At 31.2% G+C, this 72,089-nt stretch overlaps 1 protein-coding gene across 1 annotated transcript; it reads right to left on the reverse strand.

Moving 5' to 3' along the window:
* Positions 1–5,254: 5,254 nt before the first annotated feature.
* Positions 5,255–52,892, reverse strand: LOC148272678 (rho-related GTP-binding protein RhoE-like; the record flags this gene model as incomplete). The annotated part of the gene is made up of 5 exons (XM_088239734.1): positions 5,255–6,453; positions 10,788–10,931; positions 26,376–26,510; positions 31,836–31,945; positions 52,805–52,892. Coding segments are annotated over 5 exons (558 nt in total), but the record flags the coding sequence as incomplete, so codon positions are not given.
* Positions 52,893–72,089: the final 19,197 nt, after the last annotated feature.

The raw sequence follows: 72,089 nt of genomic DNA on the forward strand, positions 1-72,089 counted from the left end.
AAATGGTTATTAAAAGATTTCTATTAAAAAAACAGCAATGTACTGAAAGCATTCTTTCCATTTAGTTGCGTAAAAATTATGATAAATATACAATCTGAGTGTAGGATTTAAGGAAAGTTAGATTTTTAAAATGAATTGTTTCTTTTCTAATGGAATAATAAATATTTATTTATTGTTTATTTAATAATCGTATTTTTTTCATATATAATTAATTTTTTTTTAGTTAATCGTTTTACAATAAACATGTGTCTACGTAGGTAAATTATTTTAATATTTTATATACACACATTTACTACATTTTCACTATAAAATTCCATTAATTCGAGTATTGATAAGACACAAAGAACATTAAATGTATAGGGATATAAATTTTAGTATTTTTAATGATATTTATTTGTTTTTATATTTACAACGTAGCATTTTATAACACAGCTAAATAAATGTAATAGCATTTGAATTTAACAAATGAAATATTACAATTACGGTTTGAAAGTTTAATTACAACAACTTATTATAATGTTATGTTTTTTATATTATAATATGTAACATTTAAAGCTTGTGTTTACAGATAATATCAAATGATTCTGTACGTTTATTTACAGTAAATAAATTTTATATTTTACTAATTTTGTTAGTGGAACATCTAATATTCTGTTATATTAATAATAATAATGTTGGATAATTATTGAAGCGCCATTTTCGTTTATCGTGAGCATACAACAATACTTGGCCAGGTCAGAATTCTTGTTTGTTGGCAAATAAGAATTGAAGTTGTATATAAACTCGAACTTGTATCATATTGTCATTATTTCCTGTACTAGATGTTCATAGACTGACTAGATTGTGATATACAGATACAATTATCAACATTATAAAAAACCTTAGGAATAAAAATTTACTTGGTTTTATTTTCAGTAAAAGATACCATCCACCACTAAAACCAAGTGAAAAAATAAAAAAATAGCTAAATTTGACTTGGCCACTTTTTGTTGTATACGATATGATTTTTCATGAAAATGATGATTTTAAAAATTACTTTATTGCAACTTTAATTACAACTTTTACGTACATTATTTTTTATTTAAAACAGTAATTCTCAAAGTGTGCGCCGCGGCGTCGTTAAAGGGGCGCGGGCGCCACAAATTTTCCCTAGTCTTCGTAATGAATTCAACTTAACTATCATTAAGCTTTTGCAGTATTTTGCAGAGCCCCTGTTAAAATAAGGACGATTGTTCAAATCAATATTGAACAAAAGTGTTAAAAACTTTCGAGCAATAAACAACTTTAAAGAGGAAATGAGATTGGAAATGTCCAGCTTAATTCCACAATTTGATAAAATATGCAGTGATTTTCATCGCAGTTGCTTATTTAATTTTTATTAAATAAATTAACATTAAATTAGTTATTAATGAAAAGGATGAGAATCAAATACACTAATTTGTTGAATGCGTAATGCGGTTACAAGAATTTTGTTTATCATTATTTGTAATGATTATTTGTATTTTCATTTAGAGAACTGCACAAAAAAAACCCAGCAACTCGAAAAATCTTGAGAATTACCAATGCAGAACAAATTTGAGATTATAGAATTCACTTAAGGCCAGTATCACTAAAACAAGTTGAAAAAAAGTTAAATAATTTTACGTTTTCCTCAAAAAGGGGTTTCTTTATCTTACTTTTTTCATGCAAACCGTTTTCTATTTTGACAAAAACGTAAAAATTATTTAACTTTAAGTTTCTAAACATATTTCATTGTAGAATTAGATACTAAAATGCTAAAAAATATACATAAAATGAATCGTAAATATTGTTATGTCTAACAAGGTTTTTAATTTCATGAGTTATTTTCAAAATGTATTCACAAAATAAATAGCTTAACGTAAATTTAATTAATATTGCGTAGAAATAATTTAAAAAAGCGTAAAATATATTTTCATTAAACAATTCATACTAATAAGTATGAATTCCTAATAAGGAACAGAAAAAGTATTTCATCACAAATCGGTGATAAATCACTAATACAATCAAAAGTTTTCTAATGTGTCGCACATCGCGTCGTATTTTAATACTTATAAAAGTTACCCATAAAAGAATATCGATTTTTTAATTTTGTCTCACACACTCTTTACATCTCACTACTCTTGATTCTACAGATATTCGGGAGTGAGAGAGACAACTTCACGCGTCACACGCGTGAACATCAAAAATGCCAGTACTTCTGACAGACGCCAGTCGGTCGGTTAGTACAAGTTAGTAGCTCTCCGGATTTCGGTAGAGGTGGTTCTTTTTCCCGCGCTGTGACTGCAAGCAAGAGTTAATAGTTTTTGTTCATGTTTTTAGCGATTAAATAAAAAATAATATCAATTTTGACTTCAACTTTAAATAATTGAAGCAATTGCCTATAAACATTCAATTTTTCCGATTTAAAATATCTTTAATTTTTTGCGTGTATATTCATTGCGCAACACAACGCGAGAAAGTTTTTGGCACAGTAAAGGAAGGGTTAATAATGTTCTTAAATCTTGTGTGGCTGTGATGTCACACTAGTCTACATACGATATAAGACTTGATATATTTTAAATTATGATGTTGTATTTTTTGTAATCTTGAAATGGAAATTTTTACACCGGATTTGGAAAGTAAAATTTGTATAACCATACTGGATTTTAATACAAAAAATATTTATCCTTGCTACGCGAATAATGAATGTGACGACAATACATTTATAAATAAATTTATTTATATATTTATAGCTCTTATAAGAGAGCTCGAAAATCGAAATCATAACAAGGAAGACAGAGACGCTGTACTGTGGCCGGTGTTTGTGTAAAATATATTTAGTCAGTTATTGTCAGTCATGGGGGAAGCACGCATGTAACATAACTGGTGTTATTTTTCTATAACAGGGCTAAATTATACGTTTATTTTTGTAAATTATAAAAGAAAAATACTAAACAGTGCGTCTCCATGTTTTTTTTTTATATGTCTGAACTCAAGAATATTCCATCTTTTGCTTGTGGTAACACGATGTTACATCACCGCTTGCAAATGAATTATTTACCACAGTCTTTTAAGAGTTTGCTTAATGTGTATTGACATTATAATGCCCAGTATTTCTTGTGCTTGTGGTATTTGATCATTTGACTGTTAAAAATGAGAACATTTTACTCAATTAATTTAAAAGAATACTAAGGTTTGTGGTATATCTCTTTAAAACAAATCGTAGAGAAAGTGAATTTCCTTCTAAAACAAGAAAAAATATGTGGTTCAACTGCATGCATAAAATCAAAACAGTCAAATTCAAACAGACAGTAAACATTTAGAGAAGCGTTTGTCAGAAATCTTTTTTTTTTTAAATTGTGTTCTTTTATTATTTCGAACACAATAAAAAAATAACTTTATCCGACAAGTTTCCGCTTGAATTATTTGTATTTCAAGGTTTGTCACGCTTTTAAAAACACACGTTCTAATTAACCGATAAAATTATATTTATTTGTAGTTTTAGTTATAAAAATATTATTAGGTTAGTCAAATGAACGAATTTTGATGTTATAATAAAAATATTGTGAAAAAAAAAACATCAGAATTCAAATGTTCATTGTCATACTTATCAATAAATTGTCATATTATCACTTAATTATTTAACAACAATAATTATTTTTCACAAGCTTTAATTACTATTTGATAACAAATGCAAACTTTTAATACATTACAATAAAATTTATTATTTATACGACATACATTTGAAACAGTTTTATTTAAAAATATACAATCAATATTATCATACCACTAAAAAAATATTTAAAAAATAATCAGGTATTCAATCAATCAATCAAAATAATAACTAGTATAGTTCTAGCAAAGCAAGTAAAATAACAACTTTGTGGTTTTATTAATTTCACGTAAATGTACATATTTCGGTCATGTTAAAGTCAAATTAGTAAATTGTTAACAATTATAATTCAACATTTCGCATAGCAAAAAAACTTTGGTTTATATTATTATTTTAATATTTTTTACATACGTGATTGTGATGATGATACAAAATAAATATTATTATTTATTATAAATTAATATAAAACGATCACAAAATGATCTTGTCAGTGAATTAAAAAAAGTTACTTTTGAATAAAATTTAGTCACTGAATAAAACTTTTAACAAGAGGTTAAAAAATGTAATTTAGAAACCCATACATCGGCAATAATTATCTATATCTTTCTTCTATAAATATTTTGTTTTTATTTGGTTCTAGTTTTTCCTTATAACATTACTATTTCGTTATCTGTTTATTTGTTCACGTCAGTAGATCGCTTGCGAAACACAAAAGTCGGACCCTTCTTTGGCAGGTCCAATCTGAACTGCACATCTATACAACACTGCAAGTTATTTTGTTTATATGTCTTCATTTTGATTTGTGATTATTTACTGAATTTTTTTATTTTTTTTATAAATATGTTGACTCTGATTAAATAAATGCGGAGAAACACCATAACATATTTACAAATAAATATTTTTTAAAAATATTTTTACAATTTTTTATTAAGAAGCAACATGTGAAATAAACAAATTATTAATCTAGATAATATACAGTGAATAGTTTTAGAACTCTTTTCTGCGCTCTCTTTTCCGGCTGATAATATTAATTAAATTTGCTATAAATGACATACTTACCGGAAGTGCACATTGATATTTTAATTTTAATATCAGTTCTTCCTAGTTTTTTTATTCTTGGAACCATTTTAAATGTATTTACAAGCCGTATCATTAGCTCGGCTATTTTTAAAGTCATATTATATACAAGACATAAGAATGTAGATATTACCTTACATATTTATATTTTTATTAAGGTAGTTACAACGACTCTCAAGATACAAAGCCAATTGTCACAATGATCGTAAAATGGGGGTGAATGAACAGCTTTTGAAATACGTATAAAAATTGTTATTTTCATACCACTTAGATTTACACCTTGATTAAAAATAATGTGTTCTTAATAAGTATATTATTTTTTTTATTTTAATTTAATTTAACATATTTAAACGCCCTCAGAGAGCCTTGCCATTTTTTCAAGTTATTACAAATGTAGATACGCAATTCGTGAATTGTGAATTGATGTTGTATTAAAAATAAACAAACATAAAATTAAAAATAAAAAGCGATAATTGTACTCAGAACACATTAATACCCATATTCAGATACTAAACGCAAGGAGAGGAAAGTACATTCAATTTGTCTCATATCCAAGTTATTTACTCCATATTAGATTAGAATGTACCCTTTTCAACATGAATTTTGTCTCTGAATACGTGCATAAGCATTTTTCGGTTAAAAATATACCTTCATATTAAATTGCAAAATATGTAATTGCTAAGTTTATGTAGTTTCTGAGCAGGCGTGTGAATAAATAATAAATACTAGATTTGTTGTTCAATTTATTAAATAACATTGCCGTGCTAGCCTTGTACGTGTATTTTTGTCTTGTCAAGTTAAATTAAAAATGTTCTTAGCTGAAAAACATAATCGTTGCTTTTTTGTATTCTAAAAATAATTTATCGGTTTTATCGATTTTTTTCAGGCAACATATTCCGTCAATTTATTAAACTGAACTTTTTTTTAGTAAACAGACAAGAGTCTGAAGACAGAATATGAAATAATAAATCTTTATTATTCCAAAAACAAAAACATATTGGGCTGTTTTAAAGTCATAGCGTTTAAATGTACACATTTATGACGACACATACCTGGGGAAAATTTTTTCATATAGAAGGAAAATCATCAGTGTAAAATTTCACATCAGTCAAAGTTAAGTTGCGTGTTATAGAATGATTTAAATGGAGGCTTAAAGATTAAAGTTTGTTTTATTGTGTTGTAAAATGAAAAATAAAGAAATACATTTAATTAATTAACCTAGCTTTAGTATCGTTGAGCTGAAACCTAGTAATATAAAAACGTTCATATTCAACTCATTTTAAAATGTTTGTCAAAACAAAGTCTCAAAAGACAAACGAGTAATTATTAGTTGACAGTTTTCTCATTCAAATCGAGAAAAATATTACTTCGAAACTTTAAATATTTTCTTCAACTTTCGTTCCAGCTTCAAATTCGATATATTTTTGTGAATTTTGCCATTAACTAGATAAATATTTAGAATTTCGACTTCAGAGCAGAGGTTTTCTCTACCAATTCGTATAAATATATATAGATTAAACGTGAAGAATGTCTAGAGAATCCAAGGAATTTTGACTTCAAAGTGAAGAAATTTCTCTTCAGAGTATTCTCTTTCTAGCGGAGCAGGGAGTTCCTCAGTAGAAGAAGGCGGTTCACAGTTCGTGCCCCGGTGGAGCCGATGAGCTGCTACCGCCAGCTAGGGATCACATAACGCAGCAACTCTTGGCTCTTCCCTTCAGCTCGGCCTTCAGGTCACGTTTGCTCTTGCTGCGCCCTACCTGCTTCTGAAAACAACAGAAAAGATTGAAAAATAAGAAAACAAAGAAAAAATCGCAAGACACGGTGAAATGATTTATTTATTTAAAACTTCAAGTACAAAGAATAAGTCCTTTGGCGAACTTATTGCTAAAAGCAATATCTTCCGGCCAACCAAAAAACAGACTGGCCAAAAGAAGAGATTGTGAAAATTTTGTCCTAAAAACCATAAATATATATCAAAAGATACATACACATGATAAAATAAAATATTGTTAAAAAGCTAACTAATTAAAAATAATAGCTGTATTTTAATTGGAAGGTAAGGCTTAAACATATTAACATTGATATATATTTTATAGATCTGGTACATAATGTTATACGTATTTAAATTATGAGGAATGTGGGATCAGATAATGAGTTTGGAAGAAGAGAGAAAGAGGAACCAAGGAAAGAAAAAGGGATAAAAAATATATTTGAGAAGAAAGAAAATTAGTAAAAACTCTAGAAGTTCGGGATTCTGGGGATATATAATAATGTTTCAGGCGTTTCTTGAAGGTGGCTAGAAAAGGTGCATTTTTTATATGAAGTGGTAGCTCATTCCAAGCAGCTTGGGCGAAAAATAAATAGTTGAAAAATGACGTGTTATGTTGAGGAATGGAAAGTATTCTCCCCTGAAAAGAAAGAAGCAAAAGACCATGATCAGAAAGGTAAATGAAATTCTCAGAAAGATATTTTGGAGCGCAAGGATTGTGAAGAACATTTTAAAGAAGTGAGAGATTGAAAGTTTATGCGCTGATAACTAGCAATATTTTTTTTACTTGACAGTCTATCATACACTTGTAACTTTAAAAAGGTTTTTAAAAAAACGTGATACATATTTCCCTATTGTGATTTATTACTGTAAAATATGTTGCTCGGTCGTGTTTCCGTAGAAAAGTCTTCCTTTCGGCGTAACACAATTGTTTCTGATGTCATTGTGGTTAAATTTTTCGACTATTTGGATTTTACATGTATGATACTTTAGTACTTTCTTCGTTATTTAATTCAGTGTTGATTAAGCGACTCCTAAAATCAACGACAGCCTTGTTAGTGATGTCTGCGGATTTTCCCACTGAATCACACGCTGGATGTTTTCATCAGTTAAAACAGATGGAGCTGGACCTTGGCGACGTCTGTTGACAGCTGTCTTTAAAACCCTAAATCTGGTTACCCGAGTAACTTCGTTAAAAACACTTCACTTATTCGGCAAAAAATGTAACGATCACAGAACTTACACTTAGCTGCAGCAAGCGAACAAACGCCTCGATAGTAATCGCATGCGTCTCTTTCGACCACCAATCTATTGCAAATAAAAATTTCGCAGTATCTGCAACTTAAACGTCCCACGCCTCTCTCGCTAAAGCAATTGAAAATTAAAATGTGACATTTGCTACTAAACATCCTGTATAACAAAAGGAAACTTGATTCCCATACAATCTTGACTAAATATTTGTAGAAAATTTGTGTTTTATCAACAGGCAAATTTCAACGAAGGGAGATTGGAGTATAGACAATACCCAATTGGGGGAAAATGGGAATCAAAATATGTGTTTTAGCACATAACCCTAATAAACATGCTCCTATTCCATATTGTAGAGTAAAATATGGGTATGCTGACATTTTGGATATCTTTAATGGATCGTTTACATCCTTAATCGAATTAAATATGAAATGTGGATAATTGGATAAGGGACGCGTTCGCTCGTCAGAGTATCATATTTTGGGGCAAATAATATACACAAATAAACATGCGCTTTGTTGGCTGTATATAATATTTTTTTTATAGTTTTTAACAAGATTTATTAGTATTTCGCATTACAAATCACCATTATATCCCTGTCAAATATAATCTAAAAGTAACAACTCGCTAAGATTTTAGTTTAGAGGCTTGTCAACAGATGAGAACAAGAAGATATGGAACACTGAGGTATAATTAAATAGAGCTGATGCTTCATAGAACGACAGTTTTGAAATTATGTTCCGAAAAATGAGCGTTGGCGTGCAGAACGCGTAGAAAAAAGACTAACTGTCTATGCCAGTTTACTGTACATTCAAACTGGGTGTCACGCTATTTTAGATTGCTTCACGTTTACTGACTACAAGTTAAGTTACGATATTTTAAGTTTGTCTAAATGTTTTTAGACAAAAGACTGGATTTCACTCCCTTAGAGAGTCATTATACTATTAAACTCTAGAGGGTGAAATCTAGTATTGTGATAAAACCAACTGGTCCAAGAAGTTTAAAAATTGAAAAATTGTTTTCAGGCGTTGCCTAGTATGTGGAAGAATTAAATTAGATGAATCTCTTCACAACAAGGTTTTAGCTCCTTAATTTCAGTAAAATCAACAGACGGAAGTATTGAAGAAATACAGATGTTCAAACATAGGCAGAATTGTGACTTTTATACAGTGGCTACTTAAACCTGCCGATGACAGGTCATAAGCCCTATAAACGCCTAGACTTTCATATTCTTTTTTTTATAATGTTCTCCATCCCTGTTGTAATTTGTTAATACAAAATGGGTCCCGGAACTAAGGTCGAATGAAACGCAAGACGGGTGCTTAATGCTGCATCTAGTAAATTCATTTATATTTAACAATGTTTAAGTATGTCCAAATGCTTGCAGACTGGCTGGATTTTCTCCCTAGGGAGTTGTTCATGTTTAAATTTATTTCAGACATACTCAAACATTGTCGAATTACTACCTGGTAAAAGGAGAAGTATAAAAATTGGAAAATTGTTTTCAGGCGTTGCCTAGTAGGTGATTTGGTTCAGCCGGATGAATTTCACCCACGTGATAAAAGGTTTCAGTTCTTTTACTTCACAAAAGTCAACGAATGTAAGAGTTGAGGAAATGTGGATGTTCAAACATGGGCAGAATGGTGAATGTTACACAGTGTGTAAAGTGGCCACTTAAATCAGCCAATGACAGGTCATAAGCCCTGTAAATGCCTAGACTTCCATATTCCCTTCTCAAAAAACGTTTTCCCTCTGTGTTGAAATAAATTTAAAGACTTATATTTATTTATTAACGGACATTGTCCATTTATGTAATTTAAAGGGTCTAATATTACAATAAAAGAATAGTTAAAAACATTTAAAATATAAAAAAAAAGCATTGACAAACATAAGGGACATCAAGACAAGTTCTGGACTATTTATTTAGTGCTTGTTTAAATCGCTGTAAACATAAACAAAAAAGTACAGATCTTGTCTTGAGTTAACGATACGACAAAGACGGGTCATTGGAGAGTGACAATGATATGGAGGAAGTTATGAAAAATACATTTTAATTTAGTATTCCACATTCACCCTCCCAGATATCGAATCTAAGGATCTCAAGCATGGTAGGCGAAAATATCAACCACTATAATTTTTTTACCTAAGAGTAGCCATCGAGTCAAAAAGACACGTCCAGATTTCTGATTCTATTTCACACTCATAACTATTCTTCACCCGTCTAGACTCAAATAAACACGTGCGAGTGGCATGTATATTCATTTATTTATTTATTAAGGAAATCATACAGTCTTCATGTAAATACAAGGTACAAAAGAACAATTAAAAAAAGTTAGACCAATTACAGATTTCACATAAATTTATTATGAATGCAGGAGGAGAGGGAAAAAATAATTAAATTCTAAAAAATATAATACAAAAATAATAATATTAAATACAAAGAACATAAAAGGGAGAAGACATTGTATAGCTCCAACTACCCTTTCCTCCCCCCTCTCTCTGCTTCCATGAACATTTATATTTCTGGTAAAAATTCACAACCAAAAACAATTAATTAGATGCAGGTAGTAGATGTACATATGAATAAGTAAAAATTAAGCGTTGAAATTAAAAGTTAAAATAAAAATTAAAATTAAAAATTAAAATTAAAAGTTAAAATAAAAAACAATTTTATAAATAAAAGACGAGTGATACTTTAATCCACAAATTTGGAAAATCCAGTGACCGGTTTCATCGCTTTCGCGACATCTTCGAGACTGGTATCTTCATTAAAGAGTTCAATGTATTAATACAAAACAGAGGTAATCTTCCAAATTTGTGGATTAAAGTATCACTGGTATTTTATTTATATAATAAATTACAATGAACTTCCATCAAGAATTTTTACTTACAAACTTAAAATTAAAAACGTTAAAACTTAAAGATAAAATAAAAAGTAAGACCTGTAAAATGTAAAATATTATGGTGTGTATCAAATGGTTAATCCACGTTTATCTAGAGTCTGTATCTGTCATCTAACAAACAAGTCTCGGAGAATGGCGGGCCCGATAGTAATAGCATAAATAAAGATGTCAAATGTACCTGTTTTTGTGCGTGGTTCTTGTTGAGTTTCCCCAAAGCGGCCAGGGCTGCGACCTCGAAGGCATCCTTCACCCCTTTTGCTGAAGTTTTGGCCGAGGTTTCTACGTAGGTTGTTGCCCCCAATTGTCTGCTGACAGCTAAAGCCTAAAAAATAACCAAATTTAAAAGATCAGTCTATTTTGTCTATGCTATGAACGAATATGACAATTTTATACAACTTTATAAATTTTGTAAATGGGGTCTAGAATTTCAACATTTTTTTAAAAAAATTTTATTTTAATAATATAATTATACATTTTTACAATTTAAAAAAAAAATCACTTGTTATATTTTTACTAAAACTAAAATCCCACCAAGCCACTTTCTGTAGCTTGTTAGTGAAGATTATATATATACTCACTTAATAATATTATGTAAATTTATAAAAAACAATGAATAACAGATAAAAATTAACAGTCAGAAAGATCAGAATATACATGTTTATACAAATAATAATATATACATTTATTTTTTAAATACAAGAAAATATACGAAAAATTAAAATATTTACACATAAGCTACTATTCATATATAAACTTTTGATCAAGTAGCCACTTTCTTATTTTGCTCTTGTTACAATGTGAGTTAAATTTAAGTTCTTTCGGCAATAAATTAAAAATGCTCGGTACTAAATTTTTGAGAGTTTTATTTCCATGCTTATTACATACTTTTGGTACCATCAAACCATCATTATACGTGAAGCGTGTATTATGGGCATGTTCATGCGCTCAGTAGCTGCAAGACTTGTTATGATCTGACTGCTATTTTTTAAAATGAGTTTTTAAAATATTTATTTTCATATTATTCAAACACTTAACTTCACGGTCAAATTTAAACATAATGTAAATGGGAGCAAGCTTACTTTACGTCCATGCGCTCTGTAGCTGCAAGACGTGCTGTAATCAAGCTTCTATCTGTTATAATTGAAATATATCATAATTAGGAACATCAGTCCTACAGGAAATAGGATACGAAAAATGTTTTCTTGTGCGGTAAAAACTAGAGCACTAAATTGTACGGCGAAGTCTCTTAAAAATGTACGAAAAAAAATAAAAATATATTTTAATAAAAACGCACTACTTTGATCGACGTCAATGGTTCATATGAGCCAACCATTAAGCTGTGAAGGATATCCGGTTGGCTTACTGTAAAAGAATCGGAAAAACTAACAGAGAACAACATCTGACGTCGCACGCGGAGTTATTTCAGTAATACAAAACTTTAAAAAATCATAGCGCTGATAATGCGATATGTAAAAAAAAATTTGGCTTAGTTTAATAGTCTATTAACAAATAAAATAATAATAAAAGGACACTGAACTTCCTCATTGGAAAGGAAGAACTAGAATCCCAAGAGTCTATGCGCTCTGTAGCTGCAAGACGTGCTGAGATATTTATTTACTGTACAGCGCCCTTGAGGCGACTTTCACAAAAATGGCGCTTTATAAATGATGCAACTATAATAATAATAACGAAATTAAATTAAAAATTAAACGTACTTATGCAGAATGCAGCCAGCCAGAGAAAATAGCACTTTTTTGAAAAGAGTGAATAATCAAATCTACACAATAGTTTGAATGTTTTTTACTTTGACAAATGATGAATAATGCGAACGTTTGTTTTTTCAAACATTATTTTTTATTTTTTAAATGCACAAAATACGAACTTCTATCATGGAGCACAATTATAATTTTTTTATGTCCTGAATTGTTAGAAAATTTCGTGTTAAGTCGAGACTCTTCTGTATATAAAACAAAAACACTTATTAACATATTTAACAATATACACAATAATCAAAACAATATACAAAATAATAATACAAAAATATAACATACTACAAAAAAAAATGTATTTGACCAGTTTTAATGTTTTTTAAAGTCTGGCTGACCACACAACCTAAGACGCGCATTTTGTAGAAAACAGCAAGCCCTAGTAAAACTTTGATGTATGTTGTGTTATTATGTATTGAACATTTTGTTTTATATTTATATTAAGATACTTAATTGTATAGAATCACTAAACTACTTTGTTTTAATAACTTTAAAAATAATTTAATTATGTGTCAAAGGAATTTTTGTGTTTTTTAAAGTCTGGCTGACCACGCTACCCAAAATATGCATTTTGAAGAACTAATTTAAAATTGAATGATAACCCATTCAAACTTTTAATATATGAGATAACGTTCTGTATTAAAACCTTATTTTATTACAGATATAATGTAATGAATTTATAAAAAAAAACCACTTATATTTTACCCAATTTAATTTGTTTTGGAGAACTAGATTTCAAGAAGCATTAATCTTCCCATCAGCATCTATACCGTAAAAAAATTCTAGTGCTGTGGGTATTTTCTGCTAATTGTAAAATGCGGTTTTTTTGTGATTAACCCTTTTTTCAGAAGGTGATTATTACATTTTTTTGTATGAAAGTAGACTGGCTGTTTTTGCAGAACATAAAATTGACCTTACTACACTTGATAATATCAATATCTATTTTTTTTAAATTGTGAACTCGCTGCTTTCTGCATAACTACGTTCAATTGTACTCAAGTGTAATGTTTAGTCGATCAAGGACAATATGACTCCACGGAATTCGAAATCAACTAATAAAAATATTTTTAATGTAGGTTTGTCTACTGACATACCATGTACGTTGAAAATATAAGACATTTTTTTTGTCGAAAAATCAAAATTAAAAACATTCTGACAAAAATCGTTTGTTGTGTAAAATTTGTTTTTTAACGTTTAGTTTTTGATGTGTATATTTTTAGGTGATCCCGAGTATATTAGATTTGTTCCTTACCCAACTTACACGAGATCACCCAAAAGATTCTTCAAGTACAGTAAATAATTTTAGTTTCTTTAAAAAAGTGTAAATATCATTGAGGTATATAACTAAAGTAAGCACGAGCGTTCGAAATATGGTCTCTCAACCTGCGGCCAATTGGCATATGTTTAATAAAACGGGCTTTATTCTGTTGCTAGCGTTCGCCAGCTACTTTTGAACTTTTGTCTCCTCGCAATTACTAAAATGCATATATGTGCGCAAATACAAATCGATCAGAAAAAGATAGAAAAGGCGATGGTATAACCTTTCACCGGTAAGTAATGTTTTTATTTCAATCAAATACTTGTTTAAAATATCTATTTTAATGCTAAAAAATGGATTATTAAAATGTTACTAGTCGTAAGCTATCTTCTGTCTCTATCCTGCTCAGATAGTCGGGCGTGTAGTGAACTATAAACAAAAGTGACGCGTACGCGGAAAAGAGCGACATACTAAATATAACTTAGAGTAGAAAGATGTAAACAGTCCGTGCTTTTTACTGTTCTACGTTTTTCTTTTTCTGCTTGCCAAAGTCGACGTAATATGACGTGTGACACTTGCTCCCGCCGCTGGCCATTTCCTTTCTTTGGGGGCAACTTCTTAGGTCGGATATGTATGGAGTGCTATCTATATATATTATATCTCAATGATATATATATTAATGCTAGCTTTCACCCGCAACTTCGCTCACGTGGTATAGGGGATAAATTATTTAGGTAATTAATTAGTTTTGTCCTGTCTCAATAATTTTTTTTCCGATGGAATGATACATTTTATCGGGATTGAAAGTAGTTTGGTCTTCCACGCTTTGAAATAAATACTTGTGACGTAATATCGTTATTTTGTTCACAATTCTAAAATTCTATTCTATAGGTAATATGTAACAATTTTTCAAATTGAAACAATTGGCTTCGAATTGATTATTTTTGACACATCACCTTACCACCTTCTCATTTTAAAATAATATAACTCATTGTCGATTTGTTTTTTTAAATAAACTTTTTTTAATTTAGGATAAAAAATATGTATCCTATTTTTCTCCTCACCTCTCTAGTTATCCTTGTGCAAAAACATATGTCAATCCGTCACTCCGTTGAGACGTGAAGGAAACACAAACAAACACACTTTAGAATTACAACATAGAATTAAGAATACTCCAGAAAGCGCATCAAACAGAAGGCGACTAAACTACTACTGAAAGGAGTAGTTTTATGTTTTTTTTATTTTAATATTTGCGTTCTTACGATTTACCCAAATATTTTAATTTCAGTGACCATTTTCAACGACTAGTAAATAACTCATTATTAGAAAATGGAAATCAAGTTGGGGTGGAGTGGGGTTCGAACCTTGGACCTCTGATCCGTAAGTTCGCAACACTAGCCACGGCACCACTTAGGTCAAAGTCCTGCAAAAGAAAATCGACTAAAGATTAGTCGGTCTCATGGTGTACTGCTTATTGCGTTAAATAAAAAAGTAATTATAATACAATAAATATCGATCCACCGTATTGTATTTTATCGTGCCGTGTAGATTTTTGCCATGGTGCGAAATGAGCTAATCATGCGATATCACGCAGTGGGCTCGTGGTTTGCTCGTGTACGGCGATCCAGTCTCCGTGAATGTACCTCAGTGATAAAACATATACCAAAATGAATAAATATTTTTTATTTTTTTAACGACATGTCATAAGCCCTGTAAATGACTAGACTTACATATTCCTTTATCAAAATTGCTGTCCCTTTCTGTTGGAACAAATTCAGACTTAAATTTAGATTTTCCGGCAAACAAGAATTACTTGGCCGATTTTCCTTGTATAATTACATTGTGTATTTTCTCTTTATTTTGACTCATTTTAATAAGTCGTCGCAAACGTAATATATGTCCGAGGTTCTCACACTATAGGAACTTCGGATTTGAATTGGAGTAGTACGTATATGGACTACAATCCGACTTAATTGGAAATAATAAATCTAAATCGATATTTTAAAGCTAGCCCATTAGAATATCTTTTATGAGCGCCCAAAATAAATTCACAATGAAATATTAAACTGTCAAGTATTTTACATGCCTACATCGCTTCATGGTAGCAATAACAGTCAAAAAGATTTACGTCAAGTATTTGAAATTTACAAGGATTTCACTCAAAATTCGGGAGCGTTGAGTAGATAATGATTTTCTGACAAAATGTAAAAGAGGCTCATTGATATTCTACATTGAAAGTGGCATGTATTAAAATATGTTTTTTACATAATTTGCGGGTATACTACTTTAGTATCGTCTCCAGATATTACGAACGTGGTGCGCCTTTTGAAACATTATTTACCTCTGAGTATAATAGATTCGATGGCGATGCGTGATTTATTTGACGTTTTTCGAGTGTCGGTAGAGTTTGAAACACTACTTGTGTACTTTACGAGAGATGAGTACTTACAGCTAGGGCCGCTTTACCGCCACAGGCCCCGGCCGGGCGGCCCAAACTTTAGGGAAGCCCCCGACCGAAAAAATAAAACTTATGTATTACAACCGAGATGAAGAACATTTTAGAGAAGGGAATAATATAAGTCTAAGCGTCTACAGGGCTTATGAGCTTTACCGAACAATGTTATCACAATAATATTATTTAGTCGCATTTAAATAATTTAAAATTTATTATTAATCAATATATATGTACATAGTTACATAAAATGATACATGTTTTTTTCCTGTTACAATCTTCTTTTATATATTTAGTTAATCATTAAAACTGGAATTCTTTTAAGAAGAGACTAGTTTTTGTGTTTGGAGGTGACCTACACTGTTATAGTTATTCAGTATTTTATATAATTTCGAAAATAAAAATTATGTATAAATTAAAAATTATATGAAATAAATAGAAAAACAGTAAATAAAAATACAGGTATACTAACTTAAATATATTGCTGTTTATACTCGGGTTCAAAAAATATCTTAAATTTGACATACATATTTATTTATAAGATAATTCAACGAAGACATATAAACCTGTACAAATTATAAATATTCGTCGAATAGAATAATATAATTACTCAAAATAAATATAATAAAGATAAATAACATTTTGACATAGGAGTCTAGACATTTACAAGGTTTATGGCCTGTCATTGGCTGGTTTAAGTGGTCACTTTGCGCACTGTAAATATTTACCATTATGCCTATATTAAAACATCTATATTCCTTCTGTTCTTCCATCGGTTGAAGTTTGTGAAGTAAAAGAGCTGAAACCTTTATTGATGTGGATGAGATTTATATAATTTAATTATTTTTCCTACCTATGAAGGCAACGCCTGAAAATATTTGCTTCCAGTTTTGTCTACAAAATTTGTACACAAAACATTTTTGTCAAGTGCAAACGCTGAAAATTTACCGGATTTAATTTTTAAGTATGTTATGAAGAGCACCTTTTGTCTAGATGTGTTTTCAAAAATTGGTTGGATCTGGATCCTGGATCTCTTAATGTGGCCCTGCTTACAGGGGCGAATTAATACAACCTTTCAAATTTAAAAAGCCTGCTTGTATCGGAAATAAAACGATAGAAGTTTATATGCTTCGTTTAAAAAAAAAACGATCTTTGAACTAAGTTGAAATTGAACTTTTTTGAAAATAGGGAAATATCACGTTTTTTTTTTTTTTAAATTTAAGTAATAAAGGTCTTTGAAATACTGTCCAGTAAAAAGAAAATTGCTAGTGGCATAAAAAATGTTTTTAAATTTATAATTGGATTTCCGCAAAAACGGTCATTCCATTGGCCACGCCTCTAACGCGTCACGATTCATGTTTATTTGTCCCTGCCATTGAAATTTGCTTGACGTCGCAGAAACCAAGGCCAAACACGTCGCGTTTTTCTTGCAACGTATTTTTATTAAATTTCTTTTTTACAATTATGGATGAAAACATTTCTTCACAATATCCATATTGATTTTGAAAGTACAATGAATTATTCTTAATCCATTTCATATAGTTTTGTTGGTATTCGTAGTGTGTGATATTTCCCTATTGTGAAAGTGCTTTTTTTTTTGTATAATTTGCTTTTACACCTTTTCGTTTTTTGCACGGTAATGTGCAAAATACTAACACAAACATGATTATCACAATCATCATTCCTTTTCTGCACCTAATGGTGGATAGGGCACTGCATCGGTAGATTAACCGCAGCAAATCGTAAGCATTTTTGTAACATTATGTTTAAATAATCAGTCTCCAAGGACTATGGAATATTATTGGGCAATAAAATATTTTAAGTTTAATCTTTCGTGTCAACCATATCGGGAATCGAATCGAGACCACTTGTGTGGTAAGAAAACGGGTCGACCCGACCGTTGGAATTGATTGGAAGAGTAATGCAGTGCCCTTTGCACCAATTAGTGTGAATAAAAAAATGAAGATTAGCACTAAACGTGGAAGGCCTCAAAAATAAATTTAACTTTTGAATTTGTTGTTACCCATGCAAAAAAACAAATTATTTATTACTTACGCATGTTCATATTATATTCATAACTTTATTTTTGTATTTTTATCATTTATTACTTTTTAACATTTTAAAATATTTATATAATTTATCAAAGTGTATAAAATGCAAACATAAACCAGCTAAAGGACAGGTCATAAGTCCTGTAAATGCCTAGACTTCCATATTTCCTTCTCTAAATTATTCTCCATCTTTAATAATTCCCTTAGGGGGTGTATAAATAAAGGTTTCAGCTGTTTAACTTCAATAACATCTACAGATGGAAGAATGAAAGAAGTATGGATGTTCAAACAAAGGAAAAAAATGTAAGTTACGCAGTGTGTAAAGTGGCCACTCAAACCAACCAATGACATGTCATATGCCCTGTAAATACCAAGACTTCGATATATTTTTTTCAATCTTCGACATCTCCGTTGTAGTTTGTTACTACTTTACTAAAAAAAATCCCCATGGACGTTTATATAAATATATTACTTCCTTCCTGCTATTTATATGTTCCAGATTAATTATTTCTAGAATATTGAGTATACGTTTCACAACCCCTGTAAAGTAGACTAGCCTTTATAGATTAGGGAGTGATTAATGGTAGGAGTAATAATTTTCATACCGTGCAGTAAAAAATGGAAAAAAGCTCAGGAATATATATTCCTGTGACAAAAGTTTCGATATATAACTTTTTGTATCGAACATTCACTATCAATTTTTTTAGAATTTTATTTCAGTTTCCAACGAATAAAAGATAAATTGAACGATATAAATCGAATCGTATTTTTTTTATTTTTTTAGTAAATATTGAGTATATTGAGAACACGTTATTTCTTTTTCAAACTATATTATTATCAGGACATAGTCATCCCCCTGCTCAGGGACTAGATATTATGTAACAAGGGCAAGAAATAATTACATTGTCAATATTCCTCCCTTTTACACATCATTTCGCCGGGATCATGGAACAACGGCGAATGTGCGAAAAATGCAACATTAACTTTTATATTTGAACAATATTTTGAGTTTGTCCAAATTTTTGTAGACAAGGACTGGATTCAATTAGATTATAATCATATAATCAATTAGATGAATCTCATTCGCATAAATAAAGGTTTCAGCTCTTTAACTTCACAAACATCAACAGATGAAAGAATTGAAGGAATATAGATGTTCAAATAAAGGCAGAATGGTGAATGTTACACAGTGTGTAAAGTGGCCACTAAAACCAGCCATTGACAGGTCATAAGCCCTGTAGATGCCTAGACTTCTATATTACCTTTTCTTAAATGTTTTTCATCTCTGTTGTAATACGTTAATATAAACAGCTCCCCAGGGAGTTGAATTCAGTCCTTGTCTACAAACATTTGGACAAACTCAAAATATTGTTGATAAATTACCTGGTCCATGAAGAAGTATAGAAATTGAAAAAATAATATTTTCAGGCGTTGCCTAGTATGTAGGTGAAATAATTCAATTAGATGAATCTCACCCGCATAAATAAAGGTTTCGGCTCTTTACCTTCACAAACATCAACAGATGAAAGAATTGAAGGAAAATAGATGTTCAAATATAGGCAGAATGGTGAATGTTACACAGTGTGTAGAGTGGCCACTTTAACCAGCCATTGACAGGTCATAAGCCCCGTAGATGCCTGGACTTCTATATTACCTTCTCTTAAATGTTCTTCATCGCTGTTGTAATGTGTTAATTTTATATTTGATATTTAAAAAGTTATACAAAGGCTTTTTTCCAGGTTTGAAAAAATATATTTAACTAACCCAAGTATCAATTGGTATACTTTCGTACTTATTAAATGTCATCATAAAGTGTAAAAAAAATTAAGTCGCGTTCACGTAAAGTTCCCTGGAATCCTAAACTTCTTGAATTTTTACTTTTGAAAAAATAAAATATTTTTATCTCGTTCAAACTCATTATCTGATTCCACATTCCTTATTATTTAATGTGTAACAAAATGTACTTTAAAAAAAAGTTAATATGTGCAAGCCTTATCTCCCAATTTAAAAAAAGCTGTTTGTTTTAATCTTCTGATATATATTTATGTTTTTTAGTACAAAATTTCGACCAACTCTTCTTTTGACCAGTCTGTTTTTTGGTTGGCTGGAAGATATTGCTTTTGGCAAAAAGTCCGCAAAAGTATTTATTCTTGGAATTGAAGTTTTACAAACAATATTTTGATTTCGTCCAAATTTTTTAATTGACAAGGACTGGGTTTAACTTCCTGGGGAGCTGTTATTATATAAACATATTACAACAGAGATAATGAACATTTAAGAGAATTTAATTTAGAGCTCTTTAACTTTGCAAACATCAACAAATAAAAGAATTCAAGGAATACAGATGTTCAAATATGGGCAAAATGGTGAATGTTACACAGTGTATAAAGTGGCCACTTAAACCAGCCATTGACAGGTCATAAGCCCTATAGATGCCTAGACTTCTATATTATCTTCTTCTAAATGTTCTTCATCTCTGTTTTAACTTTGGTTTTAAATAAATAATGTTGAAAAAAATCACAAGCGTCGTTGTTATATATATATATATATATAGTTGGATAATATAGCGCCATATATATTATATAGCGCCTTTTTTGTGAAAATCACCTCAAGGGCGCTGTACAATTAATAAATATCCCAGTACGTCTTGCAGCTAAAGAGCGCATGGACGGTTGGGATTCTAGTTCCTCGTTTTCAATTAAGATCAATAAAAAATTATAACAGATAGGAGCTAGATTACAGGACGTCTTGCAGCTACAGACAGTTAGAAATTTAGCCCCTATTTACCTTTTTTTAAATTGACAAATAAATTTAGTGTATTAATGATATTTAAAAAAAATAAAAATATGAATAATAAAAAGGAGTAAGATTACAACACGTCTTGCAGCTACTAAGCGCATAGACGATTGGAATTCTAGACCCCATTTACAAAATTTAGGGATTTTAAAGTTGATATATGAAAGCTAGATAACCAATCATCGTGCAGCTACAAAGCGCATGGAGGAGTGGAATTCCAGCAAAGTTAAAACAATATCAATAAGTTTATAAAAAATAGAGCATAGTAGTAAATTGGTCAAGTGTTCATGCCAAAAAGTAAGCGATGAAAAACTAAATAAATCAAACACTGTTTCAACTTTATGAACGAACTTGACTTGGTCAAAGGTACCGAAACGATTTTTCTGCCTAATTATTGAATATGGTTTAACGTTAAATTGAGAGTAAATAGGTAACAAAAAAAAATTAAAACATAAATCAAAATCTGGCTGAAGAAAATTAGAAGAAATAAAATGTGAGCTACTTAAATCAAATTTTGAACACTGTTCACTGTGCAGTTCTCTTTAGAACAGGGCGCACAGCAAAGAAGAGAATTTTCGAACACAAAAGAGCGTGTAAACTTGGGCACCCAGACAAATCCGCAATAGCGGAACACTTTATAGACACAGGACATTTTTTCGCCTTTGAACCAAAAATTCTACATAAACCTAGTAATTATAGAGCACGAATAATAAAAGAGGTAATTAAAATACACAGACATCCAAATAATGTAAACAAAGACGACGGGCTTAAATTAAATTCAACATGGTTCCCAGCACTACATATGAGAAAAACGAATAGAAATGTGCCTACTGCCGACTGCGACACAGTACAAATTACTAGTACATAAACATAATTCTTTCCTACAAAACTAGAAATGTGCCTACTGCTGACTGTGACACGGTACAAATTACTAGTACATAAACACATACATTTCTCTATAAAACACACAGTTTTCCCTGAAGATGGCTCCTGCAATGGTAGCCGAAACGCCGGATCAAATCCAACATACACGGTATCACCCAAAAAAGATACATAATATTGATAACAGTGACCGTGAAAACCTTCGCACCTCTTTAGAACAGGTTTCCCTAGTTAAGGGGACTGAGAGGATATACGGTGAGTAAGAATGAAAAAGAATTGGCATTTGAACATTGTTTTTCTTTCGCACCTCCCCGATACCGTGCAAAAAAGACAACTACACGACGGACCGATTTTGAACAACTGAAATTGACAAAATCGACGTTTCGCTGTTCCGTTACGGCACCTCAAAAAATAACCGATATTAATGTTTTTTTTTTGAAAAGTATAAAAATAAAATTTTCTGAGTTGGTACTTTTTCCATTATACAAAATTATTTGTCATATTTGTATACCGTATGTCCGAAGACGGCCGATAAAACTGGGCGTTTTTTTAATTGTCCTAGCTCTCATAAGAAACTATTTATCAAAAAAGCAAAACGAATAAGACACGCCAATGGTACTCGTTAATATTTATAGTATGTAAAAAATCATTGCTCTAGTGCCATAATACAGGAAGAAAATACGAGACTACGCATGTACGAAGAAAAGTAAGTAAGAAGAAAAGTAAAACTCTTAAATAAATGCTGTTTAAACAAAATTTTCATTCAACGTTTTTGTTTTTTAATGTTTGTGGTACTGAATTTGGCATTTATTACCTCAAAATAAAGAAATACGTTGCCTTTGTCACTCCAAAACTTCTCAATTTTATTTTCTGTTATTTTATTATGGATCCTGTTAAATGTTTATTTTTCTTTGTTTGTCGCTGTTTTAACAAATTTATTTATTTTATTTTATTTATTTATTCGCACTCTTTATCAAAATACAATTCCATGTTTACTTTGCCCAGCTAACAAGGGTACATACCCCGTTCCAAGATAGGCAATTACATTTTAATATATTATAATACTTAACAAATTAATATAGAGCACAGACAAACAAAATATAAACTTATTCGGATACACATTTTGATTCATATACATACAGACATACACATATATATAAATATACACATATATACACATGTACATACACACACACGTACATACACCCATGCGCATACACATACATACATTCATAAAAACATAGACAATTTATTTATGCGAAACTTCATGGTTGTCTTCTATAAATATATATTTTTAAAATTATTCCTTATTTTTTATATTTTATTTTTGACATCCAGTAAGGTTCTCCAATCCGTGGCATGCATCAACTTTTCTGACTCTTATTATTTATAATTTTTATATAGTTACAATTTTTATTTACAAATTAGGGGCGAGAGTACATACGAAGAAAGTGAAATGAAAACCACATACAAAAGCCGTTGAATAAATAAATAAAGTTACTAATATCGCATTATATTTACTTATTTATTTATTTAATAACTTTATACACATATGCAGTTTACATACATATGCATATTGCCAACGGGCATTTACACAAACCGTTAAAAATATTCCTTAATCTAAAAAATATGTACACACATTTTCTAATACGTTTAACTAGTTCACTAATATGGTCTTTCTATTTAAGTTTTGGTCATATGTATATATAATACACCAATTTATATGCTATTTATATGCTGACATCAATTTTAACCGCTATGTAAGAAATCTTGGGCATTTACAGGCCCACTCGATCACTTTACACACTGTACATCCACATTTCTATCATTCTTACATTTGTTGATTTTTGTGATGTCAAAGAGCTGAAACCTCCTCTACCAACATTTGGGCTCGTTTTGCTGGTAACTTTTTTTGGTGCAACCGACCCTTGGTCTGAAATTTCATCGTACTTAATTAGTGATCCAAGTAAAAAATAAATTATGGGAGACACCGCGCCGCCAGATCGGTGTCAATGATCGTCTGAAGAATCTTTTATTTGGAAATTTCATGGCAGACTTCAAACAAAGGGGTGTAATTTATAAGCTTTATAGACAAGGTTATTAAACTGCCATGCGCCATTGTCTAGAGTCTAGAATCTGAAATACTTGTTGTTTGAATTTATTAACAGCTTTTTTGAGATCAAATAAGCTTTTTTGAAGCCGTTAAGCTTGTTTATTTATCAATGCCAAAAATCTGATAAAAAAATATTTACTAAGTAATTAGAGGCCACTTTTCGATAATTTGGTAAGTAGCAAATATATATCGCTATTATTAATAAGAAACATATTTTTGAAGTTATAAAATAATACAAACAATTATAATTCTTGACAATACTTTGAGTTTGTCCAAAATTTTGTAGCCAAGCACTGGATTCAACCCACTTTGGAGTTAACAACAGAGATGAAAAACATTAAGAAGGGAATATAGACGACAAAGCATTTATAGGGCCTACGACCTGTCATTGGCTGGTTTAAGTGGTCATTTTACACACATTCACCATTATGCTTATGTTCGAACATCTATATATAAATATTATTCGTATATATCTCCTTCAGTTCTTCCATTGTAGATGTTCAAATATAGGCAAAATGGTAAATGTTACACAGTGTTTAAAGTGGCCACTTAAGTTCTGTATATGCCTTGACTTATATATTCCCTTCCACAAAAAGTTCTCCAACTCTGTTGGTTTTTTTATAGTCCATTAAACTAAGCCAAATTTTTAAAAAATGTATATGTATCGTGTTATCAGCGCTTTTATTTTTCAAAGTTTTGTATTTCTGAAATTAATCTGCGTGTGACGTCTCAAGTTCTCTTCCGCCTTTTCTCAAAAAGTTCTACCGATTGGGCCGTTGATGGTAAGTAAGCCGGAAATTTTACATAACTCTTTCAACATTGATCGATTCATATGAACGAATGACGTCGTTCGAAGTAGTTTTTTTTATTACAACATTTAAAAAAACTTTGCCGTATAATTTTTACACCGCGTACGGAAACATATTTTGTATCCAATTTACCGTAGGGATGAAGTTCCTCATTCCATCTATTTTGTGTGATTTTTTTCGATAACCATCTACAAATTGTATGTATCTTTGTAGAATTGACTACTAAAATAATAAAAAAAAAAAAAAATATGACTAAATAATAATTATCACGATAACACTTTAAGAAAATTAACTTTTTGGATAAAGTAGCATATTATGATATTTTCGGAACAAGCAACTAATTATAATATCATTTTTTACTAGAGTAATTAATTATGATAACCGTCTTAGATAAGAAAAATATTACGACAAAATTTGAGGGTGTCGTAATCCACTATCTCTGAAATATATAATTATAGATACAATGGATAACTTTGTGTTCAAATATTTTATTAAATGTTGGTAAAAAATTATGTATTGCTACTTACCGGTTTTTCCATGTCTACCAGTTTTAAGACGTACCCCTCTCTTCATCAGGACACTAATTACACCAACAAGCAATACCCACCAAACACCTTCCCCATAGCAGTAGCTGTACAAAAATATAAAACCAACGTGCTGACCGAACACATGATGTTAGTTGCCAACGCCAACGTGAACTGAGTGCATATTTTTTGTGCAACAACGGTGATGGTATATAGTGGTGTTGCACGCTGGTGTAATAAATGTCCTGCAAAAGAGACGGGTACGTCTCAAAACCGGTAGACATAGAAATATCGATAAGTGGTTATTTAAATTGATTTACTTGCATTAAAGAATATTTATACTTTTTAAGATATAAGTATCGCAAAAATCGCTTTCTAATTATTTTTATAATTATCTAATTCCATACCATCAAACACTAAACCTGCATTCTACACAATTAATAATTTACGAATATTAATAAAAAATCACAATGACAAAGTCCTTAAATATGATAAATCTGGTATACACCAATTAAATTGTAATGATTGCGATTCAATCTACATTGGAAAAAGTAAAAGAAACTGTAATATTAGAGTAAAAGAACAATTAAGGTGCGTAAATAATAATATTCTTTCTGAATTCGCAAACCATTTGATAGACAATAATCATAATTTCAATAAAAACACTGGATTAAAAGTACTTCATGTTGAAAATAAAATATTAAAATAAGACAACTTGGAAATTTTAGAAATTAAAAAAGAAATTTACAAAATGAAAAAGATAATTAAAAACCAAATAAACAATATTTCTTTTGGTCCACTCCTGTCTTGTTTCGAAAATATCCATATCACATTACCATCCTTTCATAAAAAAAAGACTTGATTTATTTGTTTCATCGGTAGCATACTGAAAATATATAATAAAATAGGAATGAATTCATTAGTTAAGTAAACCTTGAGAAAGAAGCTTGTTTAGCTTTGAAACCGGTCGGTGGAAAGAAATAAATGGTTAAAAATAAAGTTTTTTTTTTTATTTTTTAAAATGTGACATTATTCTGATATTTTCGTATTGTGTCCGTGTCTGTTTCAATTTTTCTCAATTTATTGTCTACAATCACATCATTGGTTAATCTTACCTGTTCACTTGTGACTGGCATGAGGTGATGTTTGGCGAGGTAATTCTGTATATCGGGATCCAATCGGAGGTCACTTCGGCACCCACACAATATCACTGGAGTAGCCGGACAGTGCGTTCTGATCTCCGAGTACCACTAAAAACAAATTTAAATTCAAATAAATTTACTTTCACATAAAAGAAAAATATCACTTTTTTTAAACTATTATAAATTAATAAGGGTCTGTGAAATACTGTTGAGTTTTTTTTCATGACATAAAAAATATTTTTTAATTCAACGTTTCAAATTCCCGCGAAAATGGTTTGTCACAATTCACGATTTAACTTTAATTTAAATAAAAAGTCGCGCGTCGTCACGAATCTTGACATCACAGTTGCCAAGGCCAAACATGTCGCGTTTTTGTTGAGACATATTTTTTGACAACTATAAAAATTATCAATGAAAATATGTTATAACAATTTCCACATTGGTATTGAAAATACAATTATTTTTTTTATCAATCAATTTCATATATTTTTGTCGGTATTTGTAGTACGTAATATTGCCCTATTCCCGAAATTATTGTGGCTTTTAAAGCTGTGCCCGTGTTCACTAATAATAATTGACATTAGGAAAAACATACAGCAAATTAATTCAAATAATAACATAAATATCCCAATAAAAGAAACTTTTATGCCGTTTCACTGTAGGATAAGAGAGAACGTATACTATATCACATCTATCATTGCATACATACCTCGTTTCTTCTACATTCATACATCTTCCCATGTACGCGCGCCGAGTATTTCGACTTTTTACTTTTTCATTTTATCTACCATGTTTATCATATCCATACGATGCGAATGTTAATGCACGCAGAAAACGAGGAAGACAGAGAAATATAATTATCTTTGCATAAAGACCAATACCTATTGCTCAAACATCTTCTCGTGCACGCACGCCAATTATTCTAAATTTTGACATGCCAATATTCAAGTATTTGTTAGGCTCAGTCATGCCATGTCTTTCTCGGTCTTGCTCGCTTCCTGCATCCATCAACATTTATAACGTAAATGTTTTTAGCCGTTCTTTCTCGTTCATTCGCTTTTCATGTCCAACCCAACGCCGAACTCCTTTCTTGGTTATGTCGAAGATACTTATCACAGCCTCAAATAATGCACGGATCTCGACATTTGTGCATATATCGTAAATATTTTTACCACACATTCGCCTATTGATCGCATTTCAGAGCAATAAGCCAATTTTTATCATTTTTTTAAAATGCTTTACTTCTGCACTTCCATACATCAGAGTCGCAATATTCCACTCTGAACTACTAATCTAGCCTCCTGAGGCGAAAATATCATATATTTGCCAAAGTTGATTTAAGTACACCGTTCACCCTGTTCCCGGCACTCACCATTCTTTCAATAACTTACCGTATAACTTTTAATTGATATTTCAAAAGAGATCATCATTATTTCTCTATTCGCACCCAGTGGTGCAAAGGGCACTCCATTAGTTTCCCATTTGCAGCGTATCTGGTTCGTTTTTGTTGCATGGAAGGTGAGGTAATGAGTTTTACGCTTCATGGATAAAAAAATATTGCAGTGAAAAAACCACCTTATAAACAAATAATCATATCGAACTTCCCAAAAATAAAACCCATCGAACATCAACAGTTACATTACGTGGCGGACTTATCTCTACACGATTTTTTCAGGATTTTCACCGGGAGTAGCCATTGAATCGAAAATGCTCATCGAGGATTCTGATTATATTTCACACACTTAACTTTGTTCTTCATCCGCCCGGATACAGACGATTTACTTTCAGAATTACTCTGTCCAATTCACTTAGGCTCCCGCTTTTTTAGAGGAAAATTACGAACTTCAAATAAATTTTCCATTCCTTATAATTGCTATAGCATAATAACAGAACTTAAGGGGGGGAAAACCACCACCACCACCCCGAGCTGTTATAGCGTCCAGGGTCCCGAATACAATGGAAAGTTAACCGAGTTATCTTCAAGTCTATAAAGTGGAATCGAATTCTCTGAACGAAAATATGTGAATTTGTATGAAATATTAAAAAAAAAATTTCTAGGTGAGCTGTAATTGAACGTTGCAGAAATTCGATGCAGAAAGCAGCCAGCCATAGAAAAGTGAAACTGAGATAATAGCGCCTTTGTGAAAAGAGTGAATAAATAAATCTCCACAACAGTTGGAATGTTTTTGACTCTAACAAATGATAAACGAGGAAAACATTAGTTTCATTTTTTTACATTACAAACAAGAATACAATTATGTATTTGACCAGTTTTACTGATTTTTAAAATTTGTTGAGATTCTCTAGTGCTGTGGGTGTTTTATGCAAATTGAGAAATGCCGAAATTTCCATCAAATTTCAAAATTTCAAAAGGTGATTAAAACAATTTTTTGTATGAAAGTGGTCTGGTTGTTTTTAGCAAGACATATAATTGACCTTACTGCACTCGATAACATCAATATCTCATTTTGTCAAAATTGTGGACTGGCTGCTTTCTGCATAATTACGTTCATTAAACATTATTTCAAAAAATATATCAATTCTCAATGTTACATACAGAAAATTAGATTTTACTCCATAGACAATAAATTAAAGACAACTTGTCAGAATTAAAAGCAGAAAGAGTTGTATTCGTTATATCTTTAATTTTCGCAAATTTGACCACATAACCAAGTATCGCACGCAAGTACACTGGCTCAGTATCAGGCATAGAAGAAACATTCACATTCTATCACTTCTTCACAATATTTTAAATAATCCCACTTCGCCTGTTTATCTGAGAGAGCTCATTCAACCTCTTTCACAACACGGACTACTCTCAACTCTCTTCGTTCTAGTAACGAGAGAACCCTTTTAATACCCAGTCATCGCTATAATTTTCTTGCCTCCTCTTTCACAGTAGTAGCCACTCGATTGTGGAATAATCTACCCACTAATGTCAGAGACGCCCCTTCTTTATTTACATTTAAGTAAAGATTGAAATGTCACTATCTAAATATTAAAATTGTTCCTTTATCCCTCTTCTTTCCTTCCCATCCCCTCTCCTCTCTTCATAGTATGGAGTTAATTTTTTTTAGATATATTTATTTTTCTCAATCTTTGCTTTTAATGTTTGTATAAAATTGTAAGATTCAATAAGTCCATGTATTTATAATTTTCTTAAACTGAACGGTTTGGGTAGGTTGGAAGAAATTGCCATAAGGCAATATGCCCGCCCTAATATGTATATTTATTGTATACGTATATAGTGTCAAATAAATAAATAAATAAAAGAGTGCCCTGTTCTTCATCTCTGTTGTAATATGTTAGTACATTTATAAGTTGTTTAACACATATTTCTTAACCTTCTGTATAAATTTTGATTTTGATTCTTTCTTTAAAAATGTTAATTCCCATATTATATTATTTTTTTACTACGAGTACTTCATATAAAATTGACTTATGTGAGTTGTCATTTTTTCTAAATGAGAGTCTGATTTTTACCTGGTATTTCCTAGTTTTGTGATCATATTCACGTTGGCATCGAGCATTTACATTCATAATTATTATTTCTCTGTAAAAAATCCGCTCAACGCGGGTTTTCCATCAAGAGCAGGAATGCACAAAACCCTATAAACGTATTTTTTTATATTGAAACGAACAAATTGATTATTTCACGAAAATAAATAAGCAAATGAACATACATAGTATATATGTAGCAGCACTAAAAAACTTAGGGTAGGTACCATCAAAATAGTTTTAAATGACATAACGTCCCTTACTACGGTTTTTATTGAAGCGGTGTGTAAGTGACCGCTAGCTTGTGCTACGAAGAAAATATTATTATTCTGTAATAGGGGTTAGTTATTTTCCATTTTACGACCCTCTTTCTGTTAGGGACATAAAATTTTTATACTCGTGTTATTTTGATGACCGGTTTCCTATTTGTGTAACAAAAGTTTAACTACGTTTCTGGAAGAAACCTCTTGCAAACTTAGAGGTCATAAAAATATTTCAGTTATTTAAACACATTGATTGGCATGTTTCAAAAATACATATAATATGGAAATATGTACATAACAATAACACTTAAAACGCGTATTCGTTTGCCTGGGTTTTCACTTAAATTATACATATTAATCAATAATTTATTCTCCTCCATTATTCTACAGAAAATTACTCGATAATTCATTGCATCTTCACTGTACACTGCGCAAATATCGCGAGCAGCTTTGAAAATAATAATAATAATATTTGGTTGATTTACATAGCTCCAGTTTTGTGAAAAATCACCTCAATTTCGCTTTTCAGTTTTATACGTTCACTTACATTAATTCTAACATCTAGTTATACTCAAATTATAATAATAAAAATACGTATAGGTACAGTTTTATTCCACTTTTATTTAAAACTTTTACCAGTGACCGGGCTTCTTCGTGACCAACATCACTGGCGCTCGGTCACAACAAAACCCGGCCACTGGTAAAAATTATAAATAAAAGTAGAATAAAACTATATAAGTATTATTATTTTTTTATAATTAAAATGCAGTTCCACCAAAAAATGTCAGTAGAAAAACTCAATGGTTATACTTATTTAATAATTTACATAACATTTGGACTGCATTTTACTTCATATTATATAATCTCACACCAAGCAAACGAGGTTGCCTCTTTATTCGTGTTTTTGTTATTCAGTTTCAACCATCCATGCGCTCTGTAGCTGCAAGACGTGTTGTGATACATATTGGAAAGTGTCTTTGAAAATATTTTCTCAAAAATAGCGCTTAATAAATAATCCATAATAATCATAATAATAATAATGTTTATTCTTAGAGGTGGGAGTCAGTGCTATTCAAGTTCCTGACGTCACTGCGACCTGTGAAGATCTATTGTGACGAAATAATAATGTGTAGTGAAAATATGTTTTTTTTCTCTTTCAACTCGGTATTTTGCTATGTTTTTTTAAAATATGCTTTTTGCTACACACGTACATTCATTTTTTTACTATGACTTTAAATATGTTTCTTACTATGTATTCTGTTTTTATTTCGCATTTTACTGAGTTTAAAAAAATATTTTTAAACACACATTTATATATTTTTAATGGTTTTTTCTATGTTTTCACTACATTTATTACTTTGTTTTTATTATGTTTTTGTTTCGTTCTATCACTACATTTTTACTATGTTTTTACTAAATTTTTACTATGTTTTTACTACATTTTTTACCATGTTTTTACTTAAAGTTTTACTTTGTTTTTCACTTTGTCCTGTATCTTTATAACTGTTTCTATATATTGATTACTGTTTTTTTGTTTTTTTTTTACTGTCTTAGAACGGGGTAAATAACCCTAGGTAGGCAGTTAGAGCAACTTTGTATAAATTATAATTTTGTGTATGTAATATAATGATAATAAATAAATAAATAAAAATAGGTTATTTATGGTACGTACTTTAGTTACGGCATTCTGTAAGGACTCAGGATCGCTGACTGTGAAGCACAGAAGGAATACTCCCGCGTCCTGGTATGCAAGAGGCCTCACTGTGTCGTATGCTGGGGTTCCTAAAGCAAAAATAAGATAATAATTTAAAAAAACATTTTATTACCTCGTTTTTGGCAGTGCATGTTAAATCTACGGGACGTGGACTTGACCCGAAAAAACAAGTAGAAGTAGGCAGCTGACAGGGAAGCCTACTCCTAGTCTTACTATCTTTTATATTCATAACTTTAAATTCGATTGTGTGGCGTAGAACGTAAAACTGGCCCGCTATCATGATGGGAAGTTAAGGACTTCATACCTTCACCACGACAGTTTAGCTAAAGATAAATTATCGGGAGAGATCACGAAGATACACTACCGACCCCTTACCTTCAAGTTTTGGGTAGGTACGTCGATATGTAATGGCGGCCTCCATGGTGTAGTGGTCAAGACGCTTGACTCACGCACGGAAGGTTCCGGGTTCGATTCCCGGTGAGAACACAAAAATTAAAATGTGATTTTTCTCAAGCCTGGTTGTTCTGTAATATAATTCACCACTGTAATTGGGCCTCCTGGCCCGTTGTGGTGCAAAAAAACGAAAAAAAAAAAAAAGGTAATAACGAGAAGCGTGCGTCACGGTACGCATATATAAGCACTAAAGTAACAAAGCTTTATTATGACGTCAAAGTTGAATATAAATTGTCCCGGGTGATTACAAAGATACACTGCAGACCCCTCACCTTCAAGTTTTGATGGAAGTACATCGGTTTGTACCGACGGGTTTAGCACCCCTCGTAACGCATATCTATGCATTGAAAGTGTCAAAAAAATTGTTCCACCAAGCAGTTATTCCTTTGACTACGATTTATTTAAATTTTTAATCGTTTAAAGGTTGGCCCTTTTTTTTCTTGAGAGCCAATTAAAACAATGAGAAATAAATAAGTAAATGTTAAGGTCGAATATTAAAACATTAACATTGCTTTATAAAACAGATGTGAGAAGTCAATTAGAGTAAGCTTCTAATATATGGAATCCCCAATAAAGGATATATATTAATAACCTAGAAAAGATACAAAACAAAAAAAAAAATACAATTTTGATTTATACTCCAAATGCAATTCAAACTCTGGAGTACAGAAGAGAGATCGCAGATCAATTATTCCTTTTTAAACTTGTGAAGAATATCATAGATTGCCCTATACTTACAAATTATTTAGAATATCTTGTGCCCAACAGGACAAGACTCCACACAACATTAAATTTGCCGATACCCAGGACCAATTCAAAAGAATATTTTTTTCTATAGAGCATGTCATTATTACAATACCGTTCTCTGCGGTCACGCAGACATTTTTCATCTTTCCTATAACAAATATAAAAGATTACTTATAGGCGTTGATAAAATGCCTGTATAATTATATAAGTATGTCATTAAAGCTGTTTGTTTATGTTTTGTACCTTCTTCAATATTTTAAAAAGTTTTTTATTTTATTTTTACTTTTTTGTTATCATTTTTTACATGTACATATTTAATTTGCAGTTTCTGAATAACTAACATTTTTCAACTTTTAAATTAATTTTGTTCAATTACTGTGTTATTTTAATGTGAACATTTGATTAATAACTAACATAGCCGGAGAAAATTATTATTGACGGTTTTTACAATTAAAGTTACGATGTACCCCCATTTTCTGTATGATTTATTTGTAAAAACTGTTGTTTTTTTCCCAAATAAATCATTAAAAAAAAAAAAAAACATTTTCAGAATCAAAAATATTTAAAAGTCTGATGAAACTTTTGAATATATGGAGGTTTGTTCCACCCCCAACAGCAAAGCATTAAATACCATTTTTAAGATCTTTTTAAGAAGAACATTTTTTATGATGACGACTAGAGATGAAACATATCCGGTAACTTTTCAGTATCCGGCCTATTCAGCATATATTATGCGGTCACAAACCGTATAGTACCTTAATATTCGGCGGATATCTAATATTCATTAAACTGCAAAAAAATCATGAAATCAACCCTTCTTAATTGATTTATTTATTTCCAAATTGATTTAGTGATTAAAGCATAATGTAAAGCAACTGATGTAGATTTTGATGTTGATTGATTGAAAACTTCAAAGCTATCAGTTCATGGTTAACTTCTTCATTCTTATTCTCAAAGCACCTTCTTAGTACCCATCCACATTTTCTCTTTCTTCTTTAACTCAAATTGTGTCCATGCATGCAGAATCATCTCCTCCTTTCCTCTATCCTCTTTATTCCTTTTTTATATTCAGAAATTCTATTGATTTAAGGAAATTTACAAAAAAACACAATTATTTTTTTTTTATATATCTTTAACAACAACAGCAACAACAACAAACCATCACGCCGTTTCTCCGTAAAGGTAGGCAGAGAGAATAGAACGCCACATCACTCTATCTTTGCATACAGACCTAGTTTCGTATACATTTGTACATCTTATCATGCACGCGCGCCTATTATTCCGACTCATGACATGGCCATCTTCAAGTTTTTGTTGGATTTGGTCATGCCATGTCTTTCTCGGTCTTCCTCTATTTCTGCATCCATCAACATTCGCACTGTAAATATGTTTAGCCTTTCGTTCGCTGTCCATTCGCTCTACGTGTCTAAACCAGCGCACCTCTCTTGATTTTGTCGATAGTGCCTATCTCAGCCTTACAGAATGTACGTATCTCGAGATTTGTGCATCTATCGTTCACAGTTTTACCACACATTCGCCTGAAAGATTGTATTTCGACAGTATTCAGCCTACTTTCATCCCTGTTTTTACAAGTCCATACTTCGATCCCATACATCAGAGTCGAACCAGGCTACATTGTAAACTGTAAATTTTGCCTCTTGTGACAAACATTTATTTGCCAAGGTTGATTTCAGTGCACCGTTCACTCTATTTCCAGCACTCACCCTCCTTTCAATATCTTTCTCAGTCATTCCATCCCTAGGAACGTACTTTCTAGATACACAAATGACTCCAACTGTTTTAGTATAACCCTATTCACAGTGATTTCACATTTAGTCTTACTTTCATTTCTTTCAAAAACCATCACTTTCGATTTATCGACATTCATCAGCAAATCGCTTCCCTTTCATACATCATAGACTTTTGTAACCAAAAGTTGCAGTTCCTCTTTGTTGTTGGCAAGAAGCATGGCATCATCAGCATACAAAAGAAAATTGAGATTTATATCACCCATTTTTGCTTCTATTCTTAAGTCTTTCAGTTTTTCCATACAGTAATCGATATGTACGTTGAACAGTGAACAGCCATGGTGACATTGCACATCCCTGTTTGACTCCTTTATGAATGTCAAACACGATGTGTATGATCCATTTAACCAAACATATGCTGTGCTGTCTTTGTACAGAGAAACAATAGCTTGTGTCAGATTTCCGCTCACTCCATACTCCAATAACACCTTCCATATTTTTTCTCTATCAACTCTATCAAACGCTCTTTGCAGATCGACAAATGCGCAGAAAAGGTTTTTGGTTTTTAGCAAGAAACTTTCTGAACGTCATGTCATGTATGTTTTTTGCTTTTATAATTTGATTTACTGTTTAGTTTGTTTTGAAACATGAATTAAACAAACTAAAATTTTAATTTATTGGTTGGTTGGAAGAAATTGCCATTTGGCAATGTACAATTAAATTATTTACAAAAACTTAAATAAATTTAAAAAAAAAAACAAATAGATACAAAACCGTAAATCCTTCAATGGCTGCAGTTGCCCAGCGCCAGCGCTCTAATTATAATAAATGCCAGGAATTTTCGCTGCCATTCGTTCTGGCTGTGGTCTTATCTATAAAGTATCTGCTCGCGGGGGAATCACTAATGGCTACATCTCGCTAGCCATCTATTCGGTTACAAACGACCGTATTTTCCCAGAATGGCTCATAGAAAAGCAATGAAACGTGAAGTTTTAGACTTTTCCGCGGCGGGATTTTGACTTTTCACCAGCGACCATTACCTATTACATAAGCGCGGGAAATCGGCGTCCTGTTTGAGTAAGGTTATGTATAGTACGTAGTACCTACTATACTAGCGGAAACTTGTGATGGCAGTTGTGACAGATTTGTTTTTTTCTATTTTTGATAACGATTTATTGATTTTAAACAATTATCCGTCGGATAGGGTGAATAAAAATGAGTTTTATATTTACGACTTAATATAAATTCATTATTATATAAATAAAACACGAGTGATACTTTAATCCACAAATTTGGAATATCCAATGACCGGTTTCATCGCTTTCACGACATCTTCGAGACTGGTATCTTTATTAAAGAGTTAAATGTATTTATACAAAATAGAGGTAAGGATAGATAATTCAAAGTTATATGTAAGTAAATTAAATAAAGTTATTTTTATCTTAAGGATCATTATCAACCAATTTTCTTTGGGTTAACTAATGAGTAACTTACTTACTTACATATAACTTTGAATTATCTATCCTTACCTCTATTTTGTATAAATACATTTAACTCTTTAATAAAGATACCAGTCTCGAAGATGTCTCGAAAGCGATGAAACCGATCACTGGATATTCCAAATTTGTGGATTAAAGTATCACTCGTGTTTTATTTATATAATAAATGACAATGAACTTCCATCAAGAATTTTCACTTACAAACTTAAATGTTTTAATATAAATTCTGTTAATCCTATACTATATTTACAGTATTTGAAAAATGGTTTACTTATTTATGCCATTTAACAGAAACACATAAATATATCATCATCGTTACCTTTCCGCACCTAATGGTACATAAGGCACTACATTGGTACACCAATCGCATTGTATTTTGATCAGTTTTGTTACATGAAGGTAAGATGATTATTATCTTACGCTTAAGGTACCCGTACAGGGACCATGAAATATTCTAGTGTAAAAACACCCTTTTAAATAAATATTTCATTTCAACCAAGTGGGGAATCGAACCCGAGACCTCTTGCATGGCAGGCAAACGCGCTGACCATTACACCACAAAGCCGACATGAATACAAAGTAAGACAAAACAAATACAATAGAAAATAGAAAACAGCGATATTTATTTTTTAATTATGTTTTTTTTTAATGATATAAATAATATTAACAAAAATTACTTATGTTTTATCTTAAAACCATCAATTGTTTTAATTGGCTGATAACATTAGTCGACGTTAAAAGATAAACACAGAAGTGCAAATTAATTAATTTAATCGTATTACAAACTCCTTATAATGTGCACACAAAATATGTCACCCGACAGTGAAGTATTCAATAAATTAAATCTCTGGTGAGTTGTCAGTATTGCGGCGCCTACAACAATGAAGTGCGGCATTGGTTAACTTCAGTTAACCGGTCAATATTTATGGACATTCATGATAACGAAAATAAATTGGACGCTCGAAAGTGCCATCATACACTACCACTAGTATAGTCTCAGCATTGGCATTATTAATTCATGATGACTTTACAATAACACTAATAGATTCATGTAAAAAAAAAATCGAACAACATTACATTTAGTATACAAACACAGTACCCTATGCACCACAGGGTGCGGATAGATGTATGATGATTATGATGCATAATTAAATTTATTGAATAAATCACATTGTTAGAAAACTTGCAGTAAAGCTAGGGTTTCCTAGGACAGCGGTGCCCGTATCTTAACGGCCGTAGTGAACGGTGATGCGGTGGATAGCCGTCGTAACGTCGACTAGAGAGTGGTTTTCTAGGGAAACGGTGTTAAATGGTGTTAATAACACTGTTTTCTTAGGAAACCACTCTCTAGTCACCGTTACGACGGTTATCCACCGCATCACCGTTCACTACGGCCGTTAAAATACGGGCACCGCTGTCCTAGGAAACCCTAGCTTAAGTTAAAGACCCATTTTTCTTCTTCCCATTTTTAGTAAAATCCTTGAAAATACAGTAACTGATCAGCTGTGCGATGTTATAAAACCACATATTACTCCTAATCAGCATGGATTATAAGAAACGATTAGTTAAATCTAATCTTGCTGAATTTACCGATATTGTTTTAAATGCAATGAACGTAGAACACTTTAGAACATATAATATTATTCAACATGACATAAAAATGTCCGTTTGATGAAAAATATTTAATTTTTATTTTTTTAAGTACAAAGTTCATCAATTAAATTACTCTTATTAAATGACCCTTTACTTATCTAATGCGTTGTGTAAATCAATGTTTCAGCGTGTACAATAAAATATTAGAGAAATTTACAATTCCTTTTTTTTTTTTTAGTTGTGATTATATTTTTCACGATCTGGTAACATTACGCGGTGACTTCATGCATGCGCAAGGCGAAAGTGAGGTTTTTTTTTGGCACAGTCCGATGTATTTAATGATTGTACACTTCTTCTGGTCTTTTTTTTAATTCTATGGTTTGGTACGAAATAGTTAATTTGAATTATATAATTATAACGGATTGACGTTTGTAGGAGAATCCTATGTAATATCTTGCTAGATATAGTGTTGCAATTCGCCATAAAGATTTTCGCCTCATTTAGCGAGACGAATCGCTTTCTAGTGCGGATCGAAACTAGTGCCTATGAATACCCTTTTAGCTAATTAATCACTAGAAATAGACATTGAAAAGACGGAAACTTGTTCACTGATTTAAAGATATTGAAGTCTGAAACTAAATAATCCCGAAGAAAGTTAATCACAAATTCCAAATAATAATTATTTAAAGTAAATGACTAAGGACATTTATATTTAAAGAATAACATTATTTTTTATTATACTTTTTTAGTGTTGTGTTTTTTTTTGTTAATAAAAAAGTGCACATGTCTAAATTGACTATTTTGCAGGATAGCAAAATTAAACTGTAAAAAATTATTGATGCTCGTAACTTGATGGAAAAAAAATAATTTGCATTATAATGCCCAGTATTTTATGTGTGATTTGCACATTTGATAGTTTAAATGTAAGAAAAACAATAAAGCATTATCATGAGGAAGATCAGTGCTACCGGAAATTGGATATGAAAAATGTTTTTCTTACACCGGATAAAGATTAGAGTGTTTAATTACACTGCGAAGTTTCTTGAAAATGTATGAAAACAATTCTAAAAATTTTTTTTTTTTTAATTAACCACTTTGAAATACGTCAAAAGTTCTTGCTAATCAACCAATCAACTAAAGCGTTGGAAAGATTTCAAGTTTCCGGGAAGCCAACTCACCAGTCAGGACAACTCATCGAAGACAACTAGTGACATGATGTGTGGAATAATTTCAAAACTGAAAAAAATCATAGCAATGATAATACGACACATAATTATATATTTTTTTGGCAATGTTTAATAGTATATTAAGAAATAAAAATAAAAATAAAAATCGCTGAGCGTCCTCATTACTGCATTGTTATTTTCGATATTTTACTCAATTGATTTAAAAGTTGTGGCATATCTAAATTTAACTATTTATTTTAAAACCATTTCTGAACAATATAGTGCTACATATCTACGTTCATTTAAAAATACAAATGACAACAACAGCCAAATGTGAACCAAATGTTTTTACAGTTATTTACTAGAAAATGACAATAGATCCTGTAAACTGCATACCTAAATAAAACAGGGACCCTTCGAGTTTAAGTAGCGTCCATCATCTTTTTAACCTTAATTATACGTTAAGGAATGCTATCTTTGTTAAGTTTTTTATCGTTTACTTTTTGTGCTATTACATGTTCACTTAATTGTCATCCTTATTAGTTATTTGCTCGATGCATTATTATTGTGTTTTTTTAAATTTATTTTTATTGTTAACTTTTTGAAACTATTCTAATGTTGTTGAAATTTCACTTGTCAATGCGTTTTGAAGCTACAAGATTTTTTGTGGTGTTAGCTATCATATTATATTTATCATATTTTGTAAATGTTATCCACAATCAAATATCTAAATATAGTAAATGGGGTCTATAATTTTAACCGCCCAAGCGTTCAGTAGCTGCAAGACTTGTTGTTATCTTACTTCTATCATTATAAATTTCCTTTTTAAAATATCACTTGAACTTTAAACTTGACAGTTACATAAAAAAAATATAATTAAAAAATGTAAATAGGGGCTAGATTTTTTACTGTCAATGCGCTTTGTAGCTGCAAGACGTGCTGTTATCTAGCTCCTATATATCATATTTTTTTGTATCATAATTGGAGACGAGGAACTAGAATCCCAACCGTCCATGCGCTCTGTAGCTGCAAGACGTGCTGGGATTTTTATTTATTGTACAGCGCCCTTGAGGTGATTTTCTAAAATATGGCGCTATATAAATTATCCAAACATATTTATATATATATATATATCGCTTCAAAAAACCGTGAGATACGTGAATGTACTCCTATGAACGAGGAACTAGAATCCCAACCGTCCATGCGCTCTGTAGCTGCAAGACGTGCTGGGATTTTTATTTATTGTATAGCACCCTTGAGGTGATTTTCTAAAATATGGCGCTATATAAATTATCCAAACATATTTATAAATATATATATATCGCTTCAAAAAATCGTGAGATACGTGGATGTACTCCTATGAAAGAGAAAATAAAAATTTGGTTCAACCGCATTCATCACTTAAAACAGCCAAATTTATACCTTAGACAGTGTTTTTTTAGGAGTGAGACAAATATTTATAAAACAATTTCTATAGAAGAAACTAAAGCTCCTACAAATTCCGTTGTCGTTTGTCGTTTCCCGTCTAAATTACTGTAATGGAATAAACGCAAATCTCCCAAAATCTCAAACTGATAAACTTCAATCTGTTTTCAATGCAGCAGCCAGGTTTATTACGGGAGTTAAAGAATATTCTCACAACATCTTTGATTATAAAGCCCAGAGAGAATAAAATACAAGCTTTGCTGGACAGTATTCAAATCCTTTCATGAAATCGCTCCGAGATATCTATCGGACCTCAGTATTAGGGAAAACACACGTCGAAGAAAATCTATTCTCCGGTCAGTATTTGATTCAGGCAGGGGAAAACTTGTCAAAATCCGGCGCTCCCCAAACACTACTTTCAGAGATCGTGCTTTTACCATTGCCTGGAACCAATTCCTTTCAAACTAACGAATCATTTACAGTTCCAGTCAGTTCAGGTCCCAACTAAAAACTCTCTTCTTTAGTTTGTCATACCCTCAACTTTAAATCATAAAATACGCGTATAATATGTAACTTAAGCTTAATTAGAATGTATGTTTTACGAATACAATAGGGAAATATCACGTACTACGAATACCGATAGAAATATATGAAATGGATTGAAAATAATTAATTGTAGTTTCAAAATCAAAACGGATATTGTGGAGAAATGTTTTCATACATTATTGTAAAAAAGAAATTTAATAAAAATACATAGCTAGAAAAACGCGACGTGTTTAGCCTTGTTGTGACGTCAAGATTCGTTATAATGTTAGAAACAAATTTTAATGGCCAGGAACAAATAAACATGAATTGTGACGTATTAGGGGCGTGGCCAATGGAATGACAGTTTTTGCGGGCATTTAAAATTACAAATAAAAAAATATTTTTTATGCCTTTATTTCCTTTATTACTTTATATATTACATTATTATTTATATATTACTTTTATTACTTAAAAAAGTTATATATCTCCATTGTAAAGCACCCTTGAGGTATTTTTTCCAAACGATTGCGTTGTATAAATCAGTCAAATATTATTATTATTACATATTATATCTATTGGTTCAGATATAAGATAATGATACAAAATAAGAAATATTATCATTTAAAACAAAAATCTTTTTTGGTTACTTATTTTATTCATCATTATTTATCTGTTCGCATCCAGTGGGTAACAGGGCACTGCATTGGCATTTCAGTTGCAATATACCTAGATATTCTTTGTTAAATGTAAAAAAGTATGGTAGCACTTATCTGCAAAAAAAAATAGGTCCTGACACCATTCCAGCTGATTCTTAAGTAAAATTACTTCCTGAATTCGAATATAACTCTCGTTTTCCCTTATCACCCGCTGTTCTCTAAACCCCCCTATTTGCATCACTTTTTGATAATAATTTTATGGCCATGATTTTGATTTGGAGGGGTGAAAAGGATTATTTTAGCTGTAAAGAAAAAAAGAGGTGAGATTGTCGATGAGCTAAATCAGCTCAACACTCTTTATCATCGGTGGACGTATAACTTGATGGTGCAGGCTGTAATTCAAAGTCAGGGGTAAGAGCGTCAAAATATATAAAGGGGAGTCATATTCGGATTCAGAAGTTAATTTTATAAATGAATCAAAAGTAATGGTGTCAGGGCCAATTTTCATGCAGACCAGTGTTATCAGTTTGATCTGAACGAACTTCAGTTGCTAGTCCAAGAACAAAGAATTATTGCAGGACCACCTTTAAAACCAATATTTTACGTGTATCCTTCAAGAATTGAACTTAGAACCTCAAGCATGGTGGGGGAACGCGTCAAATACAATGCTACGAGGCGGTTTTATCTCCACTCAATTTTATTTGTTCGAAAATACTCGTCCAGGGTTCGGTGTCAATTTCACACACAGTACTGTATTCTTCACCCTCTCAGATACAAAAAATATAGGTACATAAATACAAAGTTATTTAAAGGAAAAGTTTATAAATTTTGTAATATAACCGTCGCTGATACTCATAATTGTTTGAATATCGTACGAGTTATTATTGTAAAAACGGTACGTGCTGCATATTTTAAACCGTTGGCTAGCTCTCTTCCAAAACTTTATGGTTTGTGAATTTAAGCATACTTTAAGCATAATTTAAGCATCAAACACCGATGGTGATGTTGATATCGTTAGAACGGTTTAAATTAAAAATTCCACTGGGCATAAACCTAAACCATAGATAATATTGAACATAAATAGCGGGAACAAACGTGAATGGCGGATTTTAGCACTAAAATGGCTGTTAAAAAAACATACTTTATTTAATCAACTATCTATTTAGTAGTTTCTAATGATTATTGTCAAATCATGACCATTGAAAAACAAGGTATTATCTGTCATTTTTGCAAAAAAATCTGTACCAAAATTATATTTAAAACTGTATTAAAAACGTGTCAAAATTCCTTGTACTTTAGGGAACAGCTAAGTAACAAAGTTATATTTAAATCCATAAATATTTGTTCTAAAGAACAAGGTTTTATTTTATGGGGCAGCTATGGCCAATCCATGCTAATTATTTTAAAATCATTTTGACTAAATTTGCTGTATCTCTCATTAGAACATTTTTTGAAACATATAAACAATAAAATTAAAAGATGAAAACTTTAAATATCTAAGAAATAATTGAATAATCACGAATCAAAATTTTATATCTCAGTATATTAGTTCCATGAAAAATCTGAATGATACGTTGTTGTTCTAAAGTCACGAAATGCTGAATTTAATAACGTTTTAAAGTGTTAATTAAGGTTGATGAACATTCCAACAACATCTTTGAAAAACGAATATAGCCTAGAGATTCATCTGTTGATGTTTGTGAAGTTAAAAAGCTGAAACCTTTATTTATGCGGGTGAGATTCATCGAATTGAATTATTCCACCTACATTCTAGGCAATGCCTGAAAATGTTATTTTTTCAATTTCTATACTTCTTCATGGACCAGGTAATTTATCAACAATATAAATAAAGGTTTCGGCTCTTTAACTTCACAAACATCAACAGATCAAAGAATTGAAGGAATATAGATGTTCGAACATGGGCAGAATGGTGAATGTTACACAGCGTGTAAAGTGGCCACTTAAACTAGCCATTGACAGGTCATAAGCCCTATAGATGCCTAGACTTCTATATTACCTTCTCTTAAATGTTCTTCATCTCTGTTGTAATATTTTAATATAAACAGCTCCACAGGGAGTTGAATATAGTCCTTGTATACAAAAATTTGGTAAACTCAAAATATTGTTGATTTATTTAAATAAAAACTGTGCTGCAATTAAGTAATTACAAGTTGGTAATCTTAGAATTTCTCTAAACACACGAGCACTCGAATTATTTAATCCAATGTAAAGAATGGCACTTTTTACCCCACCTGACCCTACTACTACTACTACTACCATAGTGGCATACTCCATAGGGGTACGCAGAGAGGATGGATTGCCACACACGTCTATTCTGGCATCTAGCTTCTTCCACATTCATCTTGTCATACATGTTCTCCGGTTCTGTCTGCTTTTGACATGATCAGACTGAAGATATCGGTTAATCAAATCATGTCACGTCATTCATGGTCATTCTCGTCCTACGTTACCGATCATGGGCGCGTCCATGTATTAATTGGTCGATACGTACAATCATTATTTCTGTTTTATTGGTATGACTTACATTATATATACATATATTTTTTATTTGTTTAACTTTTTGTACATAATGTTATTTGTACATTGGCGGGCTTATTGCCAAATGGCAATTTCTTCCAACCAACCAATAAAATAAAAGTTTTATTTTTATAATTCAAGTTACAGAACATATTCAATAGAAAAAAAAGATTGAAAATTTAAAGATAAATGGAAATAAACGTATTTGTTTATAAATTACCTTAAATCGAAACTATTACTCAATGGGAAAAAGGAAAAAAGAGGAAAGAGGAAAGAGGAAAAAGGAAAGGAGGAGAGATTAAGGAAGAGAAAGGAGATGATTCTTCAGACGTGATTTAAACAGAGATAATGTAGTAACATCTTTGATGGTGGATGGGAGATGATTCCACAGTCGAGCCGCATGGACACTATATGAGTTAGAGAAGAAAGAGGAATTGTGTATGGGTATTAAGAGAGTGCCTTGAGAATGAGAACGAAGAGGTAAACCATGAACTGATAAGCGTTGAAATTTTTCACACAGGTATATAGGAGCGTTAGGACTATGAAGTACATTGAACAGAAGTGAGAGGGAGTGATAGTCTCTCCGCTGTCTAATTTTGAGCCATTTCAGTTGCCTACGATAATCAGAAATGTGGTCATATTTCCTAAGACTAAAAATGTACCTTATGCATGTATTCTGAAGTCGTTCAAGTTTATCGAGTTGCTCACAGCTTAAATCAGTCATGGAAACATCAGCGTAATCTAGAATGAGTATTAGTAATGCTTGTACAAGAGTGCATTTAGTACTAATGGGTAAGAATTTTTGCAACCTTCTAAGTGAGTGTAGACTGAAAAATATTTTGCGGCTTAATTCATTAGTATGAGCTCGCCAGCAGAGATGTTCATCCATTAGTACTCCTAGATTTTTTACGGATTTCCTGTACTGAATATTGGTACCATTGACAATAAGAGGATTAAGTGAAGGTATGTCTAGCTTACTAAGCAATCTTTGACTACCTGCAAACATAATTTGTGTTTTAGACGGGTTTATTAGTAAACCATACTCTTTTGTCTATGTTGACACGCAATTTAGTGTTTTAGACATCGATTCTATTGCTTTGCTGGTGTTTTCAGGTCTGCAATGAAGGTATAATAACCGACTGTCAAAGATTCCCGCCCGCTTGAAATGGTAGATAGAATCTCCAACCCATCAACAACCCATCGTTTTAAAGTTTTCGACTCTGTTTTATTTAAATTAAAACGAATTGCAGGCATTAAGAGATCTCCTTTATGGTTCGGTAAATAATTGACCTGGGAATTAGCGCAAACACGCGTTGAATTATTTCCGCTAATTTGTAATTGCGCTGTGCTATCACGCCATTTGCTGTAATTAATCTATACAAAATGGCGACCGTGGCGCACAGCGCCAGTTGTAAGGAATATTATTATGCAACTGACATTTTGACGTATATGAATACTACTGCGAGACAGCGTTGGAATAACTGTTTTTACAGAAACTCATCAACCCAAAAGCTTTATGACCCTGTTTCACTTTATAATAATTCACGTTCTTTCCTCTGAAGCATAGAGACAAATCACATTTTCAATTAATCAAAAAGTTTTTTATTCATTTCAAAACTTTATTTGGAAAACGAAAATGAAGTTTGTTCGACATCCATGCAGAGGAAAAATATTTTTCAGTTAGCTAAGTGATTAGGTAAAATAAATGTCAATAAATATTTGTATATAACCAATTATAGACATTTCTATGTCTACAGGATTCGAGACATAACCGTCTTGTTATCAGCTAGTGCACGTTGGTGTTAGTTTATAAAAGCATGTGTTGTATCTGTACGTTGGTTTTATATTTTAACGGCGTCGGTGTATATTAGTATTTGTATGTTAGTGTTATTAGTGCGCTGACGAAGAAACGGGTACGTCTCGAAACCGGTAGACATATTCAAGTTGGTAAGTAGTTAAATGAAAATATAAATGAACATTTATTGTGAATGCTTTTTATATTAAAAAGATTTTATAAAATGTGAGCGCAAACTCATCAGATACATTAACAGATTATATAAATTATTGATTGATTCGTGTTTATTTTGTAGAACTCCATATTTAAACTTATAATTAGAAATCAAACACTGATTTGAGTCTACTGAACACTTTATTTTATTTTTACAAATATAAACATATAAAAATAAAAACTTCGTGACAATTGTTTCGCCTTATTAGGGCATTTTCAAACGAATGTCGAACGAATTCGTTTGAAAATGCCCTAATAAGGCGAAACAATTGTCACGAAGTTTTTATTTTTATATGTTTATATTTGTAAAAATAAAATAAAGTGTTCAGTAGACTCAAATCAGTGTTTGATTTCTAATTATAAGATTATATAAATGTTAGCGCAAACTTATCAGATAGATCAACAGATTATATAAAATGTGAGCGCAAACTCATCAGATACATTAACAGATTATATTAATGTTAGCGCAAACTTATCAGATAGATCAACAGATTATATAAAATGTGAGCGCAAACTCATCAGATACATTAACAGATTATATAAAATGTCAGCGCAAACTCATCATACAGATCAATAGATTATATAAAATGTGCGCTCAATCTCGTCGCATGGATTTACAGGAGAATTGAAGGAATAATGGGTGTTCAAGATAGGTATGTATTTATCAGTTTATAAGTTAACACTTGCTCACTGTTAAACATTCACCGTTCTTCTTATGTTATTATTTGTGACGTAAAACCGTCGGCGTCATCTCTGTTTACACATCAAGCACGACATGGTTCCCAGATTGAAATGCAACAAACAACAAAATGCTACTGATTGTACCTACTGCCGACTGCAACACGGTACAAACTTAACGCAATCATACGTCCGATTTTGAAAAGGATCGTACTATTTTTAGGTGGCCTGTCCCGTTGTCTCAAGTACGGCTTCGGGACGCCAAAATGTCAGAGAGGAAGAAAAAGATCAACCCATGGTACAAATTTTAAAAAAAGTCGCGAAAAATTATATGACGGTAGCACATAGTAGCGCGGCGATGACGGCGTATTTAATGGATTCTGCCAATTGGAGTACCCTTGGAATGTAAGAACTTTGTGCCTAACAAGATTTAGAGGATTATGGATTTTTTGGCGAAATCGTTGTTGGAAAAAAAAAAGTAATTCCCGTAATTACTGAAATAATGAGGAGTCTGGAGTTACATTATTTTAACGCACTGGCAATTTCTCCAGTCAAACACTTATTTTCTATTTAGACTAGCGCGGAAAACACACAGCGGAAAATCCGTCGCTGATCTTCCGTCGCGATAAATCCGTTACCAAACGAGCAGCCACACTACATATTCCGTGGCGGAATATCTCTTTTCCAGTCGACTCGGACTGTCCGCCGAATGTGGCGCATTCCATTAGAAAACATGCAATGCAAATTTGCCGATTGGACGCTGACGGAAGATCCGCTCGCGGAGAACGGAAGTGACTCCGAAGACGAGCGGTCCGCCCAGGTCCGCCGACGGAAAAACCGATCATCACGTAGTGTACCCGATAATTGTTAATTAATTGGAATTTTCGCTAAGCCTGTATTTTAATAAGAATTTTGATGATATCAAATTATCAAAGTGTATTTAAGTGAGTTGATTTTTTTTTTACTTATATGTCATTAATAAAAATCACATGATATCATAATAAGGACAAAACACAAATAACTGTTTTTCTGTAAACGATCTTTTTTGACTTATGCCACATTAAAAAAAAAATATTTTTTGAGGAAGTTAAGTGTTTTTTTTATTTGTTAATAAACTATTAAACTAAGCCAATTTTTTTTCCAATCTTTATATATGGTTTTATTAGCGCTACAATTTTTTTAAATTTTGTATTTATGACTCCGCGTGTGATGTCAGAGGCTCTTTTCCGCTTATTCCCCCTTTCAGTTCTTCCCATTGGTCCATTCATGGCAAGCAAACCGAACATCTTCCATAGCTCTAATATAGATTGATTCATATGAATCAGTGACGTTATTCAAAGTAGTTCATTTTAAAAAAAATGTTTTTAATAATTTTTTTCGTTTATTTTCAGGAAGCTTTTCAGTACGATTGAATGCTTTAATTTTTAAGAAAAAGGTAACGATTAAGATTTCATCACCAACTTAACGTTATAAAGTGTGTAAAAAATAATTAAATTTTGGAGACACGAGTTTTAAAATTTCCTAAACCAAACATTTTTAGAAAATGTAAATGGAGCTGTGAAGCCGGGGTCGAACCTTGGTCCTTTAATTTGTGAGTCCACAACACTATAACCGGACAATAACTCGGTTCGAAAATATAATTTTCTGCATTTAGTTTACTTAAATAGTGTTTTATGCAAAAAAAATGCGGAAGAGGAGTAGTGATGATGATTATGAAATTTGTTCCATAATATCATTTTAAAAAGGGCACTTTTAAAAGCCTTAAAAAGGTTCAAAATATAAAACTTAATTTTTTCTAGACTCGCCGTTGTAAATATTATTTAATAATTTACATTATTATTTCGACGCTTTCAAAATACCCTTTAGTATTTATAAAGATTAATGTAAATTTAATACAGAATAAAAACTTAGTTTAAAAGAAACCAAAAACTTTGAAAAGGAAGAATTATTAAGAACAGTAATATTACCATAATTTGGCAAAATCTAAAAAGTATTCAATTTCATACATCTGCGATACTTCAAGGGTACTTTTTAAGCGGGGGGCGGGTAGGAAAGGCAATCCAAATTAAAAGTTATTTTCGTTTTGACATTCGTACGTTTTGAAATATTTAATATCGGTAGGCGTTGGCAGATGACGACTGAAAGCAGAATGGTAATGAGAGAAAATAACAATTTTGATTAAATTACAGTCAGATAGTTGTTTAGCATATGAATAAACTAAAAATGCGAAGGCATGACACAAAAAAAAGTCAAAGAAATAAAAGGAGAATGATTTATGAAATTTAAATGAGTCGATCTTGTTAATCATTTCGATGGTAAAGGAAAATTTACTGCACAATGAAAATGTAGGCATAAAAAGGCTAGACGCTTGTTTTAGGTATGAAAGCATCCACTTTTTTCCCGAAACTGTTCATAAAGACTTGAGTCTTTCTTCAGTTTCGCATATCACTGTCAATTTAAAAAAAAACTTATTTGGCGAAAATTTTATATTTCTTTACAATCAAACCGCGAAAATAACAAATCAGAGAAACTTTCGAAGCTTTTATTGTACATCTCACTGCAGTATTGTCAATTTGTGATCAATCAAGTACACATGGTCAGCATAATCACATTTTTTTCATTTCCCAGTATGACAGTGAAGGAATACAGTGTTAGTTCCAAATTAAGACCGCAGCCGCATGCTCCAGATCCCGCCTCAGAAAGGAAGAAGAACGTAGTAATACAAACAAATCAAACAACGATACAAAACCCAAATACATATAAAAAAACATTTAAATAATGTGCCTTATACAACATGCACTCAAGCAACAGAAAAAAAACAATACGTATCTATACCAAATCACAGAGGAACATTGAAATATCAAGACACTACTGGCAAAATCCTAACACAGATCCTTACATGATCATTATCGAACTCAGGTGAAATTATTTCTCGTCGTAGTACTGAATCCCTCGCAAACACCATTATCCTAATACCAACAGTAGAAACAATCATATGCAAAGATCCTAATCATCCTAACAATCTCTCACACCTTAGAGCAGACGAAACGGGTCCTAGAGCATGGTCGGCGCGTGGTTTTCTTGAGTTAGTCTTGTTTCAGGTATGTATGTCAATAATTCAAGTTTATGCCTAATTTTCATTCGACAATAATAGACGATAACGAAGCTCAGTGTGTTCATTTATGGATCTGCCAAACACGGAAATGTATGATATCGTCGCCTAGATAGGAGAATAGAGGCCCCCTTTACGTACTATTTATTACTTTTGATGATTGTTATTTGAAAGGCAGTTGTTGGAAATTGGAAATTTCTCCGCTTAATTGGAGACATTAACTTTAATCGGGGATTGAGGAAACTGTAAAGGCTGTAAATAAAGCCTAAGAATAGGCAGTTATATGTTAATCCACTTGAATTTTGGTTGAATTAATTGTGACCCATTTAATGCCAGAGGTAACAGACTGGATAAACATTAAACATAATTAATCGGAGAGAACTCGAGTGTTTCTTACGATAGATTTGAAATATTGCAATTGAAATTAATTCCCTCCATTGAAAATCGGGGTTCGTTTAAAGCGGATGTGGAAATAATACATCATTAATTTACATCCAGAAAATCAGTTTCTCAATCACAGTGGACGCGCTTATCGGTAGTAACCGACGAGTTAAAAAATTCTCACCGCGATTGTTTGTCGTTTTGTTTTTTTAATTTTAATTTTATTTCATTGGAAAGCCAACAGACATTTTTAAATTTATAAGATACAATTATATTATAAATACATATTATAAAGTCCAATTAGAGGCTTCCACATAATATTGTTATTGTAAATGTTGTCACATAAAAAAGTATACATAACATTAAATAACTAATCATACAAAATTTATAATATTACTTTAAATGTAAATGTAACACATATTACATAAAACATATCGACTTTTGAATATTGGTGACAAAGTTTTTTTTTTTTAAGCCAATCAACAGGCTTAAGTTAGCCCTAACAGATTGGCGTTAATGAGTAATCTAAACAGTCATAAAATCTATTTAATTTATAAAAGGTATAATTAACAAAAGGCATAAATATGACATAATCTAGGCGGACATGGCAAGTGTGTCATCGTGAGTCAGGAGTGACTACACCGCTTGCTTCTTGAATGCTTGCCCAAGGGCAACAGCAAGCTGTAGGAACACACCGACAGTACTGTTTAGTGAGATTTCGTTTACTGTTCCGAGGATTCTCGACAGAGGGGAAAAGGACCCAATGTTAGTTTTATAATTTCCCACAGCAAAGACAGGATTGGTACACAAGTTACGGTGAGGTACATTAAGGTTTATCTGAGCAAGGATATCGTGGGAAACTTTACATTTAGATATTAATTTGTGCAAGAATATCAAACCAGCCAAAATCCTTCTGAATTCTAAACACACAGTTGCATATTATAATATATAATACAACAATAGTTGACCATTAGGGTAGGCCGATACTGTATGAAGTTTCTTATTCTTTTAGACATCAAAGTAAAAAAGTCTAAAAAGTTGCATTTTGGATCACATTGAACGTAAAATTTAATAAAAAAAATATTCCATACTACTTTTGGCCCTCAAACGAGGTTTGAAATTTATAACTGTCTGAACATTTTGTTAATTACCAGTAGTTATACATTATTTTTTTTTAGTAAAGATATAACTTAATCACATTACAAATTCAAATAAGTTTAAGAACTACCAAAACGCAATAATTTTACACTCCGCGGAACTGATTCCGTTGAGTGCCTGGCTAATATTGACGAAAACAATGGCTCATTAAAACAATTCTACCCATTTATTACAAAACAAAGTGCAACTCACGCCCTGAAATGCTTATTAAATAAGGTTCAATGCACATTATAAAATTTAAATGGACTGATTTTCTTACTTAAATACGAAATTACAGCCGGTTTAGCGAGAAAATTTGACTTTTTTGAAAACTTCAAGCTCTGGTTGAGGGCCAAAGGTAGTATCAAATATTTTTTGCTTTCCGAGTAATCCAAAGGGCAACTTTTCAGGCCACTTTCATTTCAAAATTCGGAAAAAAAAAATATCGGCCCACTCTATTGACCATACAATGTACATTTATTATGTGACTACAGACAGAACTGCACATAACCTGCATATTATAGGCTGCGGATTCAAGGCGCAACATCATAACTTGATTTTTTTTTTGTAATTTCATGATTAAAATTTATCTTTCGGTAAATCATGTTCCATTGTGATCGGTCAAGCTGTTTGAGGACTTTTTAACAACGTCGCTTTCAGCTTCTCTTGTGCCCATTTTCAATGCAAAAGAAAGAGACAAAGTTATGACAAATCGAATATTGTCACATGTTTAACTAAAATTTTATATTTTTTTAAATTGTGTGATTTACTCAAATATTTCAATTAAGATGCCATTTTCCACGAGTTGTCAAAAATTCACTGTGAGAAAATGGGAATCAAGTTGGGGTACAGAAAGGTTCGTGATCCTTGATTCCGCGACGCTAGTCACGGGACTACAACCCGATTTGAATTATTCTCTTTCCGCACTCAATGGTACATAGGGCATTGCATTGGTACATCAACTACAGCGTATCTTAGTATTTTTTGTTAGTTTAAGGTAAGATTATCAGTCGGTATACAAACGCGCTGACTATTTTACTACGTTCCGGAAAAAATAGCATTGGGTACACTCGAGATAAGATCTAGATTTTTTGGTGTAAGTCTTTGTAGATTTAAACAACCACGAAAATAGAACAGATCTTGTCTTGAAATCGATATTTTTTTATGTGTCCTAGCTTTTATTTTAATTATACATATATATTCCATTGCAACTAAATGGACTGAATGAGTATTTAAATAAATAAATAAAATAATAGCAAACCTGATGTGTCCCAGACAGAAAATGTTATTTTGTAATCTGTCACGCTGTAGGTAGCACTATATTTTTCAAATCCGGTAGGAGTGTAAGCCTGAAACAAGAAAATGTCATGAGAAAATTGCTTTTTAGTATTTTTTTACTAGTCGTAGATCTAATTATACATAATAATTGTTCAGTGTTGCATCACAACATGCCAAAAAGTCTAATAATGATAGCGGTGAGCTACACTACACAAAATGCATAAAAGTTCTATAAAAAAATGATTTTTTTTTATTTTTATTTTTTTTATTTTCTTTTATTCAGGAAACATACAGTACAGTTACAAAGTTTAATATTTTACACAATTGGACTTAATTCTAATGGACCAGTGAAGTTTCCATATTAAAAAGCAATTAAATCTAATGTTAATTATGAAAGTATAAAAAAGAGAAGGAAAAAGAAAACATAAATGAAAGTTGTTTAAAAATTTAAATTTAAGTGAAAAAAAAATATATTTTAAGGTTTGTAGTTTGTAGTGAGTATTTACAAATGGAAATAATATTAAAAATGAAGAAAACTTGTAAGAGTAATTAAAAATTAAGAATGGAAATAAAGAATGAAAAACATACTCAGATGTAAAAATAAAATAAAATAGTAATAACATTTTATTTTTTTTTAAAAAAGGAAAAACATAAACACATATTTATTTTAAGGGATTCAAAGAAACGATGAGAAGAATCTTTAAGTGAAATATAAGACAGTAAATTTAAATTTAGGTCAATTTAAAAAACATCTTCAAAATTAATGACACATTATAGTAAGAGCAGCAATATATTGATTTTATTAACATATATAATATAAGTAATTAAAAGTAGTTTAAAAGTATAACAAGTATAAAAACATGCCAATGGCAGCAGAGAAAAAAGAAAAAATAAAGAAGGAATAACAAGTATGGCAAGTAATCATTTAAAATTTGAAAAAGCAATATAAGGAGAAGATTTTAAACCAAGAGAAGTCGTTAAAGTTTCATTAAAGCGATTTTAGAAGTAATGCAAAATTTCAAAAGAGAAATTTAATTTAGAATAATAATATGAATGTATGTAATTTGAGTGATATAAGAGAAAAAGGGACCAACCGGAGTTTTATTCAAAAGTTTTCAATACACTATTTTTAAATAATTGTAATCCTGTATGATATATATCTATATGGTTAAAAAAGCTGTTAAAAGTGGAACACGATCTGTAAGTAGAGAAGTTTTCAAGATCTTCTTGCATATCAAGACAATCTTGTAGGGAAGTAACTTTCTTGTATATTTTTGTGTCATCGGCAAATATTTTGTATTCGGAAAATTTAAAGACGTTGGAAAATTTAAAGACGATGATAAAAACGAAATCCAATAAAAAATACATTTCATTACGAAAAACGAAATAATGTTTTATAAAGCCTTTTAAACAACAACAAACTTTCACTAGACTGAAGATGTCGGTTGCGATGAAATCAGGTGACTGGAGAAAGTTTTATTAATAAATATGGAAAAGAACAAATTGAATACATTCCTTATTATAATTCAATATACTTAGCTGATTTTTAAATACAAATAATAACTAGAATACCTAATCAGTAACGCTCTTTTTAAATTTCAGATTTCTTAAAACGACGGAAAAAAATAATCCTCAAATAAACTTATAATATTAGTATGGAAATCAATCACTGATTTGAGTCTACTGAACACTTTATTTTATTTTAACAAATGTAAAAACAAAAATTTCGTGACGATTGTTTCGCCTTGTTAGGGCATTTTCAAACGAATGTGAAGATTAGATGGATTGAATGTCCTTATATAGTTATATGATTTAAGGTACTTAAGTAGAAAATAAAAATAATCTTATGAACTATTGCGTGTACAGTAATCATAATTGAGGGAAAAACAAATGGTTAACGACAAGGTTGTAAAAATAAAATATATGGTCAGTACACTCAAATCAGTGTTTGATTTCTAATAATATAAGTTTAAATATGGAGTTCTACAAAATAAACACCAAATCAATCAATCCTTAAATAGTTTGAAATAAAACAAAATTGAATATCGTATTATCTTAAGATTTCAAAACAGTTTAACTACACCAAAATTTGAGACGAAATTATTGCATAATAAGTATGTTTACTTAGGAATAAAATAATTCAATAATTTTAGTTCTAGTAAACTCAAAATCAAAAGAGATGCTAACCAACTAAAAAGAAACTCAAAAAAAAAAATTGTTGTTTACAAATTAAATTCAGTAAACAAATGAAATACAAAGATATCATGAAAAAAAAAAATTTTCATGCCTTTCTCTAGTTTTCAAACTTGATAACCCTTTCTTTGGACAAAAGTTTTTTTTCTGTTTTGGAGACGACCTGTTTTAATATATTTCTGTATTTTTTTTTGTAAATGTATTTAACTTGTAATAAAACATATATTTATTCATCATCGGTTAGTAGAACCTTTAGCGAAAAATGTTCTACAGAAACAATTACACTAGTGAACAATTTACGATTTAATACATAGTATGAAATATAATAGAATAAATAAAATTAAGTGAAAATAAAATATAAAAATAAACAAAAAAGAAACATCATATCTCTAAATAAAATATAACAGTTAAGATGAGAAAATTTTATGTTCTGAATACAAATATAACAAAGTAAAGTTCAGAATTATTTAATATAAACATAAAATGGTTAGTATACAACTAGGTAATAAAAATAAAAAAAATCATATCCAAATAATATTTTTGTAAGAGCAACATGAAAACTTAAATTATCTAAGAAGTTATCATTTGGCGATAAATCCGCCAAATTAAAATTTACATTAAGTACCCACAAGTTCAAATAAAAAGTACGTATCCAAGGAAACAAAGTAAATTTATAAATACATTTTTAAATAAATCGATTACTTTTCTAAAAACAAGAGTAAGATTACGATTTAATTCATTAACAGATGATGTATTGAAAATATCGGATATTTGTTGAAACTGATTTAAATACATAATAATATGTAATATTGATGTTTTTTGTTGACATTTCTTGATAAAACTTCACCAGTCTTGAAGATGCCTACTTAGGCGAAAGCGCTCGTTGGTCAAAATAATAAAAAGTAAAACTAAATCAAGAAGTTTCATTGATACGTTTATTTATAATTTTATCATAAACATAATATATATCCTGGGTGAGAGCATTTGTAGCTGGTTCGTGAATTGTTACAAAAAAAAATCTTTACTTCTCGTGCGCCTACCAGGTATTCGAATATAAATTAATTCAAGCAGAGCAGGGCTATCAATTATTGGTTTCATTATTATTTTTTAAATAAGCTATAGCTCTACGCTCTGATAAATCTGAAATTCACAATCAAAAGACTTATAAACAATATTGACAAATATTAATTGAATGATTTTTATTATCGATCTGATTTGATGAAGACTAATGTAATGTTTTGGACATATCATGGTTAATGTTGCTGACTGGCGGATCATTTACAACTCGTTGAAAATGGTCCCCAAAATTGAAATATTCAGAGACATTATTATTTACGGAGAACAGCGGCACCGTGATGATTTGTCGATAATCGTAACAATAAAAAAAACAAAGTCATCTACTGCTACAGCTTCTATGATTTATTTGTTTGAAGGTGAAAATGAAAATATTTTTAAGAGAAAGATTTTTACGATGACACTCCTTTTCGACATTATCCTTTAAGTGTTGTCACGGTATTATTTACATTTTAACTTATGGAAGTTCTGTGCGCAAGTTTACTGAGAAAATGAGCAAGTATGTCGAATTTTCCGCAATATATCATTTTGAGCAAGTCGAAAAACTCGTAAAGAGTTGCCTCCATTTGTCAAAACTGTAGGTAACGGAAAATGTCACATTCTGCTAGCTCAGAAGGGCATATATTTTATTATTCAGACACGGTTTTATTTCCGGTACGCAACAAAAGGTAACTTTATGTTTGTATATTTATATATATTACAAAGTTTACCTTTTTATTCAGGTAAGAATTTTTTTACTTCGTTATGGGTTAATTATTCAAAAAACGGTCAACTGAAATAATTTATTCAGTGATATAAACACTGAGTCATTCTCATCGTGGTTTGACATTCCTAAAGGAGTCAAACAGGGGTGTTCAATGTCACCCTGATTGTTCAACGTATATATCGATAACTGTATAAAAGAACTGAAAGATTTAAGAATGGGAGCAATAATAGGTGATTTTACCGTCAATATTGTATTTTGTATGCTGATGATGCCGTGCTTCTTGCTAGCAACAAAGGAGACCTGCAATTCTTGGTAATAAAAGTGTTCGATGTATGAAAAGCGATTTGCTTATAAATGTTGATTAATCGAAAGTGAAGTTTTCGAAAGATATGAAAGTATTACTAAACGTCAAATCAGTATGAACGGAGATATTTTAAATCAGGTAGAAGAATTTGTGTAGCTGGGAAGTATGTTTACTAGAGATGGAAAGACTAGGAAAGACATTTAAAGGAGGGTGAGCTCCGGTAGCTGGGAGAATGGTGCAATTATCTATCTTGGCAAACAAATGTTTTTCTCAGGAGGCAAAACTAGCAGTTCACAATGAAGTACGCGTGCCGACCTTTATGCATGGGAGCGAAGTTTGGAATTCGAAAAAAAAAAATTGAAAGTAGGCTGAATTTATTTTTATTATTTTTTTATTTACATACATGTAGTTTATTACACATTATTGGAGTCCCAACTCCCAACTCCATGAGACTAAAAGTCCTGTGTTGAGTTGGGACGAGCAATTAGTTAACACAGACACATGAGTATATTACCAAAATATAGGATTAGAAACAAAAAAGAATATTCAAAAAAACTTATATATGGCACATCAATATGGTAAACAATAAACTTAAACATTCGGAAAATCATCAAGGAGTCGAAATGCTGTCAAAATGTGATCTCTCTGGGGAATACGTGGTAAAACTATGTATGATAGGCGCACAAATGTCGAGATTAAAAAAATAATTAATTAATTTTAAAAAATATGGATAACTTATATAGCGCCATTTTCGTAATAAAATACCTCAAGGGCGCTTTACATGGTGATTCTATTGTAAAGTTAATTTAATTGAAGCTTTTAAATTTGTAATTTAATTAAAATAATTTATCCGTGCATTATGTAAAGCTGAGATTAGCATTATCGACAAAAAAAGTGCTGCGTTAGTTTGAACATGTATAGCGAATGGACAGCAAAATAACAGCTAAAAAGATAAAGTATGCGTATGTCGATGGATGCAGAAAACGAGGAAAACCAAAAAAACATGGCACGACTGAATTCAACAAATATATGAAGAAAGACATGTCAAAATGTCTTTCTATATTATATATTCACCATCTGGCCTGCTGTGGTGCAAAAAACAAAAAAAAGTTAGAACAATCGGCGTGCAATAAGAAGACATATGAACGTATAGGAAGCGAGGTCTGTATGCAATTAGAGGGCTTATGACCTGTCATTGACTGGTTTAAGTGGCCAATTTACACACTGTATAACATTCACCATTCTGCCTATAATAATAATAATTAATTTCGACAATTTTTATGGCGCCGTTTTCGTGAGTAATCATTCCAAGGGCGCTGTACATTATATTTAAATAATTTATTTTTATTTTTTAATAAGGTCTATCTACAGGCTAACTCTTAATTACTATTTACTAACAAACACATTTTACAAATCATGTAATACACATAATAATATGGTATTTCTAAAAATTACATCTAAAATATAGCACTTTTCAAGTCAGGAAACGATTTCACAAATAAACTAGTTCTTATTTTTTTTCTGAAAAGGGACTCTGTTGCACAATTTAAAATTTATTAGGTAGAGCATTCCACGCCAAAGGTCCGGCTTTTACAAAAGCCCTATCGCCAAATTTGGAACCCTGGTTGCGTGAATGGGGTTGTATCACCTTCCCTACAGCAGAACAGGAGGCTGAGCGGAGAGTAAGGCGCCTATTGTCAGCTCGTCCGGAACGCAGAGCTCCGGTATTGAGGAGCCGTTTTATGCATCACCTTGTACATCAACCAACACAGCTTGTACTCGACCCTTTCTGGAAAACGTAACCAGTGAAGATTTTGAAGCAACGGTGTAATGTGATCGTATTTTGATACACCAAATATTAACCTGGCAGCTGCATTCAGAATGGACTGCAACTGCTCCATTTTATATTTAGGTAAGCCAGTATATATTCCCCTCCATAAAATGTTCTTAATTCAAAATGTGTTTCAATCTGAGCTTTTATCTGTGCTAAAAAATGATTGCTTTTATAGACTATCTTAGGAAACGCAGATACCGTGATAGCTATCAATCATACTTAATTATTTTTTATGTGCCTTTTTTACCCAATCACACGTATCATTGTATTGTGATAGCACCATTATTCTGTTCACAAATCCAAAATACTTCTTAAAAACCAAGATAAAAAGCTAACCAATTTAACCATAGAGTGAATAAGTCAATTATGGAAATGTAAAGTATTAAGTACAATGAAATTGCAGTTGTGCTGTTTGTATAATTTAAATAAAGAAAATAAATCATTTTTCTTTTTGAGGATTACCTGAGAGCAGCCAGACTAATGGAAAACACTCGTCTAGAATTCTTATTCGGTTTCACACACAGAACTGTATTCTTTACCCGTTCGGACACAAACAGACAGGCGACAGTATTACCAATCAAAGCACCCGTCACATATGTTCATTACTTTTTTTACACATCTCTAAACTTTTCGAATGAAAAAATTCAAACGTAAAATATCGAGAGCTGATTTCCAAATTGAAATTGTTTTAATTTCAGATACTCCGTTTCGGATTTTATTTCAACGTCGGGTACTCCATTTAAGCTTGTTTGTTTTGGCTGTCCAGAACTTTCCATTTTCGGTCCGATACGAACGAATAAAAATCCCGAACATTGCCACTCATGGGACAGTCGAAACCACAGATTTACATAACGCTACATATAAAATATACACGTGTGTACTATAATTCTGTGCACGCGGTACGGATTGAAAATATTACCCGTGCGGGTGGAAAATTTTTACAAAGGGAAAAATTTGGAGTATTTTTTGGACCAAAAAATGTTTTTTGGACTTATCCGTACTTCCATATTAATACTGTAAATGTATATGTGAAAGTTTGTTTGTATTTCTTTCACGATACAATGAAGAAACAGATCTAGGTACGTGATTTTTTTAATAGAGATTGCCGGAGAGCTGACAAATGTCATTGGCTGCTTTTCATCCCGAAAAAAATCTCACTACCTCGAATTAGTATTAAAACAGAATAACAATGCTACGAAAAATGAATACTTCTTGCACGTCGCAACAGAGAGACTGATTGACGTAAATTTTTCCATAGGGACAGCCAAAGACCTGACGAGTGTCGTGTGACGAGGAAAATTCTCATTATTATATAAATAATTATTTATTGTGTCAGTCATGTACAGGCTCATTTCACACGTATCGTGCCAATCCACTAGGTCCGGTAAAATAAGGGTGGATGGATACTTTTTTTTTGTTTTATTTATTTAGTTTCAACTCGCGGGCAAAAATTTTGCATAATGAAATCAAGTAGGGATTAGTCAGTCTCATGGTGTACCGTTTAGTTTGTTTACCGACCTATTGATAAATTTAATAATTAAAAAAAATATTATTAATAAATCCACCCTATGTTATTTCATTGTGCCGTGCTATGTTGAACGTTCGACTTAATTGGCGGATAGGAATTTGAACTCTATTCTTAAGATAAATTGAATTCATTTTCATCTGTTAAAATTCGATTTTTAAAGTTTCGAAATCAATGTCAATGTTTTACAAAGTTGGCAGTCTATTTTGTTTATTATATATATTTATATATATATTTATACGCCAGGTTAAAATGCAATTTATATAATTCAATTGGGTTTAAAATGCCTAGTATGAAATCAAAAAATCCGTAAACGCGCTGTGATTGCCCGTTAACTTTGTTTTAGCTTGTTTATGACTTTTGTTTTCTGTAAAAATTAAGTGAACTGTGGAAATTTGGCTTTGTTAGTGCTGACATTAAAGAAACTAATAATACAAGGTATGTTTGTTATATAAAATAGTATTATTCGGGGTCTTTATTTTTTTATTTGTTCCATATATGATTGATTTCTGATAAATAAAAAAATAATTCTTTCTTTGTTTTTCATACTTAACCTAAATTTTTCCAAAGAGAACACAATAATGTGTAATTTTTTAGTCTTGATTTAGCCGATAATGCTTATCTGAGCCCTACATAAATACATATCGATTCATTAATTGACTGTCCGGATTTGCTGGAGTTGGTGTGTTTCCGTGTACCTGGTCGACATACCCGCCACCGATCTCCTTTTTGTTCTGCAAGTTCTAGGACCAACTATCACATGCACTCGCCTATCCCTAGGCTCCATAGATATGGCAATCAGTATGAGGACAAGGCTGATATATTTGGTTCTGGACTTGATAGTTATAAAACGAGTCTGATTTCTTTTTTTCTCTCGCAATATTATTCTTAAACTTTTATTTACATGTAAAAATGTTTTTCCTTTTTTTGTTTTTTCATATTTATGTATTTATTTCGTTAATATTTTTGGTTGCTTATGTGTATTTACCTTCTTGTTACTATTGCTATAGTTATGCAATTTTATAATTTTTTGTTATGTTTTTATATATGTCTATACTTTTTTTTTCATATTAATGTTCAATATATGTTAAAGGGAATTTATGTCGTTTATGTAAAATTTATAAATAAATAATTCATGGATCTCAACATTTGTGCACCTATCGTACATAGTTCTACCTGAGAGATTACATTTCGACAGCATTCAATCTACTTTTATCTTTGTTTTCCAATTTTATACTTCGCTTTTATACACAAGGATCGGCACCAGTATTAAATGCATTAATTTAATGCTGAAAATATGCATTTTATATGCAAGTACAGTAGTGTTGAAAAGTGCACCGGGTATCGTTATTTAACCGCAGACAATGGCAGCGTTTCGAATTTAGAATATCCAAGATGCGAGCAAAACCAATATCTTGAAAGCGCATTCAATTTTTCCAATATCCATAGAAGTCTCCAGATTATTTGTTTTGTATTCCCGCCACAGCGCGATTCAAAATTATTATCAGTTCGTTTGAACGACCGGCTGCATAAAAAATACATGGCAAAAATATTGGTCTCTCCTAAAGAAGTGAACGCGCGGAACGCATGAAATTAGACTATATAGGTAGTTCGAGAAAAGAATATAAAAAAAATATTGGCCAAACCGCAGTTTCAAATCTTCATAGAAAATACCTCTTGGACATCGGTAGTTTATTTTGTTTATTCAGAAAAACAACATCAATACAAAAAAAATATACACAAAATTATGAAAAAACATCAAATAAAGCCAAATCAGTTTTCCACTTAAATACAATTTTAAAAATCCAGTTCAGTTAGATATTAATACATGTAGAAGTGCATGTGTGTGAAGATGCGTGGGTAAGTGGGTAGAGTGTGGTTTTGGTAGGTATGTGAATATGTGTGTGAGTGTAATTGGGTGAGAGGATGGGTTTATAGAAAGGGTGAGTGTGTGTTTGATACGAGTGAATGAGACATCTTAAATTTACAATGTAAAAATATTTTTTTATAAAGATACATATTTTTTTTCAAATAATACTTTTTTAATTCTTATTTTTAAAGTAGGTTTACTCCTGTTGAATATATCTATGCTATTGAAAAATACATTATAATTACGCGCCAAGCAAATCAGAGGAGAGTTCTGTGCATAGTTGGTGCGAACATGTAGGTACATGTAAAAGAGATAGATTCGTGTGACGGGTGCGGTAGTTGCTCACATCATATGAACAAAAATTTATTATATGTAAACAGTGTCTTATTAAATTTATTTTGTTGTTTATTTTTTAACGCTTAGCTCACTTACAACTCTGATCAATGTATGTTCTTTCTTTAAATTATTGTAAGGTTTCTAGAATGCCATTCGTCAATTTGCTTTGTAGCTGCAAGACGTTTGGTAACTAGCTTTCATGTGTAAATGTCAAAAACTATCAAATTAATTCAAACCTAAAATTTATAAATAGGTCACAGAATTAAGAATAGTCCAGAAACCGCATACGCGCATCAAACAGAAGGTGACTGAACAACTCTTTAAGGAGTAGTTTTACGTTTTGACCCTTTAGTTTCTTTGTGGACGTCGCGTTGCTCAATACGCAACTCCTGATTTGAATTCAACTATACCGTGTTGCGTCGTTTTAAAGCGTAGAAATACTACTGGGATCTTAGAGAAATAGGATGGGATTACATTTCATGGGTTAGTAGCAAATGCGTTACTTAATTATTTTTGTTTCCATCTGTCAAATTTTTGAAGAAAACGAAATCGACACTTTGTTTGTGTTGCCAGGGTAGTCAAGTTTTTACGATACTTTGATTTTTTTTTATTAAACAACGCTGTGGTGAACATTTGACCGACATTATTTTTAAAACATCAAATATTACTTAACATGACATAAAAGTATCAATTTTATGTAAAACAAAATTTGTTTTATTTCTTAAGTTTAAAGTTCATTAATTCAATTACTCTTATTAAATGAGCCTTTACTTATCTACTCTGTAGTTTCAATCAACGTTTCCACGTGTACAATAAAATTTTAGAGAAATTAACGAATTGCTTTTTCCAAATAATATAATTATGTTTTATTTTTGTAATTATTATATTATTCGTGATCTGGCAACATTACACGGATACTCACGCATGCGCGCGGCGAAAGTGGGGCAAAGTGGAGGGTTTTTAGAACACAATCTAGACTAGACTATTCTTAATTCTATGAAATAGGGTTTAGAACTCCAACCGTCTATGCGCTCTGTAGCTGTAGGATGTGTTGTCATCCAGCTATTTTCTTATAAACGGTTTTGAAAATATAATAAAAAATACCTGAAAAAATTCCAAATTTGTTTCTGTGATTACTGAGCTAAACTTCGAGCCGATTTGGACCTCTCATGTTTTAATGTGGTAGCCTAGCCGGTGGCGATTGATTTTGTGAATGGAAGATCGCGGGTTTGTGAAGACAAATTCACGAAAACTCTTACAAATTTCAAATTACTATTTATTTATCGACCCTCCACGAACAAACTGTTGCAGTACACGGTAGGGTTTTTAAATGAAAGTTTTATACCGTCAAATATTTTACTAGAAAAAACGGTACCTTTCTTTAACCAATTCAATTATGTTTATTTAGATTGGCTGTTACCGTTATAAGATGGCGGCTCTCTGACAAGAAAATGAGAAAAGTTTAACTGACATCAACTGTACGACGTCGTTAATGGCCGACGTATAAATCACTCCCACTTAGGAGTGGGATTAAATCCTTTGTACCTGTCCCATATATTGCCAAACTTCTATATAATCACCTTTCGTTTCCCGGGAAAAAACTTTATCGATTTTCTCGATGGGAATTATATTGAAATTGTTGGTCTGGGAAATCAATCGAATAAAATTCATGTTTGTTTTCTATGATCGGAATCGCTATCAATTTTTTTTTCGGTGTCCGGGCGGAGAAAGTACACAGTTAAAGGTGTAAAATAGAACCACAACCTGATACGAATGTTTATGACTCAATGACTGCTCTCAGACCTGACAAAAGGAATCGAGTGGAGATAAGTCTACCTCTTAGCGTAGTGTTTGGCTTGTTCGTCTACCACGCTTGATATACTAGGTTCGATTCATGGCAGAGCGGACGTGAAATATCGATTAAAAAGGTAGTTTTGCTCTGCATCTTATCTTCTTGTGACATGTGATCGAGATTCACTGCGTTTACACCGGAAGACATCCCGGGAGAAAAAGAAAAAGAAGATGCGCTCTGTAGCTGCAAAAAGTGTTTTTATCAAATGGTGATTTTAATTCAAATAGCGCCAAGAATATTAATCATTCTTACTAATAATAATAACAAAAAAAAACAAGATTTGCATTCGTATTATTACATTTCTCGGTTACAAATCCACTAGAGATGTTGAATTTATACTTTTTATCCTGCGACAGATAAAATATTTGTATTACCCTTTGATACGCGATACAGCCTCCGAGAGAGAAAACCTTTATAGACAAAGAAACAAAGAACAACGGAGATACAACAGACAATTCCGTACTAGAGATAGGAGGAGATAGATACCAAATACATGTACCAATGACATGGGGATTGGGACTCTGTGAAAACAATGCAGAGTAGCTTTTGTACGAATATAATAAAAAAAGTTAATCCACTAAAGCTAAAAAACGACTGAAAACATTGCGTTACCTGGGGCCTAGTACCGGAAAGATGTGACAATTTGTCACCAACTCGACAATAGTCGAGTGGTTATATCGATTGCTTTGTCATAATGCTATACTTGAGAACTCTTTGACAATTTAATTACTTAGATGAAAAAAAAATTAGCAACACTAATCTACGGCTCTTTTGCCACATTTTAACTTTGATTGTTTTAGTCAAACTTCTTCGTTTGGATATTTTGTAAGGAATATATGAACAAAAAATTGTAGAAAATATTTTATAAAACATTTATAATAGGAAATATCACATTCTACAAATACCGATAAAAATATATGAAATGAATTAAGAATAATTTTTTGCATTTTCAAAAGCAATGTGGACATAGTGGAGAAATATTTTCATACATAAATGTAAAAAAAATGATTCAATATAAATATGATCATAGAGAAACGCGACGTGTTTGGCCTTGGTTGTTGTGACGTCATGATTAAGGATATTGTTCTAGATAAATTTCAATGGCCAAGAACAAATAAACATAAATCGTGACGTATTAGGGGCGTGACCAATGAATTTATGGTTTTTGCGGGAATTCAAAATTACAAATTCAAAAGTTTTTTGCTACTAATAATTTTTTTAACTGGACAATATTTCAGAGATCTTTTTTACTTTAACAATGTTTAAAAAAAGTGATGTTCCCTATTATTATAACAGCCTTTGACATAACACACATTTACATGCAATACGAAATATTTCATGTTAATAATTTTCAAATCATATTTCTAGTGAAATTTCGTTTAATCAGCGATTGAAAATAAGTGCCGTTATATTTGTTGCACATTTTTTTAAACACTGACATTTATTTATTTATTAACATACACGGCATAATTGCCTTTTACAAATTTATAATATAAACATATAAGGTTTGATATTTTTTAAACTACATATTTGCACTCAAAACTAAGGAACAATAATCAAGCCTAAAAATTATATAACATAATATAAAAAAAAAAAAAAAAGTTTAAATAAAACAAAAGTTTGAAATAAAAAGTATACGAGAACTTTAAAAATTAATATAAAAAGTAAATCAAATTTTAAACATAATAAGGTTTATAATAAAAATATATATAAAAAAAAAAAAAAAAAAAAAAACAGAAAATCATATATGAAGTAACTACATTAAATATGATTACTGCTCATCTTTGAAAAAGTTTATAAGGTTTGTTCTATAAGAACAATACCCCACATTAAATATATCCGATATGTGGGAACAACTATTGCCGAGTTCATGAAGTCGGCTCAATACGGCATTACAATCATACACTGTGCGTGAGTTACTACTGCAAAACGGTGGCACCCGCCTAGTTATCCTTCCAGGCACCCTGAAGTTGACGAGTGACAAAAGTTCTGGGCAATCCCATATAGAATAACATAGACATAATAACATTATCGGTGTTGTAAATTTCAAGTTACGATACAGTAAAAATACTCGTCATTCAAACATGGCGACCGTTTTGCACAAGAAAGTTTGACAGCTGAAGTTTCAGTGTCGCATTCGATTGTCAATATCGAGAGCTTTGGAGCACCCGAGATAAAGTCGACTGATTTACAATAGATTTTATTCATATGGGTGGTTTAAAAATACTGTCACTCGTCGAATTACGGAAGTCGCAGACGATTATAAAGACAAATGAGTGCAGCATAAGGCCCCCGATTTGACTTATTTCATTAAAACCTCTTTTAAAATAGGGGCAGATTGTAGACTTGATGTATCTTTACAATGTACATAAGAAGATACGCGGTAGGTAAGAATTTTGAAGAATAGATATTTTAACATTGTTTTTTTGTTACTTTCTCGCAGATTTTTATGTATAATTTTTTTATGTTTATTTTTAAATACACATATTATTTACAAAGAAATATAATTACAAAAATACACTTTAGAAAAATACATCTGAAAATTAAGCTATAACATGAATTATAAAAAATGCCCACAAAGACTTCAGCGTCTGAGCGTGGGTCATTCCTTGTTTAATTATCAAAAAGTTTTTACCATATATATATGGTATGACATGAATACAAAAAACAGAAAAGAAAAACTATAATTAACATATGCTGATATTACAAAAACATGATTTATTTGCAGAATGCATTTATTTTTAATTTTAATTATTTTTTTAAAGAATATGTCGATCTGTTCCTTCCAAGCTGATCCAAGACGTCAAACCTTCTTTAAAATGTACCAGTGATTTGATGTTTTGTAGTTCCTTGGTTAAAAAATTTAAGAATCTTGGACCAATATGTGAGGGGGCGCCTCTCTGCGAACTTAGTTCTGCATCCTGGAACTGACAGTACACTATCGGATCTATTACTAATACGATTTAAATTATTACTAAACAAATCTCTATTCAAGTAAACATATTTTATGCACTGAAATATTTATAATTTTCTAAAACTAAGGAGTCCACTCTCTACGCATAATTTATTACTAGGAAATAGTCGATTCCTTCCCGATACAGTACAAAAATGACAACTGCATGACGCGACGGACTGATTTTGGCCAACTGAAATCGACGTTTCGTTGTCCCACTTTCTGCACCTCAAACCTGAACCAATTTAAAATTTCTTTTTAGAAAAAGTATCGCAATGAAATTTTCAGTGTGTTTACTTTTTTCGTTTTTTTTCCATTTATTTATGTACCGTACGTCCGAGGATGAGAGATAAAAGTGGGCGTTTTTGGGAGTTTTGGATGACCCTAGCTCCCGTAAGAAATATTTTTAATTTTATTTTATTTTATTAGTGTACATGGAAAAAAGCGAAAACGCCTTTTATAAACATAAACATTCAAACATTAAACACAAAAGTGTTATATTACAAAATTATGAAATACATATAACATATTAGTTATAAATATAACAAAGTTGTTTCATACATCGTACTATGTTACAATACTATACGATATATGAATATCAAGTGTGTATACTTAAGTAAAAAACAAAAGATAAAAAATAAAGATAACGCAGTTAATTAGAAATGGCAAAAATTATAAATTCTTAATTTGCTGGTATTGTAATATTATATATATATATAAATATAATATTTATATAAATATTGAAAATGTTCGACGAAATTTTTTAAAATACCTAGATTATAACAACAAAAAACGCTTAGTACTTACAGCCTATCTGCCAAACAAAATGCATTTTTATCCTTGAAAATAGACGCACTGTATCTGAATTATGATATTTATATAAATTATTAAATAATAAAGTAGACTCTTTTAACTTACCCTCCAAAATTAATCTTAATGTCCCCTTTTGCGTGACAAGAAATAAGTATTTGTTCCATCTGCCAGACTGTAGCTGTGCTAATATGCACAACACTCTTTCTTCTTTTGTTTTTGCTCTAACTATAATGCTTTTTTTTTTCATCTATAGACATATTTAACATGCCCCTTAATTTATTTAAAAATAAACTAAGACTCCTTATTTCTGACTGCGATACGATCCCACTTACTATTTAATGATGTTCACACTTACACACACCTGAATACTTACGCCTGCACTAAAACACATAAACACACATCTTCACTTACTCTCATATAAACACACCCTTTTGTTGTAACACAATTTAATCATATGTATGATTCTTATTTAGAAACTTTGCTGGTCTGTCTTTATTTTAAATGTTACTTTATCATTGTCGACTATTTGTTTCTTTAAAATAAATAAAAAAATACATAAATAAAAAACGACAGGGATACGCTAATGATAAATATCTGTAGCGTGTAAAAACGGTCTCATTTTTCTACATACAAATGTATTTTCGTATTTTCTTCCTAGATTATGGCACTAGAGCAATGTTTCTTTTTATGCAACATAAATATTAACTATTAGTGTGTCGATATCGTTTTTATTTTTTGATAAATTACTTCTTAGCTAGGAGCTAGAACCATCCAAAAACCGTTAAAAGCACCCAGTTTTATCAGCCAGGAACAAAAAAAGAACTTCCGTTCAATTTTTCAACAGAAGTAAAAAAATTTCAATTAAAAAAAATGAAGTGGAAATGTATTTTATTAGGTACGCAAAATATCTGAAAATATAATGAACTAATTGTTGTCAAATAAAACACTGGTGGCCTAGTTCAGTTAAAATAAAAAAAAGGAAACAAAATAAAAATTACCCTTGAGTTTGACTACTGGCAAGGTTGACATGAAAATTCGTTTGAAATATTTAAATGTTCCTTTTTCATGGAAAAATACATATTTTACAGTCCTTGAAGCGTAAAAAAATCGTCTTTTCTTCACGTTTACAATTATATTGAAAGTTATTTTATTTCTCTATTTCATAGAAATATACAGTCAACATCGATTAAATTACATATTCATGACGAGATTTAAGTTTGTGAGTGGAAATTCTTGATGGAAGTTCATTGTAATTTATTATGGAAATAAAAGACTAGTGATACTTTAATCCACAAATTTGGAATATCCAGTGACCGGTTCCATCGCTTTTACGACATCTTCGAGATTGGTATCTTTATTAAGGAGTTCAGTTTATTTATACAAAACAGAGGTCCTATCCTAACCTCCAGATACCAGTTTCGTAGATGTCGCGAAAGCGATGAAACCGGTCACTGGATATTTTATATGTGTGGATTAAAGTACCACTCGTTTTTTAAATTATATAATAAATGATAACATTGTTTGAATGAATTTCTAAATAATAACCATACGTATTAAATTATGGTACATCAGTAAAACTGTTATATTTGGAATTTTATATGTTAGTATTTTATATTATTCTTTTATTTATATAATTTATTTATTTATTAACGGACACTGTCTATGTATACAATTTATAAGGTTTAAATATTACAATAAAAAAATAGTTTAAAACATTTTAAAAAAAAGAAAGAAGCATTGACAAACATAAGGGACATCGAGACAAGATCTGGACTATTTATTTAGTGCTCGTTTAAATCGTTGTAAACTTAAACCAAAAAAGTCCAGATCTTGTCTTGAGTTAACAATACGACAAAGGCGGGTCATTGGAGAATTTAGGCCATAGTTTGTTCTATGCTGATCGATGAAAAGTATTTCATTGTTTCTCAATCTACGAGTCGGAATATTGAATTTTACTTGTCCCAGTAATGATGAAACATCGATTATACCATTTAGTATGCCGAACATATTTATGGAGTCAATATTAGTTCTACGTTTTTGTTGACTAGAAATATTTAACATTGACTCTATTTCAGCATAAGAATAATTTTCTCTCTCTTGTCCGAGCATCCACGCTATTTTTCGAAGCAATCGATGTTGGACTGATTCAATGTGATTTATGCGATTGACATAGAATGGAGACCAGACCACTGAGGCATATTCAAGAAGAGGGCGAACAGTTGAGCAATAAAGAGTTTTGATTGTACGGACATTAGTAAAATCAGAGGATATTCTGTTAATGAAGCCAAGTAATTTCAGTGATTTATTTACTTTATTATCTATATGCTCGTTGTATGTCAGTTTATAGTCCAAAACAACTCCTAAATCTCTGATGGACTTGACTACATCAATTTTGATAAATGATACAATTGTTTGAATGGTTTTTAAATAATAAACATACGTATTAAATTATGGTACATTCCATAAAACTGTTATATTTAGAATTTTATTTAATATTTATGTCCATTTCACTAAAAATGTAACTATACTCAGTCTGTATTCTTGGAAAAAAGCTGTATTCCATGTAATTAGACTGTGAGCATGGAAAATCAGAGTACAGGATGACGAGAAATATTGGCAGAGACTCGATACGAAATGTTTCCAACACAGTAATGGGCAATTTGAATATATCCAACATGGTATGGTATGCTGAGTTGTGAGAATTTAGATTTTATGAAAATATCTACCTCCGTTTTCTTGGAAGGTAACTTATTTTGAAAACAGTTTGATAAAATTGGATAAAACAAGGTGGGTGGGTTTTAAAATAAGGGTAAATGTTGCTGCAAATAAAACCGGGGTTGAAAAACCGAATAAACGGAATATTGACCTTACCTGGGGGCGATTACAAACTCTATCTTCATCGGTATTGTATCAAAACGTACACTTAAATTTAAAACTATCTCTAACTACATCGGAATTACGAAACCAGCTCTACCAACACATCGGTGCGTGTTTTCAGGAAGTAATGGCTATCGTTGAAAAAAAATCAATGGTAATATTTATTTTTATTATGGCAACATTTTTTCCAAAATGTTGCCATTGCACATTACGGCGAATGCGCATTATGTTATTTCAAACGTCAAATGATTTGACGCATGAGCTATATTAATTTATCTAATTTTCAAATCTTAACCACTTGATGATGCGGTGCGTGCTATCATTCCTGTTTGAATCGTCAAAACCCGCGATCATTGTCAAATTTATTGCTCATATTGCTTTGGTATGTTAAATAAGCATCTGTGATAAATATAAGCCATTTAGAATTGATTTGGAATTCGGTTTTAAATAAAATATGGGATGTGAACTGTCATGGGCTGGTTGAATTAATCATTTTATACACTGTGAAACATTCACCATTTTGTCTATGTTTAAACATCCATATTTATTTAATTCTGTATTTATAGGTCACAATCCCCATTTTTTCTTGAAATTTTTTACTGTATCTGTTGTAAAAGTTGTAAAAGTTGTAAAAAAATATTTTTTGTGTTTACTAAAAAAAAGTGATAAAAATGGCTTAATGATTATTTCAACCGAGGCCTAAACTTATTCTTGAGAAGCCAATTAAAGAATATTGATGATTAAAAGTATGTATATACAATTGTTATACATACAATATATATACAATTGTATATTTATTGTATGTATAATATATACAATTGTACACAATGTGTAAAGTGATCATTTGACCGACCAATTGATATTCATTTGTCGGCCTCGTGGCGTAGTTATCAGCGCGTTTGCCTACCATACAAGAGACCTCGGGTTTAAT

The sequence above is a fragment of the Micrasema longulum genome, unplaced genomic scaffold (assembly GCF_059751315.1).
Source record: "Micrasema longulum isolate JH-2025_06_02 unplaced genomic scaffold, ASM5975131v1 h1tg002243l, whole genome shotgun sequence".
NCBI lineage: Eukaryota > Metazoa > Arthropoda > Insecta > Trichoptera > Brachycentridae > Micrasema > Micrasema longulum.